Source organism: Rhipicephalus sanguineus, chromosome 1 (genome assembly GCF_013339695.2).
Source record: "Rhipicephalus sanguineus isolate Rsan-2018 chromosome 1, BIME_Rsan_1.4, whole genome shotgun sequence".
NCBI classification, from domain to species: domain Eukaryota; kingdom Metazoa; phylum Arthropoda; class Arachnida; order Ixodida; family Ixodidae; genus Rhipicephalus; species Rhipicephalus sanguineus.
This window is the reverse complement of record NC_051176.1, coordinates 81,224,205-81,294,674: the sequence shown is the minus strand read 5'-3', so window position 1 is coordinate 81,294,674 and position 70,470 is coordinate 81,224,205. Positions and strand designations below refer to the sequence as shown.

Below are 70,470 nucleotides of genomic sequence, written 5' to 3'. Positions count from 1 at the left end.
AGGACACACGGTGAAAAGTGCACGCTGACTCCCCAATGTACTTTGCAGACACCGACAGCCGCCTTCGCTGCCGTCTGCCCGATGCGAACGGACTGGATGCAGCGCCGCGCCGCGGCCGCCTCTTTCAGCGCACAGAGCTCCCTCATAGAGTTACGGCGAAGCTTCATGACGAGTAAAAGTATTGAATGACTGTGGTTCTACTTCTATTAAATAAAAAAAGTCACAGTTTCGCCGCAAGGGCGAAGCATTGAATGCGATAGCAAGAAACTAATGCTATACGAAGTGAGGCTCGCCAATGGATACTCTCAGTTTGAACAGCGCTCCTGTTGCAAAGGCGGCCGAAGCAGCGAAGAAAACTAGCGTGCTTCAAGTGTCGAGCTGTGACACTTGATAGTTCGCGCTCATCGTCTGTTTGTTCGTTTAGCGGCGTCCCTTGAGATCGAGTGACTTTCGTACGCTCCGTAACATGAGCGCGGACACCACGGTGAAAGCTTGAAACAACCCTCTTCCCCTCGCCACCAGAAAACCGCGCGAGCAGACAGCGGAAGGGCAAGGTTCTCCCTGCGCAATAAGAAGAAGCGAGCGAGCTCGCCGACGACTTTTAAATGCGCCCGTCGTGCTCCTAGCGCCATCTCGCTGGTAATGAAGAAACGCCTATAAGCGCCGGCCGTCTCTGAGTCCGTCCAGCGGTAAAGGGTGTGTATATAACGCGCGCCGTTAGCTACGTGGAGGATCTGCGTTTCGTGGCGTAGCGGTTAGCGCCACTCGCTGCGGAGCCAGAGGTCCCTGGTTCGATTTCGCGCTTCGGAAGCATTTTTCTGAATTATTTTTCTTTAGGCCTTTTATATATATATATATATATATATATATATATATATATATATATATACTGATACATATACGGTGCATGACGGCGACGGCAAAATTCAGCCGAGACTGTCCATATATTTACTATCGCAATAATATCGGGGTGGAGGAGGCGAAGCGCGCCCTGTGTGTGTGCGGGGAGAGTGCGGTCAGGCCGTGTGTGAGTGCCTAGTGCTCAACGCTTGCTGAGTGCATTGGCGGCTCGCGCACACTATCGGGCAGATTCAGTTATGACGGGCGCAAAATGATGACTGAGCGCGCTATAATTCTGGTAGTGTTTTCGCTGTTTAGGAGACGCGTTAAAGTGACGGGTAACCAGTCGCCTTGATAACCGGTCTGGGCTGTTATCATGCCAGCTTTGCGGCACGTGTATTCGCGGCCGTCGAGCTAGATCTCTTCCCGATCGCCTTTGCGTGCGACACCATGCATGCTCATTTCGCTAGTAAGCGCATGTTTTCTGCTATACATGCAGTCGTAGGAATCTACAAACCTTACTTGCAAACGTTTAAAGATTCGTAAATTTGTCAGTGCTGCCATTGTGAAACGTTGTCGTAACTGTCAAAGTCTCGCTTAGAGGGCAATACTTTTAATTTTTATGAACCCTGCTTATTTGTAGACGTTTGGACGCGCTGTTTCAGCAATATCGTAACTGGAGCCATGACACAATACGTGCGTACGTCCGCATTTTACCATCTCATGCTAAATATTCTCAACCGATAGTTTTCGGTATAACATTTTCTGAACAAGCCAAACCAGCGAACTCTATCTTCGTCGCAGCCAGTGAAGCTTTCTTTTAAAAAAACCACCCTTTATCTGCATGTCCGTCACTGACTCCCTTGGAGCAAGGGAGTCATCTATTTCATTCAGGAGCGCCGACCAGAGTATTGTGACTACCCTTAATCGACTACCGGTCATCGGCTGCCACAAGGAGAGTCAGGTAACGAGACTTTTTAACACGAAAGTGTTTTATGCCGGGGTCCACCAAGACTTTCATGACGTATTTCCGTCACGAAAATACGTCAGCAAAATGAACGCCATCAGATGGCACAGGAAAAAACTAAGAAAATGTTTCGTCGGCAGGAGTCGAACCAACATCCTCTAGGTCCGCGGCGATAGCTGGAGGGTTTTTAGCTCACTGAGCTATCGCCAAACACATAACGGAGCGTACATGAACGCGCCTTTTATCTTTCACATTTTCCTCTCGCTGTGCACTTCGATAGATGGATGGATGCTAGGAGCGACGCTCTTATAACGGGGTGGTGACATATGTGCCACCAGGCTCGGAAAAAAAAAACTTCGTTGCCTCTGCAATTGCCTCCGGCAGCGCGCCATTGCTAAGACCGCCCCACTCGGTGCGTTTCCAATAGGATAAGTCTAATTTCGTCAACGCTTTAACACGCCGCCAGGTGGCGGCTTTAGCCCAAGCCTCGTGCATAGCATCCATCCATGTCGAAAAATAGCTCTCCGACGCTCGCCTGGCTGTCGCACCGCGTTCCCCGCTCGCCTTGTGATAATGAACGGTCAGGCTAGAGAGAACACACGACGCTTGTCGCATTTCTGGACGCTTTGAAGGAGTACATATCGAGTATCATTGTTTACTATGGGCTTGTTGATACCATCTCTGCGCGGGATTCACCCCCCATATGCGGTGTCCAGGTATATCTTGGCAACTTCAGCTACCGCAAGGGTTGAATCATGACCATGGGCGTTAGTCGTCGGGATGGAGATGTGCCAGTAGGCGTGAACGTGCATGCATGCATCCACATCACGTGGTGCTACATCTGCCAAACAACAATAGACATTGTGCAAGCTCTCATATACTAATGTACTATAAACAATCAACTACATCTGTGAGGATACGTTTCACTTTCGTGTTATACTAATTTCTATGACGGAGGGATCAGCCATCTTTCTTTAAGAGTGAGTAAACAGAACACCATGGCCGGACTAGAGGGAAACTCAACGAGCGTCGTGTCTCCCGTCTAGACAGTCCGCAATTTTTATCGGGGCCAGCATAAGCGGGGAACGCGGTGTTACAGAGGCAGGCGCGCGTCGCAAAGCTATATTTATTATGTATGTATGTTACAAGCGAGGCAGAGGCTTGGGCTAAGGTCGCCACCTCCCGGTGTGTTAATGCATTGACAAGCACTTCTAATGGAATCACGCCGAATGGGACGGACGCGTAGCAACCACACGTTGCAGGAGCTAATCGCGAAGGCCACGGTCATGACGCATTAGGTCACTTTACCGCTCCCTTTGGCGGTATCGTCCCCCCGACCAAGAGCACTGCGAGAGATATACAAGGCGCGTTTGGGAAGCCCCCACAGTGTGTATGGTGGCGCAGTGGATAGCATGCCCGGCATCCGCTGTCGCGGACCAAGAGGTCGCGGGTTTGACTCCCGTTGATGGACCTTTTTACTTTTATTTGCCATCTGATCGTGCGCGATCTTTTCGACGTGGTTTCCGTAACGAAATACGTCACTGAAGTCTTGGTGGACCCAGGCAATAAAACACTTTCGTGTGAAAAAAAGCAACAGGAGTGCAAGGAAAGTTTATTTTAGATGCGTAGTTGTTACGGGCGCTGGCCGTTGACTGGCTCAGAGCCTTCAGACATCGGAGAAACAGGACGGTCAAGGAGCTGCGACCAACGCTGCTGGATGCTACCGAAGGCTTCTCCAAAGATCTCCATGAAGTAGGGAAGCTCCTCTATAATCCGATCGTAGTACGCTTCCAAGGCGGGGTAATTGTCGATGTCCACGAAGCCGTTCTGAAAACAAGTGAGGAAACTATGAGGCGGCGCCGAAAATCAATCTCGCTCAGGCCGCTATTGTATAAAGCAAACATTGTCAGATTATAGCATTTCTGTACCTGAAGGATATGTTCACCCCCAGAGCAAATCCAGCAAAAAAATGGGACAATGAATTGCGTGTGTAACGCAAGGCAGGGCAAGTTACAGTAGCACGTCACTCAAGTCATTAGCGAACACAAATAGTGCAGCGCCTGAAAGTATAAAAAAATTGGGCACCAGGTAGGAATCGCACTCGGCAAAACCGGAAAAATGGCGCACTAAAGCAAATTTGTCAACCGTTGAGACATTGCTCCACCTATACGGCTGCATAACTTAGAACACCAGCTCTGCAACACGTCTTGTGTTACAGTGCCGTGAAGCAGAATTTGTCCCCGGGAAAAGAAAGGGTGAAAAGAGTGTCAAAGCAAATACTCGACGTAAAGTGAAGAGGCTAATGCTTACTGTCAAAGCGACCGTCAGGTTGGCGATGATGCACAGATCGGCGAGAGTGAGACTGTCGCCAACTGCGAACGGTCCTTCGATGAGATGCTCTAAGCCCTGAACGACGGTACGATTGAACAAGGCCTTTTCCTCCTCCGTGGGTTTTCTGTCCTCGCAGAAGACTTGGCGCTGCAATGAAAAAGGAAAGCAGCAACATTTCAGTACAGAATTTGAATATGTTTTATGCAGAATATGTGCTGCATAATGGAATTATAGTCTGGAACGCATAATGCTGCGACTTGATTTGTCTGAAGTTTTGGGGGGCACATAGCGAAAAGCCATGTAGGGGGCAGGCTGCACAAGCTCCTTAGACAATGAAGCCTGGCTCTTCTCTAATATCCATGCGAATGTGTGTGCCGAGGTCGCAAGCAAATATCACTAATGTGAATGCTTGTGCGCAAGTGGCTAATTCATGCGTAAATTACCCGAGAAGGCCACGGAAAGGCCTCGTACATAAGGGTTCCGTACTGAGAAATATTATCAAAGTATAAAAAGTCACGAGAAATCGCAAAACCTTTCTAATCCAGCAAGAACCGACAAGATCATCCGCCACCCCGCTAAACACCTCACTAATAGACATGCCAATTTTGAACGAGACAGGGCAAAAAGCTCGTTACGAGGAAATTACGGTGTCGGTGTCGTTGGTTGAGAGCGGAAAATCATCTTGTATAAAATAAATAATAACAAAATCTTAGGTTCAAGTTAGAATCGAACCCATGCAGTCTGCGTGGCAAGCAGGTGTTCTACCACAGAGCCACTCCATTGCTTGGAACTGCACTGAAGTTAACTTTAATGCTTCACAAATATACGCGTCCTGTCTACAGGTGTCACAGTACGAGATGTAATCACGCAGTAAAACGGGGTACAAGCTTATATTGCCATCGGGTGTCACACCATGTGAACTGCATAACGAGTTGGTTGTTTAAGGCCGGCCACCCATTACAAAAGGAACACACATTACTGCACGTACTCCCTTACGAACATGTAGTGGGTGCATCGCAACTACGGAAAAGTATCACGCGCGTAATTGCTGCTGGTTTAAAACATGCCACCCATTACAAAGGGCATGCACATTAGTGCGCGCATTCTCTTACACACACGTAGTGGGTACATCGTTGTCGTAAAAGTGCTGTTGAAGAAGGCGGAATCTTTTACCTTTACTATAGCTATGTCGAGTGTGCGTGTGCGCACGCGCGCGAGACCGGGCGGCTGAACATAATGACAAGAGAAACAGAGCCCGATGAGGATGGGTCCGGATATCGCTATCGTGTTCAATTCTTAAAGACGAACCTTAAGCGTCCCCCCAAAATTGTCTTCATAATGTAGTAGGCTTCCTTTTGTGAATGCGGGCGATAGAACATATGTGCTGCTGCGAGAAGTTTAGGCTCAAGCCCAAAGACTGCAAATTGACGTTAGTGGGCAGTTCACGCGTGAAAGCACATAATGTTGCCAGAATAGTGCACGAATTTCACACACTGGGTTAGCGGGGGTCTTAGGTCAGCTTTCACACACTAAGAAGTCGTCAACATAACGAAATAATCTTGGACACCTTTGAGTGGTCGAGTACCTCAGGGAATTCTCCGTATAAGGTGGCTGAAAAGTGTTGCACAGAACTGGCGCGATGCAACCCAATGCAAATCAAGTTTAAATGTAAAGATAATATTCAGGTGAAGGCTTACCAGGATATACCGGATGTGGCAGTAAGCATGTGCAGTGCTCACATACTAAAACGTGACAATTTAGGGCTAATTTACGTACTTTTGCGCCCACCACCACTTCGTTACAGAATGGGGTCATTCACTTACATCAAAGCCAGCATTACCTACAGCGGCCACATTTGTAGCTCCATGACGCGTTTATCTACATAGCAACTGAGGGCACCAGTCAGTACACCAAAAGTGTTAATGTTGCATTTCAATCCCTGAGAGCAGTGTGAACTAGGCCAGCTACAAGTATTACGAAGAGTCCCACGACCAGCGAATTTGCCCGTAACCGTGGTAATCGCAGTTACAGGAAACGCATCGCACTTACTGATAGCGCATACCATACAACGTGCCCGTCAGCCTGGAATAGAGGGTCAATGCAACAGCTATGGTTAGGAGTGAAGCGAAGATTTTGCGAATCCTGCGCGCCGTAGAAAAATTCCGCGACAGAGACAATGAAATCTAACATAATACAAATGTCGGTCCCGTGGTAGTGCGGAAACGGGGACACATGCTGCCACGCGCACAAATCAACGAAATATTGGTTCATTTAGGTAAGAACCGAGCCTATTCCGCAACTTTCTAGGTATATAGCTGTTGCGAGAACATATTCGGCACTTACGCAAAATTCCACAAAGTGAGGCCGAATAGTACTGGCGATGGTGGCCAGGATCTGGTCGATACGGGCGCGCTTCTTCGGGCAGTCCGGGTACAACTGTGACGTAGGGGCGTACTTGCGGAGCAGGTAATAGGCGATGGCAGCGCTGTGAAAGAAGCGTGTGCATAGGGTACGAGAAAGATATTTATGTACTGTACACTGCAGAAGGCTGGGAAGAGTACGGCATTGAATCACCTAATGTCGAACACACGACAGTACTGTACGATACATAGAAAAGGAGGAGGATAGTGAACGACGTTTGCCATCACCACTTACCCCCTACGTAGCGAATTGCACAGAGATTTAGTAGGTACTACTTCAGACGTAACTAATTAGCACAAAAAGGACGACGAACAAGGTGAAGAAAAACGTGGCCTGTCTGTTTAGCGTGCCGTCCTGTGTTTGCTTCGCCTTATCCGTTGTCCTTTTTTTTGCACTAATTAGTTCCAACGTGCCCAACTCGCATCTCTAATGCTATTAGGTACTAAACCAAAATAAAGTGGAAGCACACAGTCGCTCTTTCAGTTGCGCCTGTGACGCACTCTTTTGCACCCTAGTAGCATGGCTAAGTAAGGAAGAAGAGGTGGAGAACGTAAGGCAGGCAAGAAATGTCGTGCGAGCTCTTTTTAGTGGTCAGTTTGGTTCGTTCTGCAGATGCTAATTGGTATTTGACACCGAAGTGACAACATTGCGTCAAGTCTACGGTAAATCGCAGCGCGAGATATTTTAGCAGTCCACTTGCAAGATACGAATGCGGCCTATGCCCTCGCAGTAGGTTTACTTGATACAAATGTTTGAAGGAGGGCTAGAGAAGCGTGTAGAAATTTATAACGACATGGGGACACGACTAGCTTTATGCTGTGGCTAGATGCTTTTGTCAAGAGCATTTTGGGAATCAGTGGAAATACAACGTCAGAGCCAGTAGAGCGTACGTGATGATCGTGCGGACCCTTCTACGCTTGCGCAAGGTTTGCTGTCGTACCTCTCGTGCACAATAAATCCATTATCTTCCAGCGTGGGCACCTTCCCGAAGGGGTTAAGCTGCAAGGAAAACAAAAGGGTCAAAGAGCAGCAATGATTCGGTAAGCAAGTAAAAAAAAAGTTTCGCCGCAAGGGCGAAGCAATGAATGCGATAGCAAGAAACTAATGCTATACGAAGTGAGGCTCGCCAATGGATACTCTCAGTTTGAAAAGCGCTCCTGTTGCAAAGGAGGCCGAAGCAGCGAAGGAAACTAGAGTGCTTCAAGTGTCGAGCTGTGACACTTCATAGTTCGCGCTCATCTTGTTTGTTCGTTTAGCGGCGTCCCTTGAGCTCGAGTGACTTTCGTACGCTCCGTAACATGAGCGCGGACATCACGGTGAAAGCTTGAAACATTCCTCTTCGCCTCACCACTAGAAAACCGCGCGAGCAGACAGCGGAAGGGCAAGGTCCTCCCTGCGCAAATATAAGAAGAGGCGAGCGAACTCGCCGACGACTTTTAAATGCGTCCTTCGCGCCATCTCGCTGGTAATGAAGAAACGCACATAAGCGCCTGCCGTCTCCGAGTCCGTCCAGCGGTAAAGGGTGTGTATATAACGCTCGCCGTTAGCTACGTGGAGGATTTGCGTTGCGTGGCGTAGTGGTTAGCGCCACTCGCTGCGGAGCAAGAGATCCCTGGTTCGATTCCGCGCTTAGGAAGCATTTTTCTGAATTATTTTTCTTTGGGGCTTTATATATATATATATATATATATATATACACGCACACATATATACGGTGCATGGCGACGGCAAAATCCAGCCGAGACCGTCCATATAATTGCTATCGCAATAAAAGTACGCCAAGTTCACATAGTGCAAAAATATCGTTTGAAGAGAAGTACTTTGGCGCGTACAAATAATACTGAAAGAGTTAGCGCCAGCTAGCGTGTATAAAGCGCACGACGGAGTTGGACAGTTTTTCACCTGGAAACTCCTTTTATGAGCACTGTTTCACATCGAAAATCGGTGGCACGCTTCGGTAGCAGTCGTATCCATATCTATCAACGCCGCTGGGCGTCGCGTTTGCGAGCAATTGTGCACTCGCGCTACAAGTCGTGTTCCGTATAAAGTCGCACTTCGGTAACATCGCCCCGCGCATCGTATGTTCTACGCGGGAGTAAAAGCGCGCGAGCGCAGGGGCGAACGCGGGGATGAAACAGAAAGCAGAGATGAAACACGTCGCCTATCTCTGTCGCAAGAAGGGCGCATGCTATCGCATCGCCCCGTGTGCGACGCCTGCCGTCGACGGCTCCTCAAGCAGAAAAGAAACGCTAGAAGCTAGACGTACAACCTTTTCCACAACATTGAGCAATGCTTCATCACATGTGTCAGTGGCTTACAATGGTGATATTTACAGTATGAGCATGCGAAGAAACGCCCTCAAATGTATACGTTATCTTGCTATTTTGCTATGCGCGGAAACACGGAGGGGAAAAAAATCGCCAGGCCTGCGCGGAAAGCGCAGCACAGTCACAGCGAAAGCTGGAAGAGCGGCATTACTAGAGCCCGTTATAAACTCTCTTGTGGCTACTTATACAAGTACATAAGCAACGCACCCACTACGCCACAAATCATAATTTTTGGGAAGTTGGGCTGCACCCACCACGACATTATTCGTTATTCTGTGGAGAAGCGAGGTACCATCTGTAAGCCATTATGTGTACTTTGTTGATGCGACGGTTGATGACGATGAAGAATTATGGCTGAGCCCTTTGTAATGGGTTGGAAGCGTTAAACAACCCACTAGTTTCGTAATGCATATTGTGTGACGCCCGGCCGTTATTTAACTGTCCCACCACGTTTTATAACATACGTTAACCGGAGAGCGAGAGAGAGGGAATTAACTTTATTGAGAGCCTGAGGAAATGAATCGTGAGAGCCTTATGGGCTTCCTTGGCAACCAATAGAAGTGCACTTGCGGGGAACGCACTACGCTGTAAGTCATCATAATTTTTATGAAGTAGGGAAGCAGCCGCTAGCAATTTTTCGTCATTCTGCGGAGAACCGTGGTACTGGCTAAACACCTGTAAGGCATTATGTGCACATTGTTGAGGCTGTGGCTAATGACGATGAAGAATTATCACAGAGGCCTTTGTAATGGGTTGGAAGCATTCAACAACCCACTCGTTGCGCAATTCGCATTGTGTGACTCCCGGTTACAGAATTCGCGTTTGTGTGACGCCTGGTTGTTATTTTCCTCTTCTACTACACTACATTACATATGTTAATGTGTTCCTTCCGGACATGAAGCCTGTATAGGGTCTTTTTTAAACGCAGTTTCATGCACCGGCATGGCCCTGAGGTAGAACACTGGGCTCCCACGCAGAGGGCCCAGGTTCGAACCTCGTTGCATTGTGGAATTTTTTTTCTTATTTCCTTTATTTTCTTATTTCGTGCAATAGCGGTTACGGACACCGGCGGCGGACAAGTACGGCGCCAAAAAACGGCCGTTGAAATGATCTCGTAACAGCTTTCGCTGTAAAAGCATCACAAGGACGCTAGTCTTGCGTACGTTACAACACGTGGGTCTTATTTCATGAATGGGACCACGCAGATAGCCGACAAGCAGCTAAGGTGATATTCGCCCGAGAATGTTAGGCGTGCGCATAGCCGTACTTTCGGCGGTGCGACAGGCTCTCGCCGTTTTTTGCGATACTACAAATTCGAAATTCTGTACACGCCCACTGCATAATGCATGAACCGATTCAAACAAGTGCATGGTCGTTCTTCGCACCGTGGTGACAGTGATAAACGAACTACTAACGGTGTCCAACTGGACGATAAGTGCTGCACCTACTAAGGTGTAGAGGAATATATACTAGACCCAACAAAAAAAGTATCATGTTCGGTAATACACTCCAAACGGACTGCAAGAAAGCCGACTGCTGCCCTATAGGCCACTCACATAAGCATCGAAGAAAATCCGCAACATGCGGAGAGCAAGTTAAAATTGTAGTATCCTGGTATTGCACCAGTTCGAGTGGAACAAGAACCACTGACAGTTTGCCTTCCAAACAAGGTCATGCAGGACGAAGCAAAGATGCAACAGGACATTCGGCGAGCAAGGCTGTAGTTACAGAAATTGGCGTCGTTAGTATAAATGAGCACACGTAGGCAAGCTGACACTGGTCTATACTGAGTGAACCTCGGGCGTAATGTGTTGTACAATGACAGTTCGTACAACTTTTGAGTTACAGCCACCACCAATGGAGTTTGCCTATGGCTTGGCAACTGCTGACCCGAAGGTCGCGGGATCGAATCCCGGCCGCGTCGGCTGAATTTTCGATGGAGGCGAAAATGTTTGAGGCCCGTGTACTTAGATTTAGGTGCACGTTAAAGAACCCCCAGGTGGTCGAAATTTCCGGAGCCCTCAACTACGGCGTCTCTCATAATCATATCTTGGTTTTGGGACGTTAAACCCCAGATATTATTACTATTATGTCTTGGCAAGGTCTAAACTACGACATTTGCAATATGCCGTAAATGCTGTCCGACATGGTAATAAGTAGGGTTTTTTTTTTGATACAGCGATATTTTCCAAAAATGCGTCGTCTTAAAGTCAGAAACTAAAAGATTAAACCACATAATACTGACCTGCGTTTTCCTCGAGTTTCTTTCGTTTGCCGAGTGCAGTCAGCACGTTCATAGAAAATATGATGTTATTCCCAAAAGCTCAGGTAGCAAATTTACCATGAACGTGCTGGCATTGAGCGCACCAGAATCAGTCGAGGAATGGCAGTAAGAAAACGTGCGCGTCATTACGCTTGATGCATGCGAAAATTTGCTCCGGATCTAGGACATAATTAGTTGAACCCTGTAGTAGTGCTGCTGACCGAAGGTTCCTACGTATACGAGGGTTCACATCGGACGCGAGAAATAAAATTGAGAAGAAAAAACTACGCCAGTAGCGGTGACAGACCTTCACGTAATCCTCGGAGAGGTGCTCGTTCTTAGAGAAATCCAGATTCTTCACGCATAGCTTCACGTCGAGGTGCTTCGCCACCGAACGGACGAACCCACACGTGGGACTTGTCGGGACGCTGTACAGACTGGCGGACATTGCGGATGAACAAAGTAAGAGAATGTACTACCTTCGCACACCACGTCCGGGAAGTGAACTGTTAAGGAAAGATGCCGCGCGCACACCTTTTAATAGGAGGCGTGAGGGGGCGTATTCAGCGCTTATGATGGTCGATGCGCACGTCGCCAATCTAGCTGGCCTAGAGCGGGTGTGCGATATGGGCGGCCCCTAGCTGTACTGGATAATACGCTGAACTTTGGAAGACGTCGTCGTACCCTATCATATGTGAAGTGACACAGCTGTTACTGAGGTTGTCAACGTGGTGACAACAATACGGTTCGATAATTACAGCGAACTGCCTACAGGAAAAACTCGCTTACGTCATCGAGGCTGGCGTTTTGTTATGCAGCAGTCAAAGTGAAATGCTGCTCTTTATCTCAGTACATTTTTTTTTATCCTGAAGCGCAGTGAAAGATGCGAGTAGTACAATTAAGTGTTTTCTTTCGCCACCGACAATATTTTGAATATAACCCTCATCATGTAGGAAAATTACTCCTTGATCCAGATTACTATCAGCGGCGGACATTGTATGCAGTAGAAATATAAATAGTATAAATAATATAAAATATAAATAATATAAAATATAAATTTGCTAACTATCAAAGTTTTTTTAATTACCTGTGGGCCAATTCCTACAGAGGCATGTTGCCACTCATGAATTGCAGCCGCTGACTTCGAAACTCGTATCGATCTTGAACGCATGTCTGACGGATAGCGCCTATTTCGAGCTGTGCGTTCCTAAATGTGACAAAATGCGTTGGTGTTCTAGTTACAGTGAAACCTCGGTGATACGATCACAGCTCATACGAATTTCGGGGTGATACAAATTTATCGTTGGTCCCGGCCAAGGCCCGTTGGCCTCAATGTAAGGGAGTATACGCAAGGTCTATCCAAATAGGTCGCGAAGCTTCGGGCGAAAAGCGGTTCAGATCCTATTGTCAGCGACATCAGCATGGGGAGTTATGGGAGTAGCGATTGAAGCGCGACTAGGTGTGGTGGGAACAAACACTAATAACAAAAAACCTAATTTCATTCAACAACAAAATAATATACCGAGATTTATTTCAGAATAACATTTATTTAGATCCAGTGTACAAAGAATTCATGAAAATATATATGCATTATCAAAAATCTTCTTATTAGCGCCCTCTAAAGAATGACACATGCCATTGCTCTGCGACGCAGTCCTTGTAGTGTTCGGAAAGGCGCGCGTAAAGTTCGTCTGCGGCGACACGCCCCCTCAGGTGTTCTGGTGTTTCGCACTTGCATGCGTTCTGTCAATTATTTGGTGAGAATTTGATTTTTGTGTGCGCGAAGTTGCGATGTGCGTTTCATCATTGGTGAACGTGTTGGATACGGTGTTCAACGGACAACGGCACGAGGCGGCTAACATTTCACGCCGAACGCTTTCCTCGGTACTAGCGGAAACGATGTGGTGTTCCAAGGATGCAATAGCAACACGCGTACGCCTGGCGAGCCCTCTCTTCTAGATAAGACACCGGGGCAACGGTTCGGAGTAGTGTGCTTGCTGGATTTTCATGGATCAGTATTCCTGCTGCCCGGTTTCCTTCGTGAACATGCGGTGCCTACTATATTTCCGGTTATCGGTGAGCGGATCGCTAAGTTATCTGTCGCGCTACGATCGCTACAATTCGCATGTCTTGATACGTTACACGTAAGGTTAATTTATCGGAACAAAAGGCAAAACATAGTGCACGTAGTGTACGCACCTTTTGTACTTATGCCATTTGTTGCTCATTGTGTAGGGTGTGTTAAATTGCTTTATTGTGACTATTGAATAAAACTGAAATATCATTATTTTGGCGTGACCAGGCGTCATTTCTTCTCGTTAGAACTGAGCACGCATGCAAGGCGCTCTTTAAGTCCCCTGCGCATGTGCGAAGCAAATAAGCAACGCTGCAAATATGAGATGTACGCTGCTGCCTACGTTATTCACGCTGTGGAAGATCACACGAACGCAGAATAAAAGCTCAGAGAATAAAGTTTCCTGTAAACCAAGGCGAATTCCACGACGGTACACTTAAACACGGCTGTTTATTCACGGGTCGATACTAGTTTAGCTAGCGTTGGCTTCAAGAGCATTCGCCAAGGGCTTGCCGGCTCGCTGTAGCGCGAGTCCTTAGTGATCAGGGGCCTAGGAAAAATATTTTGAGGTCAAATTTCGCGCTAGTGCCAACAAAATGACGTCACTTTTTTACCGGATATTGCGTCACATCCGCTTTATTTTTTGTTCCGCCGGAAGTGTTCCCTCCTCACACAGATGGCGCCAAGCCCCATGAGCAGCTGATGAGCAGCCATTTTCTGAACGTATGGGGCTTCTATGGAAGCTTCGCTACCATTTACATTTACCTTGGTATACGGTTGTTGCGAACCGATTTTCACACAGCGACGTTTGATACGAACGTTCGCTACCACCCAGGTTCGAAGAGGTGCTGTCCGCGCTATCGCGGAAGACGCGCCAAGCACGTGCGAGCACGCGAGCGCAAGCGTGGGCATGCGCGCCACACCGCCAAATCGTCAGAGTCACGGTGTAAGAAAAACACTTTTGCTACGGTCAGAATGAACCTTCAGAGACGCGTCACGGCCTCCGAGTGTTGCGGGTCACAAAGCACCTGGTTCATTAATTAAATGCGCGCGTACGGGCCGTATATCTACGAGTGCTGGTATGATTGCCGACATCTAAAACCTTAACTGACAATCATTCAGCATTCTTCCTGACGTTGCCGCAGCCCTGACAAACAATAACTGAAAATGTACGCAAGCTTTCTTTTGTCGCATATGCTAATTTTCTATGCTTTCTAGTGATACGAATTTCTGATGATACGTATATTTTTGGTGGTTCTGTGAGATTCGTATCACCGAGGTTTCACTGTAATATTTTCGAGCTTCTGATGCACAAAAGATAGTTTTTCATGAAAGCCTAAGTGGAACACAAATGTATTTTCTATCTTGAATCTGAAAGCACGTATATAACAAATGCTACTGATGAGAGTTTCTAAATTAAAAAAAAAAGAAAGCATGTTTAATCATCCGTTTTTAACCATCATATGATTATGAGACACACCGCAGTGCGTGGGGGAATCCAGAATAATTAGGCGCACGCGAGGCTTATTAACGTGCATCTAACTATAAGGAAACGCGTCTTTAACTATAAAGAAACACCGCCGTGTCCCAAAATCGAACCCGCACCCTCGTTCTTGTAGCGCTAAGCACAGTCCCTGTGCCATAACGGCGGGTAGTCTCGGCAATGCGTTGCAAGGGCGTGTGCCCTGTCGAATGACACGCTTCAGTATTGTACAGGGGTGGTGAAACATTCCCAGGCCACGCTGCCGCTGGATTACATGGGATAGCGGCCCTGATCCAGCTTTCAGGGACCTTGGATAATCGGTGCTCTATAGGGGCCACTGCTCGAAGCACCCCCGTTTTCAGTGAGAGAGGCTCATTTTGCGACAATAAAAAGCCGTAGAGGCGCAAATTCTAAAAGTCCGTAGAAAGACATAGTCTGGGAGCTGTACCACACTTCCCAATGCAGAACTGTTAACACTGGGGCTTTAAATTCTGGCCCACGAATTGTGAAGTTTAAACAATAGAAACCTATAGAACCTACCTGAATGCGCCTTGTTTTTCAGGACAAAAACGGGCCGTCTGAAAACAAAACTGCACGGAAACCAGCGAATCATCCGGAGATGCAAGTAGCACAATGACATAGCCTTCATTTCAACCGGTCATCATGTTTCGGCGTGAGACAAACACGTTCCAAAATGACGTTTCTACAACGCAGTCGAGTCTTTGACCGAAATATCTTGATAATACCCATCGTATAGCACTCCGACAACGCACGAAGTGGCCCAAGGGGTTAATAAGCAGCCGTGCCGGCAGTTCGTGCGCAATCGCTGGGACCCGAGTTCGAATCACGGCGAACGCTGTGGCATTTTTTCCAGTTTCGCAGACGATCTAGTTGCTTGTTTTGGTTCGCTTCTGGAAATACAGCCAGTAAACTCCACACATTTCATTATTTCTTATCACTGTGCCTAGTATTTATTGAACGAGAAAGAGGGGAAACCGTGGGGCCCGCTTTTACTTAATGGCAACCATTAACGACAACATGCAATGAAGCCAAGGAAAGCCTGACGACAGTTATTAATAATATAATGGAGCGTTTCATATAGCCCTACTAATAAACACAGACGCCAGCAATATGGGGATAAGCGCAAAGCTTGCACGGCCGAATCGTCGCATTCTTTCTGCGTGAGCAGCGCTCTCTTCTGCGATTAGTGCGGGTCCTCTTGACTGCATTTACTTCCCCTACGGAAAAGATCTACTCTGTCGACTTACTGGCAGAGAACAACGGCACAGTGATAGTAAGGCTTTAGCCAATCTATATGCACAATCTCATGCCCTCGAGATTGTTGATGCGAAGGAGGCTCAGGCAGCTGGACGACGTAGTTAACGTGCGACTTTGCTTGACCGCACGGTACGGGCCGTGGTACTTCGAAAGAAATTTCGTTAACTGGCCGGGGTTAGCTGAAAGAATCAAGAACCACACGAATCAGTGGCAGGTATACGACGCTAAGGCTTCGAGACGTCTAGATGGTGCTTTTGGCACTGCTGGTCAGCAGTGGGGAGAGCTCGGACAATATGGCGAAACTCTTGAACGACTTTAGCAGCTTGGGAAGCTCTCGTCACTAACTTACTTCAGGGTGGCAAGGAAATATCCTGTGCAGCGTTCAGGGGAGGTCGTGTCCATTTAGAAGGAAATAATGAGATACTAATACAGTCCTCGTCTATGTAGGAGATTTATGGGCGTAGGTCACAAAGCGAAGGACAAGATCCAGTCTCAGAGGTCGGAAGTGGCGTACATTGCCAGAATATCGGCCACTGTTCGAGTTCTATTAGGCCATTCCTTTGAGGATTTTAGGCCGTGCGATCTTGTGAAAGAAGTTTCATTGCTATAGTCGCTTCGACGGCGTCCGACAGCAATAAACGTCCTCGGTCTCTAAGCTACTCACGTGGTGCGCCGTACCGTATAATGAAGTGGAGTGAAATGAATGAGGCAACATCACTACGTCACTAGCCGATGCAGATGGCAATGATGAAGTCTCTGCGTAGCGTGTGAGGTGACCATGGCAACAATTGTCCAGCAGTTGCCAGCAGCAGTGATGGGAAGGGGCCCACTCAAATGAACGCCGATGCGATCGAAGGAGCGAGGAGGACCAGCCAACGCTTGTAACGGAGCGAGTAAACGGCAGGGGGTGATTCTAACGGCACTGGCACGCGATGCAGGAGCGCCCCTAGTAGCGTACGAAGCGGTACATTCAGCGCCAACAGTAGCGGAGTCGGATGAAGGTGTAACTCTTCAATACTCCGGCATCTGCGCATTGTAGGCCAGCGTGGGATGTGACGCATATGGCTGAACGTAAGTGACGCGGAATGAGAGCCATTTGCATTTATCGGAGAGATAGTCGCGATGATATAAAAATCTCTGGAAAGAAAGAAAATCGTGTGCTTGACGGCTCATTTGTCGAGGGACTGCAAGCAACGTTGGTTCAACCAATAGGTCAATAATGGAAGAAGACCAGCGTTCCTTCTGTTGTTCCAGGGGCATATCTGTGACGACGATTGAGGACGCGTCGTAGAGGGACACGGACGGGGACACACAAGAAGATTTAAAAAGGGGAGACAGCACCCAGTGGGAAAGGCGAGCGGGACCGAATACGATAAGCGCCATCCACTGATGTTGGTCTACATAGCGCTATCAAGGGCTCCCTGCCTCGACGGTCTATAGCGCACAAACGCAAAGGTGACTTAGAAGTTATCCTGAGAAGTTTATCTGCAAACGGCACCTGAGAAGTTATCTCGGCTATGCCCTACCACTTCGGCCGGTGAAGAAGCGAAGAAAGGTGTGTGCACTCAACCATCGAAAACCAGTTTGTGGATTGCTCGGAGGGGGGATTTACAGAATTCCGCTTTCCTGTGGCCGAGTTTATGTAGGCAGACGGAGCGGCGTATTAATGTCCGTCTAAGTGAGCATCGCAAAAAGGTGCGTAAAGGAGCGGATGGGCATCTCGCGGCGCACTGTCGAGAATGTGGGTGTTAACCATTTCTAGATAACACCGTGGTGTTGTATCGCGACTAGGACATTCACTCCAGGTTTATTGTCGAGGCCGCCGATATGAAGAGGGGTGATTTAATTGCGGTTAGCGCTCCTTCGATTACCTTGACAAGCAAGGAGCGTCACTTTTTGCAATCTGCGCATTGTGCAGTCACATAGTGTGCGCCTTGGCACATCTTTTGCTGATGCTATGTGTGTGATGTGTAATAAGGTTTTCATCACTTAGACCCTTGCTTGCGCATACGCTGTTCACACGTGTTAGCACGAGTAGACTGCGCACTGTGATAGTGTGTTTCTTTCGAATGTTCTTTTTTTTTGTCGTCTAGTTTTTCTCCCTTTCCTTCCTGATGGTTACACCTATATATTTGGTGTCACCTCCCATTAAAATTTCAGTTAAAAGCAGTGCTTGTCCTGTGTTCTTCGTTGTCCTACGTGTTTTTCGCGCTTACAGAAGTTATGGGTGACTTCAGGTTCGGACATATCGCCGGCTCTACCGACAAACAATTGGTCGACGAAATGACCGAGGCATCCACTATTTCCAACAGCTGTACTTTACCTCATACTTCACTACACACAGACCCCTCGTCACCACGGTCACAAACAGATCCGATAACAAGTCCTGTCCAGCTGCTGGTGCTCAGTGACCACGGTGATGATCATATTGTTGAGAACTGTCAAGAACCCATTCAGCACATGCACATGGTTACGTGAAACGTGCTTGCGTTTTCCGTGATAACGGACAAGTATAAGCACTACATGTCAGCTCACCGCTTCTGGTGTTGGTAATACCCATATCGCTGTTGGAATCGTTACCCAACTGGAAGCAACTAGTTATATAACACATATGCGGATCTTCAAGATATGTGTATGCGTATGAAATGTGTACATATCTCTAGCGTCATTTCGTGACGTTTCGCTCAGTACAAAAATCACGCCACTCACCTTCCCGCCACATGCTTCGCATAACATCGATTCCCATGGTACGTGGGATCTGCCGATTTTTAATGAATAAATTGTATATTATGAATTCTGATAGGCAGTTAAGTTCTCTCTCTTATATGCACCAGATAACAAAAAGCAGTCTACGGCAGCTAATTCTTTAATAATTATTAACTACAAGAAAACATAGGTCGCATGCATGCAACTTAGCAATACGTGGTATTTATGAGTCTATAGAGGGAAACGCCTTACTACGCATTAACTCCATAGTGAACACCGCTTTCTCCTCGCTCTCTACAGTCATCGTCAGACTGCGTTCGACGGCTTGGTTTGACAACCGGTGAAACGTAGCGGACGTTTTCGGGCCATCCAGTATTGTATCTCCGGTAAAGGGGTACATTGCTATCGAAACCCTATCTGATGCTCATACGCTGTTGCATTGGGGTTGTCCAAGCCCGGGCTTTTGCTGTCCTCACAGAAACCATTCTTTCGAAAGTCTTCAGAGCTTGTCCAACCCGAAAGTGATGACACCACGTTTTTCTTGGGCTCCAGCTCGACGACGCCGTCCAGGCATGAGGCGGACACTGTTACCGCGGGCGTCCAGTGGTCGCTTTTCCGGAGTGGCGTCTTGACTGGCGTCGTGGCGACCTTGGCTGTCTGCAGCTCTTCCGCGTCCATCTCGTTCCCGCTGTCCCCCATGTTGTCCTCGGCGAAGGTGATTTCTTGCAGCCCGTACTTCTTGGGCGAAAACGACTTCCGCCGCTGCGTCCTCGGTGGCATGAAGACTAGCCTGCTGGAGGGCTTGAAACCCGCCGCCTGAATGCTCTTCTCTAAGATCCCTGTCTGCCGTTTGTAATCTTCCGTGTCCTTAAACTTCACGGAATACACGTGCTGCAGGAACTCGGTGATTCCACATGGAATGTCCCGTGTGGAAGCATCTCATCAGCAGGGGGATGTTTTCCACAATAGCCTTCTTTTGTTGGCTGACGTACTCGGGGTTCTTGAGGTCGTCCTCCCAGAGCAGTTGGCAACAAAGCCACTGGAACACGTTGAATCCCAGGTCCGCGTCACCCCTTCGCGAGTGCGCACCAGTGTGGTTGTGCGGACCCGTGAACTCAATGGTGCCGTCGTGCGCCTTCCTCCAATCGTCCTCGTATTCCTTGCGCTTGCCGTTTTCCGTGCACCGATAGATGAATCCAAAGTCCTGCCGATATAGCTTGTTTTCGTTGTTTTTGCTAAAACAATGTGGCACCCAGGACGCCTTCATATCGGCATAGGTGTGGATGTACTCGTAGCTGTGGAAGCACTCCAAGACGGGCATGATGATGCTGAAAGCGTGCTTCAAAGAAAGCGTCTTGCCCTGCCGGTCGAGGATATTCTGCAGGTATTGTCCGAACCTGTCCATGAGCATGAACCGGTGCTTGACGCTGTTTTTTCGTGGGATACGGACTTTGTAAGCGGGGAAAGTCACGAAGCCGCACCAAGGCGTCGTCTTCTTCTTCTGCTTCTTCCACGGACACCGCTGAGGATATGTCCCACGATATGTACAGCCGCAAAGGAAAAAGATTAGCTGTAGCGACATGTGGTCGGAGAAGCAATATCGCAACATGCTACGCTGTTGTTATCAAGCGCCCCAATAGCGAGAGTACCAAGCACACTCCGTTTTCTAACGCAGGGATGGCCGGCAGAAAGCGACCCATCCTAAAGTCCACATGTCTGATGGCATATCATGCGGTACATTACAGCATAATCAAGGGCTGCCGTGCCTGCGTGCATGGACTTGTATTATTTTGTATTTTGTTTGTTTTATTTTTCTGAGCAGGCTGTGCGGGAATCCGTGTTTTTCAGCACTATTTCGACTAACATTTTCATGATCGAGTTTTCAAAATTAAAGCATTACGATTGGTCGGTGTCTGCCGGCCGATCCCGCTTAGGAAAATGGAATGGGTTTGGCACTTTCGCTATCGGCACTCACGGGAACAGCCGCGCCGCGTGTCGCGATTTCGCCTCACCAGCCGCAAGTCACTTCATTTTCCGTGGCGAATGTGCACAAACGTACAGTCGGTGTCGAAAATTTATAGACCACTATGTCGAAATATACTTTAAATTGCCCAACCAATTTTTTTCTGTATTCGATCGAGCTGCACTGTAAACTTTGTAAGCGGGTTCAGAACAGGCCGGAAATATGAATTCAACGCTGCCTGCCGAATCAGCGGAAATATTCGTACTTTTCTGTGCCACGTGGTGTCTGAACTATTGAAGCTGACTGTACGGGAACAATGAGCCATGTGGACAGTAAATAATTCGTGAGCAGTAGCATGCACGACCGCTGCGAAACCAGACTGTCGTCCTACCGCGGGAAATGCATTCGACTTCGATGTTAAGCGCCAGGCGAGCAGCTTTCTGCCACAGGCTTGGTTTTTGATTTGCTCGCTTTTCTTTCCGTGGCCGCACTGGTGAGCTTCACATATATCCTCGTCTGTTCTGCATGCCTTCTTCCGTTCTCCCACTCAAGCTTGAGAATGGGTATTCGGCTCTCGACTACTCCGTTGGAAGAAAGTTACTCGATGGAGCATATTGTTGAGGGACCCGGTAAAGAAACCAGCATTGCTGAGATTGAAGAAAAGTGACCTTGCCCCTACGCTACAATGTCAAGCACAGAAGGAATGAAAATATACTTAACCTAGCTTAAATAGCGGCCTAATAAAGAACACACGTCGCCGCAAAGCCTTGTCTGGGGGGTTTCATGCATGGCAGAAATACGATGATGAACATGTTATTTCGATAACTTTTTGAAGGCGAAAGCCCTAGATGCCTCATAAAACACGACAATTGGCCGTCGGCTTCGGCGTCCCGCGTCAGCGGCGCAAACACCCGTGATGCAAAAGATCATCAATCATATCGTGATGACGCCACTATATGACGTCAAAATGACGCTACAGCTCGCCATAATTTGTGACGTCATTTGACGTCAATAACGCGACGTAACATAATGACTTCATCACATGAAAGCGTCACTTGGTCGAAGGTGGGCCGCTCACGGAAGCAGTGCCAAACCAGGTGAGCTGCAGTAAGCTTGAAATGCCTTCTATCTCCTATTCTCGCGACAGTGCAAAATCATGTTAGTTACATAAAGCTTTCGGAGGGGGGTGGGTGATCATCACTACGTCGAGTAACAAGAAAAAGAAGATGGCTTTCGCCCTTCGAGTCGTCATTGGCGAATGCATAGCAGACCCTGTGAGCTTTTTGACAGCGAAACCGTTTAAGCTCGGAGAATCACCGTTAGTCGCGAACAAAAGTTATCATCATCATGAACCGGCACGCGCTCTCTTCGTCCTCTTCTTGACCTTCTGCTTTGCTCCTAGGACACGTGCGCCGATTTGTCCGGAGTGGGATGCGATATAACTCTTATGGGCGAGAGAACGAGTACAGGGTGAGAGAGGAAAGAGAGAAAAAGAAGAGGATCAAAGAAAGAGAGGTAAAAATTACAGAGAGAAAGACATAGAACGAAAGAGGAGTCAGAAAGATAAGAAAGAGAAAGAAACAGATTGACATACGCAACCGCATGCCCATAAAAGCGTGTCCAAATAATAAACGCTGATTATTCCTTGTTCTGCAACTGACACTCTCGTTTCATTGAGTACGGTAGCTCGGCTGCCTAGCTCTACTAAAGTCATCACTGTCCGTTCTTCCATACATATCGGTTTGTTAGCCATCAATGGGGCCTGTAGCGTACAGCTCCACATTCGCGAAATTGGCCGCCCTGCATATACCCCAGAGAGCATATACCCCTATGGATGTACTCACTGTGTAACGTGGTACCGACGGAAAATTGTCGCCTAACAGCGCATGCGCATTAATAAGCCAATCAGTGGCAAGGACTTTCATTAGAGCTTAAGCAGATGTTTAGATCTAAGCGTTCGTTAAGAGGTATCCAGAAAAAAAAAGATTTGTTCATCTTACGCTCAACAGTCAGCGCAAATTCGCTGATAAAAATTGAAATTCCTACAAGTCGTGAAATACTAAGCAATAAAACTCTTGAGAACAAAGCTTTGTTTAATAGACCACACGTGTGATGTTAATGGGAACACTTTCGTCGCCTTTGTAGCAGAATAAAAATCAGGTAGGGCAATCACCAAATGCAACTGCTTTAAACACAGCGCGCTTCCATTTCAACGAGAGGACAGTTTATTAAAGGAGGGATCACCGCTCAGAACGGGGTTTAAGAAAGTGACGCTATTAATCGATACGTGCACTGTTTTCTTCATTAAAAAGATAGATTTTTTTCTGTTGCTTCATGACGTTTGGAAATGACGTTCGGTGCTTTAGGTGTCAAAATCACGATGGTATATAGGATGTGCTACAATCCAGACACGTATCACTTTCGTCGAAAGGTTAAAGTGATGTCTCGAAAACAAATTTTCAGAATGAGCTGCTTTACTTTCTTTACTAATACACTTCTGCTGTATTGAGTTGTGTATTAAGTGAATTCAGCCTTTGTTCCTGCTACATTCAAACTATTTTCATTGTATAACGTTCATTTTTAACTTAGTTGTTATCATTGTATAAAATATACTTCTTGCGTGCTCTTCTTTCGTTTACATGTATGTATGCATAGCTTAAAAGCACACACGTTTATACCGTCGCTTTTTCCCCTCGAAAGTCGTTTCGCTGTCTTTAATATTTATTTAAGATGCATCTTTCTTCCTGATTCAAAAGTAATGAATTTCATCATGCCCTGCGCGACTTACTTCTGCTTGAAAGAAAGACGGCGAATGGATCAACGGTTGACGGAACCTAATGTGCTTGTTAGTTCTTTAACAGCCCCCTCCCCTCACCTGTTTCCAGATAATGAGACCTGTGAGATGCACGCATAAACAAAGAAAAGTCTGACTTACAAGAACTCTCCCTAGGTACCCTTTTATGTAACCTTTTTCTTCATTGCTGTGATTTTTACGAATCCTGTTATCTGTGAAAAAGAGTAGCCGAGTTTATATTAAAGCGCTAAGTTCTCCGAAGCAGCATATAATTAAAAAAAAATCTGGCGTGCATGAAGTCACGCTACACAAGCTTGTCTATATACGTACCTGCGACTGCGTTGCGCTTTTGGAGCTTTTTAAGAAAACAGCATCTTTTGAACTTGATGTCGCAACGCATTCAAAGTGGATGCTTTGTTCTTCGTAAGACTACTAGAAACAATGCCGTCTCCAAAATAGAGACGATCTTGCCAATGTACTGCAATCCGATTGCTGCAACGGCCGTGTGGAATGTAATTCCTTAGTGCACTTATTACTCGTTTCCGGTGTGCATTTGGCTGAATTATGGAACGCCTATGTACTCCCTCTGAAACCGCCTTTGTTTACAGATCGCAACCATTATGCATGGTATTCGTAGTTGTATTTCAGTCATTGACTTGGAAATGAACTAAGCTGTGAGCGTAGACGCATTGAGGCCAAAATGCGGCGTCCATTGTCAAATATACTTTGGTCCTTATCCTCTTAAACTTTTCCGCAATCTCAATGCGACGAGGCGAGCAGTTCAGATGGCCAGCCGGGTTTCCATTAATCACAAGAAATGTCGATGTACAAGAAATGCCCCTGGTACGAGGCTTGACGCTCTTTGATGAACGCGTCAGCGGCGGGTCTTCGTGAAGCCCTCTATAATGCAATGATTAAAGAACGCGCCCCTTATTAACAAAGAAAGCTTGAAGCGCTTGAGTAGCGTCGCGCGAGCGCGTCTCTATTTCATATTTGACGTGTTTCGCGCGCTTTCGGTTTTTCTCGGAGAACGCATGTAGAAATATTTCAGCGCAAAATAATGGTTGATGCTGAGGTTATTTGAGGCGGCCTGCAGATAAAAGAATATGTTTTACAGATTCAAGCAAGAATTTAAAAAATTGACTAAAGAAGGTTAATTATATTAACTAACGCATAGTTATGAAAAAAAAACACGTTGTGAGTACAACGCGACTACCACTAATTTACAGCAGGAAGAACATTGCTAGAGCGCATGCTTTTCAAAAAAAATCCACAGCACCTCCACGGAGTGACTGATGATGAATGGGGCGAAGCTCCGAGGAAAGTCATCGGTAAACCGTGAATACTCCGAGCGAATGTGAAAGCGCGCCAACAGCGAGAGGATTTTATTACAACGGGCCCCCTAGTGTACGTCGCCAGACTAAATCGAACGATTGTCTTCCACCATGACACGCGCCATGGTTCATCCCGAGCAGACGGGCTTCCGTCTTCGATAAATATCATTTTGAGCACGCAAAAAGGTCGAAATAAGAGCATGATTTCTTCTCCTTTTGCGTCATCTTCAAGAAACAAGTAAGTTGCACTCGCGCGTCGGCGTTCGTGGGTGTTTATTGAAATTTGTTCAACAGAGGACATCTGTCAGCCATCCTGTACATCTGGAATTGCATAGGTAGAAAAGCGAGCGCCACCCACTACTTTTACGAAATAGCGCTTGGAGTAGGCTGAATAAGCTATTCTCTGGTGGAACGCAGCAGATGAGGGGTGTTGGGTATCAGGTGTCTCAGCTTGCGGCTGCATCTGCGCAGAGCTGATAGACGGAGCGGAGAAGGCGACGGTGAGTTAAGGCAAATTTATATACATATAAACAGAGGCGTTACATATTCGGCCCTGGGGCCGACAGCTTATTGGGCTCGCACTGAGGTGCGACGACGGCCCGGGATTTCTTCGGTCGGTGTCCTCTACCCGCGTAGCTTGGTTCTTTTATAGCCCTGGGATCCCTTGCATCAGCCAGTAGTTCGAAGCCTCCAACGAGGAACCGCCGTTGGTCGCTGGCTGGAATCGGATCCGTGGTTGAGAGGGCTTGCCGAACGTTGCGTGAGGAATTGCCGTCGGTTGCGTCAGACGCATCGCAGGGAGTTGCCGGGGGTTGCATGAGACTCCCGCCTTGGTTGGCACCCGTTGCATCAGACACCTCGCTGGTGTTGAGGTTGGTTGCATCAGACAGCGTATCGATGTTGACGCCACTTGCGTCAGATGTTCCTACCAACTTGAATGCCTTGCCGAAGCAAGGAAGTTTGGGTTGCGAGCCCTGGCATAACAGGGGTGATAAATGTGCGGCCGTTCCTTATTCGCATGGCCTATCCCACTGCCTAAAAAAATGGGGGACCCTTAAGCTTCGCCTTTAAGAGTTGAACGCGATAGCGAAATCCGGGCCCCTAGTGCGCACTTCAACCACTAAGTGCATACTTATTATGTGTGTTGTCACACACGCGCACACAGACACATACACACGCGCGCGCGCGATGTATCTATAGTAATGGTACAGGTTTCCAATCTAAAGCACTTCCCTGTGCTAGAACAGCAGAACCATATAGGCTCTGCTGTAGTCGAGACATCTTTCCACAATGCCTCACAGATGGCAGACCATAATCTAATGTTTGCTGCTTGCTTGATATGTTTTCCGCTAGATGGACATAGTTGTCAATTTTTGGCGCTGTTTGAAAGTTCGTCTGTGTATGTTTTTAGCGGCGGTGGGTGCACTATACCGGCTTTGTTCGAAGCATGGCGTCGCGCAAAAAACGTAGTTTGATGGCCTCGCCAATGCGCCTATAAATCGCCGAATGGGCTCATTTTCCTCGTGATACCTGCCGAACAAAATGCGTTAAGGAGACTCCTTCCGCTACATGACATTTATGTAGTGTTTATTTCCGAAGCAATTGCAAGTAACATCGTGGCTTTGTGGTAGGACACCTGCTTGCCACGCAAACGGCCTTGTTCGATCCTCAATGGCACCGAAGATATTTATTGTTTATTTTATTTGCATCTTTCTCGATTCTCGGTCACGGACGATTTTTCGCTCATAACCAACGAAGCCGTCACCGACGCCGACGGCGATATTTCTGCGAAACGAGCGGTCTAACGCTATTGCGTTAAAGAAAGTTGTAGTTAGGTTGAGTCAACGCCCGTGTATATTCCTCTCTGAGCAGGATGCACGCAGTCATCAGCAGGAGGAATGAATGGGGCGAAAAAAAACATGGCTGATCCCTCTGTCATAGGAATCGGTATAACACGAAAGTAAAACGTGTCTCCACAGACGCAGTTGGGCGTTTGTTGTGCATTGTTTCGCCCCGAGGGCGAAGGAATGAATGCTATAGGTACAAGTTGTAATGTCACGCGAAGAACGGCAAGCAGCTCGAAACTTGCAACACGCTGCTCAAGCAGAATGGACGCACGGAACGAACATACACAGGATGAGCGCGAACTAACAACTGTCACAGCTCGACAGTTAAAGCACGCTGGTCAAATACAAAGGAGGACGCAGAAACGAACGCACAAGTATACACAGGATGAGCGCGAACTGTGACAGTTGTACTTTATTTGTTTGTGAGCAGCGCTCTCCTTTCGCAAAACCGGCCGCTGCAGTGAGCGAAGTGACCCTCGTGCTCTCTGTAACTTCAACGCAAACTTGCGCTGAGAGCGCAACGCGTACAAAGGCGTACGAGCGAGCGCAAGGCGTACGAGCGACCACGCCCTGTAGAGGCGTACGCTCATCTCAACGCGTGGGGCGACGACCTTTATAGCGCGCCCTTCGAGCTCTGTGTACCGCCACCGGCAAATGGTGTATATACATAGCACGCATTAGTATGACCATAAACGTGCCGAAAAAACTTTTTCTTTTAGTTTTGTTTTGCCATATGTTAGTCTGTATATTTTACAACGTCATATCCGTGACGGAAATGCGTCAGTGGAGCCGTAGTGGACCCCGGCATAAAACACTTTCGTTTTAAAAAGATGAATGCGGGATCAGACATCGCACGTCTATTGTAAAGCTGGTGTTGTGTACCCTGTGCATCGTGCCGTTCTTGTGCGGTGCTTAAAAAAATATTCGGTTGACAGAATACTTTCGTGTTTTACCAGGCTCCTCCTGCACACGCTTGCCAATGCACTTGAAGGGAAGCAATAGCGACGCCGGTGGGCTTTGCGCAGAGAAACCAAATAGTTGGGGACCATGGTAGAGGCCCACAAGATTAAGTGAATGGCACGTGTGCTAACCACCCATCCATACGCGTGCGCAGAGTTCGCCATGAAGGGGGGGGGGATATGGCACAGCAGCCCCCCCCCCCCCACCAATGGGGCGAGCACGAAAGAAAACAAGGTTCGCAATAGATACAAACATGACAATGAAGCCATGACACCTATCTCACAAAGGCCTGCCTTTGGTCCCCGGATTTCATGGGACAAAAGTAGGAGGTAAATAGTTCCTCAAATGCAACATCAGGGGTTCTCGGCCGCCATTATTGTAAAGAAAAATCCATGGCCATAACCATGTTTCCTGAACGGGCGCAAGGCGACGGTCAAGATCGACGGGGCTCTGCCGCGAACGGTTGGCATGGGGGGTGCGGGTACGCCGCAGGGCTCTGTGCTTTCCCCCATGCTTTTCAACCTCGTCATGATCGGGCTACCGGAGCGTCTTGACGCGATCGAGGGTATCATCACACGATCTATGCAGACGACGTGACCGTGTGGACGACGGAGAATACGAGCGTCGGCGAAATGCAAGAAAGACTACAGCGGGCTGTCCGGAAGGTGGAGCGGCACCTCGAAGACACGGGGCTCGTCTGCTCTCCAGATAAATCGGAAATCCTGCTGCATAGACCGCGCAAGAAAGGACCTCACCCGCAGGCTGTAGTGGACGCCCGTCGTTTGGGAATCCACGTCACGACGAAGGAGGGGACCCGAATACCGATGGTGTCCAAAATACGAGTGCTCGGCCTGTGGCTGGAAGAGAACGGTGCCAACCGCGAGCTGGTTGCGCGACTTCAGAAGAAAGTGGCCGCCGCCACGCACCTTGTGCGACGGGTAGCGAAAAAGAGGAAAGGGCTGAAGGAACACAACGTGACAAAGCTGCTACATGCGTACGCGCTGAGCCACATAGCGTACGTCGCCGCGTACGCCGACTGGAACAGGAGCGAAACCGACAAGCTGAACGTGGCGATTCGCAAGGCCTTCAAGACAGCCCTGGGTGTGCCCCAGTACACGGAAACCCATAGGCTCCTCGAGCTGGGCGTGCACAACACGCTCGACGAGATCGCCGAGGCGCAGAGAATCGCGCAGCTCGAGAGGCTGTCGGGCACCAGAACGGGAAGACGCATTCTGGACCAGCTCGGGATTCGTTATCACGAGGCGCGGGGACTAAAGGAAGCATTGCTACCAGAAGTCAGGGATGCTATACTGACAGAAAACATCCCCAGGAACATGCACCCCGTGCACGACTTGCAACGCCGAAAACGCAGAGCGATAGCGATCCTGAAGCAGCACGGAAGACGAGAGGGCGTTCTCTTAGTCGATGCGGCCAGGTATCCACGGCACTCCGGTGACGGCAACGGGGAACAACCACAACCACCGCCGCTCCAACAGAACGTGCGAGACGAACTGGGGGCGCCACCACCATCACCGTTACTACTGCTACGACAACAACGGCAACAGCGCCAGCGGCAACATCAAAGACAAGGCCAGCCAACAGCGGCGGTACCTGCTTTCTCCATGGCGGTCGTGGATACGAAGGAAAAGGTCCGGGTCACGGCATCTGCGAGGCTGCGGTCGGCCGAAGCTGCGGAAGAGATGGCCATAGCCCTCGCGGTACTCCATGGAGGTGCGGAAGACACGTTGATTATCAGCGATTCAAAATCAGCGACTCGCAACTACACCAAAGGCTGGGTGTCCGAGGAGGTGGCTCGCATGCTAAACGCCAGGGCTGGGGACTTCAGGTCAGGCACGATTACGGACAAAGCCCTCAAGTGGTTCCCCGCGCACATGCAGCTATCTACACCAGCAGCCGTAAAAGCAACCGCAGCAATGCCAACGGCCAAAGACCCACCGGCACCCTGCCCAACCACAATGAGCGCGCCCACCTCGTCGCGAGGCAACTTACCCACCGCGACGCGGTCACCCAGGGAGCAGGCGCCGCCATTGTGTTGAGGGACTCCGGTGGAGGAACGGCGGTGGAGGCCACCGGCTCCGGCGCCGCCGCTATTGACACCACCACCACCTCCGTTGTTGCGGCAACCGAAGTCGTGGCGCAAGGAGCAAGGGACCAGATATACGCTGACTGCTATGCCGAAGAGTTCCCGGCCACGTACCACGAGGTGCTTGGGCACTATAGGAAAGACCGCAAGATATATTCGGAACCCCACGTGCGTCTGGACAGGTCGCAGGCGGTTGACCTGAGGCGGCTGCAGACGGGTACTTTCACCAACCCCTACCACCTGCACCTCCTGTGGCCCGCGCTGCACCCATCGCCTGGCTGCCCGTGGTGCGAGCACGGACGGGCCGATATGGCCCATGTACTTTGGGAATGCGACAGAAATGACGATACACTACGAGGAAAGATGAGGACACCTGAAAAACCCTCTGAAGCGAGGGCCTTGCTGAGCGATGGCGAACCGCCCTTCTCAGCGAGGCCCCCGAAGACCAGGAGTGGGCCGTCCAGCGGGCCAGGGCCGTCGCCGAGGACCTCGAAAGATGTTCCTCGAATGGTGAATCCTGGCAGCCTAGCCCCGGGCACAATATCAACCGTTGGGCAAATAAAGTTTATTCAACTCATAACCATGTACATTAAGTAATCACGGGACGGGTCCAACTGAGTAAAGATGGATGGATGGTTGGATGCTATGAGCGTCCCCTTTATAATGGGGCGGTGACATGTGCGCCACCAGCATGGAAAAGAAGAGAAACATATTTTTAAACCGGCCTAATGCCGTGTCTACTTCGATTAAATCGATCTTACTGTATAAAACAAAAACAAATTCACAGCCCAGATCTCCGCCTCATACGCAGAATGACCTTGTTTCCCCACTCTTTATTTTTGTCCTTTCTGTCCACTTAATTCTATCGCGGTCATGTTCAGCTTTTCATTGCTGTCTCTAAAACTCAAGGCTTCATGTAGGCTCGTGCCCAAACACACCTGGGTGGATATCGTTACATTCAATCTGGACATGCTCTGTCGTTTCCTTACCTTCCCCACAACGTGAATTTTTCTTCTTTACTAAATCTCGCTTTATAACTTCGCCTTTCTAAGGCAACCAGACCTCGCTTCAAAAAGTGAAGCGCTAAGCGGTATGGGGCTGACTTGCCCCTCCCTTTGGAGGAATGGCGGCCGTTTTTTGGTCACGCATACCTTGAGCGTAGCTTGTCACAGTACCTGCCATAGTAGTTTTGCAGGTGGGATGTCGTTGTGCGAATCTCGAGGATACGTGTTTCGAATGCGGCCACGGCAGCTGCATTCCCATGGGGTCGAAATGTAAGAACACCCACGAGCTTAAATTTAGGTGCGCGAGATTGTAAAAGATTAAGCCACAGTCCTCCACTTTGGCCTGCCCCATAATCATGGCCGTGGTTTTGGAACGTAAAACCCCATAAATTAATTTTTCACAGAGGTGAGCGCGAGTACTGGTCATTACTGTTTGCATACGCTCGCTACCAATACTTGCCGCCAACTTTTTTCACGCATGTTTCGAAACTTTCCCATTCGCTATATGCACTAAAATGTTCTTTCAAAATTAACATTACCTTATTGCAGACAGGTTATATGTCTACGTGTTTCATGCTCGAACGACCGACAACTGATCGAACACATGGCGCTTAGTTTCCCAGCGAAAGTTGTGGCAGAAGGGCCGGCCACTTATCGCACTTTGAAGATCGTCGCACAACCAGCGTGACTCGGCTCAATATGACGCAACCAGACGGTCACGTGAAAGCGGTTCATTCGATAAAACCCATGAAGCTTCGGCTGCGAGGGTTCATTCGCAGCAGTGGACGTTCCCAGGACTGTTTCTGCGGCAGGCAGCTTTTCACAAGTGAGTGTCTTTATACATTCGAAGTGTACGGCGCTTAACCTTTGCTTTGTTAAAGGAGTACTGACACAAATCTTCAAAGGCGAGATTACTTTGGGGATAGATTTGTGTGGACGCGCACGCATCATGTGAGAAATATCAGTGGCTCATGTAGACTAGAACATGTTTAAAACCTATTTTGAAGTGCGTGTCTCGCAACTGTACGCAAACGCCCCACTTCACGACACCAACTTGGTTTTAACGTAAACAACCGCCTGCATCACGCGTTTGTGTTGGCTGCCTTGTTCCTTGCGAGCGCGCTCTCCTAGCAGACCTTTCGACGTAAAGAGGGGCGCCGCCTTTATGGGTGTGCACGGGAGTACAAAAGCTGACGTCCTTACCTCGCCAGAGCATTTTCGGGGGGTCACGCATATTTACAACATCCCAGATTTTTACAACGCTCAGGAAGCTTTCGTCGAAAAGAGTTGTCAACGCGGTGCTCATAATGTGTTCGCAGCTTTGTGTGCTCACGTAGCCAGCTATGTTTACGTGACAGCCACTCTGTGTTCCGCTTCACTCGGCGTTCTCTGAAACTGCGACTGGGCGCATCGCAGTTATGTGAAACCCTCTCCAAATAATTAACCCTCGCGCGCTCCAGGAAATGGGGTATCTCGCCGCGATAAGTGGGTTGTTAGCAACTTATTGCAACAGAAAACTGAATTTTTTGTGTCGGCACTTCTTTACTTACGTGACTGTTTAACGTTCTCGGAAATAATTGACACCCTTTGTTTTCGCATAACTATTTCACTTTCACCTGAATGTGGCTGGTTTCGGCTAATCGCAAGAACTGCCATTACTTGCAAGCTTTCTTTCGAAACTCGTTTCCGACACGCCAGGTTGGATTGTTGGCATTTGGATAGCGTCGACGTACACTTTGGTGTTGTCGCGCCGAGTCCTCAGTGGTTGCGTGAAAAAGTGTTGCGCACTATACGTGGCGTGCCCTTATAGCTTTACGACTTTCCGCTTCTTTCAGGCCATTTGTTCCAGAATGTCCGGTCGGGCACCAGCAGGGAAAGCGTCGAAGAACACGAAGGGCAAGTCTCGTTCCTCGCGGGCGGGACTTCAGTTTCCCGTGGGGCGCATTCACCGGTTGCTGAGCAAGGGCAACTACGCCGATCGAATCGGGGCCGGTGCCCCGGTTTACATGGCAGCCGTTCTGGAATACCTGACAGCCGAGGTGCTAGAGCTGGCGGGAACGCCGCTCGCGACAACCACAAGACCCGCATCACTCCCAGACATTTGCAGCTGGCTGTTCGCAACGACGAGGAGCTGAGCAAGCTGCTCTCGGGTGTCACCATATCCGAGGGCGGCGTGCTGCCCAACATTCCGCAGGAGCTGCTGCCGAAAAAGAGCGGCGGGAGTCAGCCATCTCAGGTCGGCCACAAAGGAGGTGACGGGGCCGGTTCAAGTCAGGCCTACTAACCTCATCGGACCGCTCCGTTTAACGGCACCGTTGTTTAATAAAATAAATTGCTTTTCCTATACTAATGTTTAATTTGTCAATTTTGCATTCGTCGAATTGGGAGCGCACGGTGGTGATTTACTTTTTTTTTATTCCCCAATAGTCTAGTATTTTCTTTTTACCGCGAATGCTCGCGCCTTGTGTTAGATGCTCAAATATTGATTGCTGGCATGCGCCTTTGAAATCGCAATCGGCACAATCTTGAGCGTGAACATGGTATCGACTCTTCAATTTGCAGTACTGCGATAGCAAGCGAGCTGAACGGTAGATATCATTGCGCATGACAGGCGAGACTAGTACGTAATCGTGGAGTGTTCGCCAGTTATCTGCCCTCGGCTTTCTTCAGTGCAGGTCGCATCGATGTGGAAAAATTCTCGCGGCCCGTACGCTGAGATTTAGGCGCGCGCTAAAGAACCCCACATGGTCGAAATTTCCGGTGCCCTCCACTACAGCGTCTCTCATAATAATACCGTGGCTTTTGGACTTCAAACCCCGACAATTATTATTAGTGCGGGCCGTAATTAGCTCATCACTACGCGGCCTATACCCGGCAATTCCGGACATCGCTTTTTAATTCAGTTTTTTCGCACTACATGGCATACGTACCGGACCTTCAAGGTTCAAAAATTTGCGCGATGAAGTGCGTAGTGTAACTGACAAAAAGGCTGATAACGCTTCCTGCTTTCACCGCGAAGCACTGACGCCAAACAGGTGGATAACCGCAATGCACACGAAGAGCGACAGGCGGCTCGACGGTGAATCAGCAGTTTAGTTGCAAATGATGGGCGTATACAACTGGCTCGGTTGAGCCAGGGCCTGGAAACTTCGGCTTGTTTCGGTATTGGAAATAAAGCGTCCCCATGACGCTGGTAGCCAAGCGAAAATTCCGTCAACTTTGCACATGCGATTTCATATATATTCAAACTGCGTACTAAAGTAAAGGGATGCTGTAATGAGGTGTAAAAACAAAAGGAGTGTTTGGCTATTTTCTTTCATTACCATCCTATATCCTTTAGTCTTCCTTCGTTGAGCCATCGGGAGGCGCTTTCGTTCCTATCGTTTCTGTTGCCATTCTCTTCGATTGCTCCTGCCCCTTTCGTTGTCTGCACGTGGACAATTTTTATACGATAGCGTTAAAGAGCTCGTTTCGCAGAAACACCGGTCCCGGGCTTGGCATCTTTGGTTGTGAGCGAAAGCTCGAGGTAGCTGCAAATAAATGATGAACAATCTCCGGTTCGAGTGGGACCGGGCTTTCGAACCTGCGACCCCTTCCTCCGTGGCGCGATGCGTTTAGCCGCTCGGCCACCTGGCATACTTCCTCCAGCATACTAACGGCGCGCTATTTATATACACTATTTAGCTAGAGTGTACTAGAACAGTGGAGTCAGCACCAATGTACAGAAAGTGGCCCAAACTGGGTCAACCCACCTGCGGCGCTGCGGTCGGTAGTCTGCAACGTGTCGTCGTTTAAGAGTTCCGCGCGGCTCCGCCAAAGTGGTGCAGGGGTAGAATGCCCGCTTCTACGAACGCTTCTCCTCTCTCCAAAAGTTGGATGATGGGTCCGACGACGGGTGCCAGCTACCAGTGTCGAGACCCGCCGGACCCGAGTCCTAACAGTAGGCAGCGGCGCCATCGATAAGCCACCTGTCCCAGCCGTAACAGCTTGGGCCTTGAGGAATGATACGTGTAGTGGTTTGTGGCTGTTATCGGGCTAGAGCGGTATGGGGAACTTAGTATATGAAATCCCTTTTCCGATGTTACAAAATATTTTTGAGACGTTCTGAAATGTTGAACTCCACGTGATCTGAATATCGTCTGGTGTTGTTGTGGACGGGGCACTCAGGGCAATACATGCACTCACAATCAGCATCGAAGATCATTTGTGCATCTATAAACATTCCTATAATGGATATGACTCATTGTGACAGTTGCCCTGTAGTTCGCCTTGCATGTGCTCAGCACCAGCCATGTTAGCTGTGCAGGTAAGCTGCCGTACTGTTAACCTCGAGGACTCAGCACGACTAGTTGAACGCGTTTCTTGCCGCCCTGTCAAGAGAGTTTATGTTGGTAGTGTGAGGACGTCCATATAAACTGCAAGGCGATGAATCTTATTTTTATGTTCAGTCTGATTAATCACGGTATCTCCAGCCGCCATGGTGGTACGGTGGTTACCGTGCTCGGCTGCTGACCCGCAGGTCGCGGTTTTGCTCCAAGCCGCGGTTTTCCCTGATGTGGTAGTGTTGAAATGCGCTTGATTCACTGTACAGCTCCGTTGGTGCGTTAGCTGTCATCGTCTGCCGGCAGAATGTTTGTTGGCGTCTTGCATTTTTACACATTTATTTCGTTCTGACAGCGCATTTTATTTAATTCTTTTTTTATTAAATGTGTGTAAGGAGAGGTTGGTGCCTGTACATGGCTCCGGCTACTCCTCTTCCCTTACTTATTACCTTCCGTCACGAGCTTATAAAGAAAAGTAGAGTATTGTAAAACTCACTCACGGCAATGTCCTTTGAAAAGAAATCTTCTCACGCCATTCATAATGTCCATGTGTCGACAATGTTCACACACAAGAAACGTTCGCACTTTGCCGAAGAGTTCCTCTCACAGTCCTTTGTGTAATGCGATTCCACAACAGTCACTGGGCCCTTGCGCGCTCTTTAAACACAGCTGTCTTGAATCACAAGAGCAACGCGAAACATGTGACCTGAAGTATGTCAATGGGAAGAATATTTACAAATGTGAATCAGTATCTTTTTGATATTTCCGACTCTTCTAAAAACTGTACTAGGGCGCGTGCAGCAATGTTTTGAAAGGTTTTTCGTTGGCCATGGACCCAAAACTTTCGCTAAAGACAGCGGCCGTCTATCCAGTCTGTTTAGTTTTCCTAAGCATTTTTTTAGGGGAACAGCGTAATTTTGCAGTGTAGAAGGAGGTGTTCTATGTCTTCTCTTCACATGTACATGTAGCGCAGTTAGTTTTTCTTATCCTATGTAGGGAGCTCTTAGTGTAGGCAGTGCCTAGACGAAGTCTGTGAATTAATGTTTCTACAGAACGGCTAATTTTAATCGGAGTTTGATATTTCATTCCAGGATCGATTGTATATAATTGAGAGTTTTGAGCTCCGTTCGCGAACCAAGTTTCTTTGGACAATCGACCACATATTTTTTTATTCTGTGCGAAATAAAGTTCGCGTTTACTGCCTAAGCCGTCAGCACCTCGGTGTTTTCGTCCTTGCCAGTGAAGCAGTTCTGCCTGGACCTCACGCTGGATACGATTATGTGGTGATCGCAACACTCGTGCACAAGTGCCTGCAGGGATGCCATCTAGGCACACTTATGGCGGTTTTCGATTTGTTCTAAATGCGTAAGTTATTTCTAGAGTTGGCACGACGTTTCCATTTGTCCCTGAAAAAAGAGGACTCCGTCGGAGTCATCTTGTCATTTGTCCCTGGGTGCATGACTCCATCTGAGGTTCACTCTAGGAGGATGTGCCGCATCTTACGAGCAGAATGGTGGCAGCAAATAAGGTTCTGCAAGGATCTTCGTATAGCCTGAGGAACCCAGAGTTCCGAAGCTCAGCATCGGCGCCACCTAAGGGAGTGGACTAAAGTGTCACACCTAGCTACGAAATTCCTGTGGAATTAAGTTCGTCCCACTCTGCCGAAGAAGGAAAAAGGGAAGGGAACCGGGAAAGTGACCATCATCGGCGACCAAGCTTACCAGATGAGTTCCAACGGGTCCTTGAACTAGGGCCTAAGTTCTACCTCGAGCTGCGTCTAAAGCAACCGGACAAGGTCATCTTAGCCAGGACCGGGGCTCACCAAGCAGAAGTGGACAGACCACGGTGCGTTTCAGAGTTCGTGGATGTCTTCGAGAAGCCGTCAAGGGATTCAAGAATTTCAAGACGAGTAGGACCTTTAATTAAATTCTGTGCCAACGTATTCTTGAGTCTGACAGAGAAGGGCATTTTGTAACTTTACCGGAACACATGTTTCTAGAAAAAGCAGCCTCAGCAATCGTTAAGAATCTTCGCGAAGTTTCCGCTCATCCGGTTAAGATTAAATTGCGGCTGTTGGTTTGTTGAATAAGGCTGGCTTAACAAAAGTCGCAAACTGTGTCAGGGCGAGAAAAAAGACTTCTTCTGCATGCCTTCTTTAGTGTAAATTAAGACACATAAGCAAGGGTATCCTTTTAGGACCATCGTCTCGGAAAGAAATTCCTGGTCATGTGTCGTTTCAGAGTACCTGCAGACACACCTCGCACAGCTTAAGTTGGAAGACCCTTTCTTTGTCTCCAGCTCTAAGCTCATAGTGCAGTTTTTAGAGCAAAATACCTACGGGGGCTGCTAAGGCTTTAGTATAGACATAGAAGTTCTGTATTATTCCTTGCCGCATGCACAGCTATTAAAATTCCGGAAGAACTGCATCCAGGGACAAAAGAATGAGTTAGGCTTCGTCGATAGTCGCAAAATTTCGGTCGCTAGCTCACTAAAGCTTCTGGAATTTTACTTCAATTCCACGTCCGTTGAGTGACAAGGAAATATAGTTATCTTAATAGCAGGAGCTTGAATAGGTTCCTGCGTAGCGCCTGCATTGATCAACATCTTTCTAATTTTCGTTGATCGTAAAATTAAATGTAACGTGGGTGACATAGCTTCGCACATTTCCCCCTCTATATATATGATTATTTGGTTTTCGTCAGCAGGCATAACTTCCAGAGATCCATTGTCGACGTTGTGAAGGTGTTTAAGGAACAGGGACAAGGTCTTAGGTTTACCTCTGAAGTTCCAGAGAAGGAAGAGTTGCTGTTCCTAGACCTTAGGCTCTCCTTCAAAGCAGATCATGTTTGATGGTACTGTCAACCGAGGTCAAAGAAGTTTCTTCTTGACTTCAGGTCAGGGAACTCCAAACTGAATAAACAAGGTATCGCAACTTCCGCCGCCCCAACAAGTGCTACCCCCATCTTATCACTGACAGCGTTAAAAATCAGTTGGCGAGGCGGCGGGAAGCCGGTTATCCTAATTCTCTTATTTCTATGACCTGCGATAAGTTGCTTCGGGAAATCAAGGGGCAGCCCTCACTAATGCGCGGTGGAGAAGATTATAGCCGTTTTGTCGGTATCCCATATGTTCATTCCTTTTCACACAGATTAAATAAAGTCGCATCGTATTTTATGATAAACGTCGGATGTTCGAGTAAAACCAAGCTGAATGGAATTTGTCAGGCACTAAATAGGCGCATAGACAGAAGAGAGAGTAGAACAGATCACTAATGCAGTATGAAACATGCTTTGAAGTTTGTTCCTTGCATCCACAACGTTGTGTATTCCTTTTTCATGCAGCCTTCAGTACATAGGTCAGACCGGGCGGTGTTTGAATATTCGGTTGAGGGAGCACCACAGTTCATTGAAAGGCTTTGCGCATTCGCATTTGTATATGCATTGTCGCTATTGTGAGTGCCACCCTCTTTTTGATAAAATAAATATGCTATTCAGGCACCCAGACAAACTATCAAGAGAGATTACGTAGGCGTTCTTTATAAATAAGAACGGGTCTCAATGTGTCAGCCAGCCATCCATTGTCTTACTGGATAACGAAGTTTCCGTATTAGATAGTGGATGAGGATATTATGTTACCTCGTGTCTGGTTTTCGGTTCTTGGTTACGTTTTATTTTTTTATTTTTGCATTTTTTCGCGTTCTATAGATCTACTTGACAATGCTTAGGTGCGCAGTGTACTTTTTAGTCGAATGGCCAAGGCCGGGTTAGTCACGAGGTGTTCTGTTCGCCTTTTATATATGTTATCGTTTTCTTAAATAAAAATTCAGTTGAAATTCAGCGCTGTGCCGTGTGCACTTCTCTTCTTCGTCTGTGTTTTTCGCGCTGTTAGCCACGATGAAAACATGTGAGCTAATCCCGGAGGTACTGACATAACTGGTCGAGCCACAGCTGAAACAAAGCAAAGTTTCCCTATCTTGTGCATCGGCCAAGCTTGTGCTATGGGGATATACAGTCAAACCCGCATATATAGATCTCGCAAAAAACAGAAATTAGTTCGAGATGAAACTATCAAACAGTTCGCCGTATTTCCGGTGCGAATTTCGACACGCGAATTCGCTTCACGGCTCTGCTCAACGATATTGCAAGGAGTGCGGCTTCACGACAATACGCGGCGTCTTTTAATTTTTTGTTGTTTTTCCGTAGTGCGTAGTTGGGGATCTGGGTTATGTGCAGCGGCGGTTCTACGTGAGGAAATATGGTATCAATACAAATAGCGCTTCAATGGCATACGCGTTGTGCCGTGCGTACTCGTCGAACGCCGGAAACCTCTAGTCCGCTTTAGCCATACGGTCGGTTTTCTTCTGCAATATCATACTAAGCGTGCTTCTTGGCAGGCTGTACGCAACGACGATGTCCGACTTTTAAGGTGAAAGCCTTTAATGGCTCATACTCGCGGCGTCCATCCGTCCGTCCGTCCGTCCGTCCGTGCCCTGGAACGGTGCCAGCTGTGGCCTCTCCCGCTCGCCTCTCTGAGCAACCACGTGATGGCACAGTGGCGGCGAGTCCGACCGTCCATGCGTCCGTCCGTCCGTGCCCCCTCACACTCTCTCAGCAATCACATGATGCCACAGCGGCGCGGTCGGCAACGCTCCTTCGTCAGACGTCTCGTTACAGCAGTGGAGTTAATCGGACGACTCCAAAGCGGCCTGGTGATGATTCCACGGCAAGCGGTTCGGACAAGCGCTCCAAGAATGCGGATTCCCCGAATACCAAACGCCAGAAGAAGAATGAGCGAATGATCATACGGCGGGCTAACATGTCACCGGGCATCAAGGTCAGTGAAGCGGAACGGAAGCGACAACAGCGAGTAGCCGCGTCACCGGGAACCAAGGCCAGGGAAGCAGAAAGAAAGCGGCAGCAGCGACTGGCCGCGTCACCAGGCACCGAGGCCAGGAAAGTCGAATGGCCACAGGCTTTCGCCGAACCCACTTTGGAATTTATAAAGCGTCCTTCAATTTTTTTATCCACGTTATGTGTGGATTTTTATCATCATCACTAGTTTTTTATTATCACTAGCTTTGCGGAGAATAGCAGGTTTTTACTCCATTTTTTAGCGCACAGTAAGAACAAGGTCCGAAAAGAACGAAGCGGACACAGCGCTGTGTCCGCGTCGTTCTTTTCCGTCCTTGTTCTTTTTGTACGCTCAAAAAGTGAACATGAATGACCAACATGCCCAAGCATACACGCTTTCAGGTTCTTACGTTTCACGGCAGCCATCGCGTTAACAAAAGGAGCGGATAATCGCGGGAAAGCCAGTGAGCGAAGTATCACGACGGGCATATGGGCGCGACGACGAGGAATCATGGGAGAAAAGATGCGATGGCAAACAGTAGTTTTTACTCGCAGTAAAACTGATAGTTGAGCGAGTTGGTAGGTGTTCATGGTTAAATCTCTAGCACGCACAGTTGACAGGGACAGGAGAAAGACAGACAAAGGAGCGCTAACTCACGACTGCTTATTTGTGAAAACAGCTGAACATATAAGCACCATGAATCCGCACGGAGCATGAGCGAAAAAGAGTCATCTGGCCTGCATACAGATTACAAAGGATCAAGGAAAATTCAAAAAGGGCAGTGTTTGAGCGCCTGCTCGGGCGAGTGCCGAACTTTTTTTCGTCCAAATTTATGCTTCCACTATTCTTAGTCCTGCTCGAGGACGATCAATTCGAGCCCGGGTAGCTCATTCGGTAGAGCGTTAGGCTGTTAACCTAACGGTCCAGGGTTCGAGCCCCTGCTCGGGCGAGTGGTGAACTATTTTTTGGGGGCGCATTTATGATTCCGCTATTCGGAGGTCCTCTTGAGGGCGACCTGTGCAAGCCCGGGTAGCTCAGTCGGTAGAGCGTTAGGCTTTTAACCTAACGGTCCAGAGTTCGAGTCCCTGCTCGGGCGAGTGGTGAACTGTTTTTTTTTTTTTTTTGGCGCATTTATGATTCCGCTATTCGGAGGTCCGCTTGAGGCCGATCTGTGCAAGCCCGGGTAGCTCAGTCGGTAGAGCGTGAGGCTTTTAACCTAACGGTCCAGGGTTCGAGCCCCTGCTCGGGCGAGTGGTGAACTATTTTTTTTTTGGTCGCATTTATGATTCCGCTATTCGGAGGTCCGCTTGATGCCGATCTGTGCAAGCCCGGGTAGCTCAGTCGGTAGAGCGTTAGGCTTTTAACCTAACGGTCCAGGGTTCGAGCCCCTGCTCGGGCGAGTGGTGAACTATTTTTTTGGGGGGGGCGCATTTATGATTCCGCTGTTCGGAGGTCCGCTTGAGGCCGATCTGTGCAAGCCCGGGTAGCTCAGTCGGTAGAGCGTTAGGCTTTTAACCTAACGGTCCAGGGTTCGAGCCCCTGCTCGGGCGAGTGGTGAACTATTTTTTTTGGGGCGCATTTATGATTCCGCTATTCGGAGGTCCGCTTGAGGCCGATCTGTGCAAGCCCGGGTAGCTCAGTCGGTAGAGCGTTAGGCTTTTAACCTAACGGTCCAGGGTTCGAGCCCCTGCTCGGGCGAGTGGTGAAGTATTTTTTTTTGGGCGCATTTATGATTCCGCTATTCGGAGGTCCGCTTGAGGCCGATCTATGCAAGCCCGTGTAGCTCAGTCGGTAGAGCGTGAGGCTTTTAACCTAACGGTCCAGGGTTCGAGCCCCTGCTCGGGCGAGTGGTGAACTATTTTTTTTTGGTCGCATTTATGATTCCGCTATTCGGAGGTCCGCTTGATGCCGATCTGTGCAAGCCCGGGTAGCTCAGTCGGTAGAGCGTTAGGCTTTTAACCTAACGGTCCAGGGTTCGAGCCCCTGCTCGGGCGAGTGGTGAACTATTTTTTTGGGGGGGGCGCATTTATGATTCCGCTGTTCGGAGGTCCGCTTGAGGCCGATCTGTGCAAGCCCGGGTAGCTCAGTCGGTAGAGCGTTAGGCTTTTAACCTAACGGTCCAGGGTTCGAGCCCCTGCTCGGGCGAGTGGTGAACTATTTTTTTTGGGGCGCATTTATGATTCCGCTATTCGGAGGTCCGCTTGAGGCCGATCTGTGCAAGCCCGGGTAGCTCAGTCGGTAGAGCGTTAGGCTTTTAACCTAACGGTCCAGGGTTCGAGCCCCTGCTCGGGCGAGTGGTGAAGTATTTTTTTTTGGGCGCATTTATGATTCCGCTATTCGGAGGTCCGCTTGAGGCCGATCTATGCAAGCCCGTGTAGCTCAGTCGGTAGAGCGTTAGGCTTTTAACCTAACGGTCCAGGGTTCGAGCCCCTGCTCGGGCGAGTGGTGAACTATTTTTTTTGGGCGCATTTATGATTCCGCTATTCGGAGGTCCGCTTGAGGCCGATCTGTGCAAGCCCGGGTAGCTCAGGGATTCCACTTCCGGCCGCGACAGCGTACGGACGTGTTTTCATGAGCTCCGACGGAGCGGCGATATCGGCCAAGCTCGGTCGCGGAAACAGGTTATCTGCAATGGAAAACGAATACCAGGTTGTTCTGCCCAGTTTGCCTACAGGTCGGTTTATTTTAAATACCGTGTTTTTGCACGCGGACGTCAAGGCTCGGCCCTACAGGGTAGAAGACTTTCGCGACGCTCTGGCTCAACATTCGGTACTCCCCGAGGTAGTCGCCTTGGGGGCGTACCGCATGAGCCATGTGTGGGCGGTCACCTTCAAGGACGCTGAAACGTTGAAGAAGCTGGTCAGCATCGGTGAACTGCAAGTTAAAAGCAAGCGCTGTATCGTCATCGACCCGGCCAACAGGGACGTCCGAATGAAGGTGCACTGGTTGCTCCACAGTGTGCCTGACGAAGACGTGCGCCTTGCCTTCACGCCTTTCGGTAAAGTCACCGACATCATCAGGGAGCGCTGGAGGGCCGAGGGATTGACCGACAAAGGGTCTACAACGAGGCTTGTGACTCTGAAGTTGCACTCCGGCGTCAAAATCGACGACTTGCCACACCAGTTAAGTGTGTCCGGTGAGCACGCCCTTGTTGTTGTGCCGGGCAGGGCTCCGCTCTGCCTTCGCTGCCGTGGCACGGGCCACATCCGCCGCGAGTGCCGCATTCCGCGATGTGGCTTTTGTCGGCGATTCGGTCACGAAGACGGCCAGTGTGAACGAACGTACGCCAGCGTGACAGGGCCCGGGGGCAGCGACGACACCGCCGACCTGCTCATGGACGAGGATGACTTGGAAGAGGCGACGCCTCAAGCAAACACCCGTGAAACACAGCCATCTACATCGTCCTCTGTTCCGGAGGGCGAGCGTGATAAGCGGCAAGTCGACGCAGCCTCCAAGGACCAGCAGGAGCCCGTCAAAGGCGTCGACACTGCACCGACTAGACGGGATACGCCCCCAGAGGTGCAGCCTCCAGTGAGCGTGATTGAACCCGTCGAGAAGTGTATGGTTTCTTCACACAGCGAAGGGAGCCCAATGGCCGGAAAGCGGCCGCATGAGAGGACCGTCGACAGTGAGGCGCAGCGGGACGATGGTGGAGGCGGCGAGCCACCGACGAAAACGCCAGGTGTAAGACGCTCTCCATTTAGACCACGACCTAACATTCTGGGCGAACCACGGCGGGCGGGCAATCCGCCTTCGTAAAATATGGTTTTATGTCGGGTAAAGGGGGGGAGGGGTGGGGTTGGGCCGCAAATGGTGTAGGAAAAAGCTGCAATGTGGATCACTCTGTTGCTCTGCTCTTCAAACGCGACAGCTTTACGGCCACTGGCCGGGTTTTGTTTCGCGGTGTCATCCGCGAGAAGAATACCGCAATAAGTTTCACCTCTGGTTTGTTCCTCGCAACGGACACCATTCGAAAGGGCAACCTCTTTTGCAGCCATGGCCCAGCTAACAAAAGCGACTTTGCGCGTAGCAACCCTGAATGTACATACGAGGGTTAAGCGCTAGAAGGCGACAGTGCCAATTAAGCCGCTTACTGCTCGAAAACGATTTGGACTTGGTCGCAGTTCAGGAGACCAAAATAGAAAGCCAGGAGGTTGCCGACCGAATGGTGTCCGTTTTTCGCCCTCATTTCAATGTACATTTTTGTCACGCTGTTGGCGATTCGGGCGGCTGTGCTGTTTTCATACGTAATGACTTTGGTAGTTGCGTACAAATGGTTGAGTCGTGCCAATCTGGCCGCCTTTTAGTGGTAGATTTTAGTCTTTCGGGTACGAGTTACCGCGTTGTCTGTGCTTACGCACCGAATGTCGAAAGAGATCGCACAATTTTTTTTGAAAGGTTTCTAACGTATCTAAACTGTGAAAAAGTGCCATTACTCCTAGGCGATTTCAACTGTGTTTGTGCAGCTGAAGACCGGTCCAAAAAGAGCCGTATTCACGATAAGAGCGCCGAGTTGTTATCGGAGATAGTACATGATCGCGGTTTAGATGACGTGGGCTGCGTTTTTTTCCAATGGTACTCGCCCAATCTATACCCATTTTCAGCGAGATAATCATGCAAGACTGGACAGAATCTATGCCTCAGTCGAACTTGTTGTGCTGTGCAGTGCGTACGAAGGGAAACCTATTTCCTTCAGCGACCACTCTTTGGTTATTGCCGGCTTTGGCAGAGTGCAGGCGAAACCACATTTAAATTGGAACCTTTGGAAATTTAATGAGAAGCTCCTAGAGGACGATAATTTCGTAAGCGTAGTAACCGACGAACTGGAGAAGCTACACGCTTCGCAGTCAATAAATCTCGCTGCTGAATGGGAGGAGTTTAAACAAAGAATCAAAATAGCTGCCATAGAAAGAAGTAGCATCCTCAAGCATAAGCGGAACCAAAGTGAACGTGAGCTTCGTGAGCGGCTTGAATATTTTACCTGCATGGAAAACATCCAACCTGGTGTTTTTAGGAAGGAAATGAGAGACGTGAAGAGTCAACTGGAGCAAATTGATGCTGAGAAGTACAAGGCCGCGATAATACGAACAAGAGCGGAAAAATTGTGGGTCGGTGAAAGGCCAAGAAAACGCGCGTTGTCTGACGAAAAGAAATATGCGTGCCAGAAAGAAATTCGTCAAATAGCTAGTGGCAACGATGTCACGTTGGATAGGAAGGTCATCATGCGCGTGATAGCCGATCATTTTACTTATCTGCTTGGACAACAAAGGAACACTATGGAAGGGTTTCGGGAGAGATTTTTACCTTTTATGCCGAGGCTAGACGACGAAGTTAAAGCACGTTGGAGGTGCAGATTTCTCTAAGAGAAATCGAGGACTCAATCGGCGACTTGACGCTGGGCAAGGCGCCCGGGCCCGATGGCCTAGGGGCCGCCTTCTATAAAGCTTTTAAATTTAAGGTAGCTCCTGTGTTGCTTGGGGTTTTCGCTGAAGCTTACGACCGTAAGCGAGTTCCACTTTCATTCAGAAGGTCGCACGTTGTGCTGATACCCAAGAGTGATGACCCGGAAAAACGCCTCTCCATGGGCTCTTTTCGTCCTATCAGCCTCACCAATGTGGACTAAAAAATATTTATGAAAGTATTAGCCAAAAGACTCCAGGGGGTTATTACAAAGCTGGTAGGGCCACCATCAGACTTGCGGTATAAAGGCCGCAGCATAGCGACAAACATTCACGTCGCACGAAGGTTCTTGAATGTTGTGACGTTCTAGGCGAGCGCGTGGCAATGATGCAGCTCGACCTGGCGAAAGCTTTTGACCGAGTCTCGCACGAGATTTTATTGGACATTCTCAAACATTCAAATGTTGGCCATGTAATACTAGAAGGCGTCAGAATGGCGTACACGGACTGCACCATGCGTATTATAGTAAACGGGGAACTTACGGAGAGCGTGAACGTCCGCTCCTCAGTGAGGCAGGGATGTCCTTTGTCGCCTTTGCTTTTTGCACTTTATCTCGAACCGCTCTGTTTGGCCATTGACCACAAGGAAGCTATTACGGGCTTCAGGCTGGAGACAGCACACGTCAAAGTCTTGGCTTACGCAGATGACGTTGCTGTGTTCTGCTCAGACAGGGAGAGCATCAAACAAGCCACTAATATGTATGCGACTTTTGTGACTGCACCGGTGCCCGAATAAACTGGGATAAGAGTTACGGGTTTTGGCATGGTGACTGGGATGTTACGCCAGAGCAATACTCTCGGTTACGCTGGTCGGCAATTCCAACATGTTACCTAGGCGTGCCACTTGAATCTTATCGTGATCCAGAAGCGCACTGGTCTGACCAGGCGCGAAGTGCAAAAGAAAAGTCTACTGCATGGCAAGGCAGGCAATTGTCTATTTTTTCACGAGCCACTGTCTGCAACATTTTTCTGATCTCCAAAATCTGGTATGTGATGAATGTGTTATGTGCATCACGAGTTAGCATACAAAAACTTCACCGCGTTTTTGCTGTTTTTATTTGGGCGTCCACTTGGGAGCGGACTAGCAGAATGAATTTGTTCCGCCCTATTAAGAAAGGTGGCCTCGGTCTTGTTCATTTGTTTTTGCGACAGGTTGTGTCGCGATTTATGTATTTACGGGAACAAAATCACCCGTTCCTTCGCACTATCATACAAACGAGGCTACGGCGACTACTCCCTGAACTTATAGCGTCGTCCCGCGAAATGATCAACGGGTCTGTAACCGGGTACCTGCGCGAGGTGGTTCTCTCGTTCAGGTTGCTGAACGCACGATTTTCTTTAGATTATTTAATTAACGTTAAGAAGAAAAAGTTATATAAGGACCTAGTGGAAAACATACTACCAGAGCCCTTGTACCGTTTCCCACATCGCGGAGGTGCTGGACAGGATGTGCTCAAACGAGTAAAGAAAATGCCTATACAACCATCAGTTAAAACATTCTTCTTTCAGTTGCACACAAACACACTCGCTGTTAAAACCTGGCTCCAAGATAAAGGCATTTATACCCTGGACCACTGACTGCATCTTATGTAAAAAACCGGAAACGATTGAACACGTATTTCTAGACTGTTAGGACCCAATATTTCATTGGGATGTGCTTCAACGCACATTAAAGAAACAACTACCCCTTGACCCTTATGGCATTCGTTTCTTGCCGGTAGACGTATCCGGGGGCTTTCCGTACGATGTTATCATGGTCCTGGTCTTCACGCCTTGTGGAAAACGAGAACGCAATATCAGCATGTTGATAAAGATATACGCCCTGTTCGCGAACATTTCATTGAAAGTGTCGTGCGTCTGCGAGATGTGTATCGCGCTCTCGCAAATCCGCCAGACTGGATCTCCGTACTTGATGTATTGGTATGCATGAAAAGATTTTAATCCCGCGGTAGCCAAAGTCTGGCTGCCAGGTTTTATGCCTTGTAATATATGATTTCGGCAATAAAGAAAAAAAAAAGCCCGGGTAGCTCAGTCGGTAGAGCGTTAGGCTTTTAACCTAACGGTCCAGGGTTCGAGCCCCTGCTCGGGCGAGTGGCGAACTATTTTTTTCGTGCGCATTTATGATTAAACTATTCGTAGGTCCGCATGAGGCCGATCTGTGCAAGCCCGGGTAGCTCAGTCAGTAAATAAAAAAAAATAGCTCAGTCGGTAGAGCATTAGGCTTTTAACCTAATGGTCTAGGGTTCGAGCTCGCGCGAGCGCCGAACTTTTCTTTGTCCTAATTTATGCTTCCACTATTCGTAGGCCCGCTTGAGGCCGCTCTATTCGAGCCCGGGTAGCTCAGTCTGTAGCGCGGTCAGGCTTTTAGCCTAACGGCCGAGGGTTCGAGCTCGGGCGAGTGGCGAACTAATTTTTTCGTGCGCATTTGCGATTCCACTATTCCTAGGTTAGCTTGAGGCCACTCTGTGTGAGCCCGGGTAGCTCAGTCGGTAGAGCGTTAGGCTTTTAATCTAACTGTCCGGGGCTCGAGCTCCAACTCGGGCGTGTGCTGAAGTTGTTCTTTTTTTTTTTTTCGTGCGCCCCTATGCTTCCACTATTCATGAGTCCACTTTTGTGAAATCAGTGCAAACCCGTTTAGCTCAGTCAGTAGAGCGTTAGGCTTTAACCTATCTGTTCGGCAGAAGAAGCCGCACCAAGGCGTCGTCTTCTTCTGCTTCTTCCACTGACCCCGGTAAGGCTATGCCCCACTATATGTACAGTCACAAAGGAAGCAAGATTAGTTGATAGTGGTTGTGGTAAACATTTTATTCAAGAAGCTCACAAGAGAGCTCCTGTGTGCTTGAGTGGCAGTCCCTGGTCCGGGACGCCATTGGAGATGGCCACTGCTTGGGCGCGCGCGCCAAGGAGCGTTGCGCATCCAATGTAGAACAGCGGAGCAGGTACTCCTCCCAAGCCTCTCTAGTTGGGATGGGGAAGAGGGATGAGAAAGAGAGTGGAGTTGAAGGACACGAAGCCACGACGTGAAAGGTGTCGGCGAGGACCTGACAAGTCGGGCACGCGCCAGAGATATCCAGGATGAAGTGCCGGGGGACCGCCGGACTAAGGAAAGTGTTAGTCTGAAGGCGGCGTATTCGTTCGTCTGCTTTCGCCAGACCGCGAGCAGGGCCAGGGTAAAGTCGGCGCGAAGTGCGATAGTAATCCAGAATATCACGGTATCGTGTGAGACTCGAGTTTCCAGGATCCGATTCAGGACATGGAAGGGCAGCAGCCCGGAGGAGAGAAGCGGGGGCAGCGGCATTCGCCGCCTCGTTGCCGGGAAATCCTGTGTGTCCTGGAGTCCAGGCTGTTCTTACGGAGTGAGGGCTAAAGCGTCAGGAGGCGGCTTGAAGGAGACGAGCAGCCAATGGGGTGATGGAATCCTGGATATATCGAGAACAGCCTGAGCGCGATTGTGTCAAAATAGTGTGAGTGGTTGGATGGGAGGCGGCCAAATCGATGGCAACCTCCACTGCATGGGTCGCACTGTCGGCTCTAAATGAGAGGCCGTTGACGTGGTGACCTGTGATCACAGCGGCCGTGTAGTGACCCGTGGGGGAAGGGCCCGAGTGACATATGGTCGGAGAAGCAAAATCGCGGACATGCTGCGCTATTGTTACCAAGCGCCCCGATAGCGAGAGTAATAAGCCAACTTCGTTTTCTAACGCAGGGGTGGCCGGCAGAAAGCGACCCATCTAAGGTCCACCTGTCCGATGGCGTATAATGCACTACATTACGGCTTAATGAAGGGCTACCGTTTTGTATTTGTTTGTTTTATTTTCTGAGCAGGCGCTGTGAGAAAATGTGTTTTGAGCTCTATTTCTACTAACATATTGCTGATGGAGTTTTTAAAATTCAAGCATTACGATTGGTCGGTGTCTGCCGCCCGATCCCGCTTAGGAAAATGGAATGGGCTTGGTACTTTCGCTGTAGACACTATCGGGAACAGCAGCGCCGTGTGCCGCGATTTCGCTTCACCAGCCGCAAATCACTTCATTTTCCGTGGCGACTGTGCACCTACGTACAGTCGGTGTTGAAAAGTTAGAGACCACTATGTCCGAGAAAACTTTAAATTGCCCAAGCAATTTTTTACTGTATTCGGTCGAGCTGCATCGTACACTTTGTAAGCGGGTTTAGAACAGGCCGGAAATGTGAATTCAATGCTGCCTCCCGAAGCAACAGGAATATTCGTGCTCTTCTGTGTCACGTGGTGTCTGAACTATTGAAGCTGACTGTACGGGAACAATGAGCCATGTGGACAGTAAAATAATCCGTGAAGAGTAGCATGCACGACTGTTGCGAAACCAGACTGTCGTCCTACCGCGGGAAATGCATTCGACTTCGAGGTTCAGCGCCAGGCGAGCACCTTTCTGCTGCAGGCTCGGTTTTTGATTTGCACGCTTTTCTTTCCGTGTCGCACTGGTGAGCTCTACATGTATGCTTGTCTGTTCTGCATGCCTTCTTCCGTTCTCCCACCCAGGCTTGATAATAGGTATAAGGCTCTCGACTACTTCGTTGAAAAAAGGTTACTCGATGGAACATATTGTTGAGGGATCCCGAAAACGAAACCAGCATTGCTGAGATTGAAGAAAAGTGACCTTGTCCCTACGCTACAATATCAAGCACAGAAGGAATGAAAACATACATGGCTTAGCTTAAACAGCGGCCTAAAAAAGAACACACGTCGCCGCAAAGCCTGTCTGGGGAGAATTCGTGCATGTCAGGAACGGCGATGATGAACATGTTATTTCGATAAATTTTTGAAGGCGAAATTCCTAGATGCCTCATCAAACACCAAAATTGACCGTCGGCTTCGGCGTCCCGCGTCGGCGGTGTCAACACCCATGACGCAAAAAATCATCATATCGTGATGACGCTACAGCTCGCCATGATTTGTGACGTCAAATAACGTGACGTAACATAATAACTTCATCACATGACATCGTCGCTTGTTCGAAGGTGGGCCAATCACGGAAGCAGTGCAAAACTAGGTGAGGTGCAGTAAGCTTGAAATGCCTCATATTCTCGTGCCAGTGCAAAACCATGTCAGCTAGCATAAAGCTTTCGGAGGGGGGCGGGTTATGATTAGTACATCGACTGAGAAAATAAAGAAGAAGATGGCTTTCGCCTTCGAGTCGTCTTTGGCGAATGCATAAGGGACCCTGTGATTTTTTGACAGCGGGGCCGTTTAAGCTCCGAGAATTCCCGTTAGTCGCGAACAAAAATTATCATGAACCGGCACGCGCTTCTTCTTTCTCTTCGTCCTCTTCTTGATCTTCTGCTTTGCTCCTAGGACACGTGCGCCTATTTGTCCGGCGTGCGATGCAATAACTCTGATGGGTGAGAGAACGAGTAGAGAGAGAGAAGAAAGAGAGAAATTGAGAGCGAGAAAGAAAGAGAAAAAGAGAGAGAATCAAAGAAAGAGAGATAAAAGATACAGAGAGAAAGACACAGAACAAAAGAGGAAGCGAGAAATAGAGTCAGAAAGAAAAAGGGAAGAAAGAGATAGCAACAGCGAGAAAGAGAAAGAAGCAGATTGAGAGAGAAAGAAAGAAATTTAAATAAACAGAGACAAATGAAGCCAACGAAAAAAGAGAGAGAAGAAAGAAAAAGGAAGAAAGAGAGGAAGAAACGAAGGAAAAAAATAAGAATATCGAGGAAGGCCGCCCCGCTGCACGCTTCCTCCAGGAGTGGTACCACTAGTGTCAGGCTGCCTTAAATTCTTTTTTTTTTTACAACGAAGCTAGCAACTAGTGTTGAAACTGCACGTGCGCTCAAATATATTCACAATATTGCTGTTTTCGAAAAAAGTCACAGTTTCGCCGCAAGCGCTAAGCAGTGAATGTGACAGTAACAAATTAGAAATATTGAAGTAAGATAAGTCATCGCTGAAGCATCCTGACCTTATGGGTCCTTGTCGAACTCAATGTAACCGTTATCGTACCTTATATGTCTTACCGAAGTAATCAAACCGCACACATCTATATATACTTTTTAGGACGTTTTTACCCGCCTTTACTGATTATTGACCTCATTGAGGCAAATGTACCCCTTATGAGCACTGGTCACTGCATGACGTGCCATACGTGCCATGACGTGATGACGTGCCATGACGTGCCATGACGTGATAACATCTACTGCGTGACGTGCCACTTCGTCATCACCTACGCTGGTACCGCAGTGGATAAGCAACCGCATGCCTATAAAAGCGGGTCCAAAGAAAATACGTTGATTATTCCTTGTTCCGAAAATGACAGAGTTGTTTCGTTCAGTACGGAAGCTCGGCTGCCTAACTGTACTACAGTCATCCACGGTCAGTTCTTCGATACATCTCGGCTCGTTAGCCATCAATGGGGCTCGGAGCTTACAGTTCCGCGCTCGAGAAATTGGCCGCCCCTGCATATGCCCCAGAGAGCCCATGTATTACTATGAATGTACACATTGTGTAGCGTGGTACCGACGGAAAATTGCCGCCTAACAGCACATGCGCAATAATAAGCCATCAGTGGCAAGGACTTTCATTAGATCTTAAGAAGATGTTTACATCTAAGCGCTCGTTAAGCGGTTATTAGAAAAAAATCACACCATCTCCCGCTAAAGGGGACCATGAGGCGATGCGAAGCAGTGTTTCGGCATATAGAGCCCGCGTTTCAGAGGGGGAGTGGTGAGGGGGGAAAGGGGAGAGGGGAAAAACGAAGGGGAGGAGGGAGGGGAAAGCGGAGGGGAGGGAAGAGGGGAAGTGGAGAGGGGGAGGGGAGAGGGCTTGCGCATGCGCAGTAAGGGTGTTCACGCCGCACACCACCACCGGATTGAACTCCGCTATAGAGATGTTCACATCTAAAAAAATGATTTGTTCATCCGACGCTCAGCAGTCAGCGCAAATTCGCTGATAAATGTCAGTTAAAAACAACAAACGACACTCTTTAGCTATGTGAGTAAATCCTACAAGTCGTGAAATACTAAGAAATAAAACTATCTTGAGTACAAGGATTTGTTTAATAGACAACACGTGTGATAATAATGGGAACAGTGGCGCCGCCTTGGTAGCAGAATAAAAATCAGCTAGGGCAATCGCCAAATGGAACTGCTTAAACACAGCGCGCTTCCATTTCAAATAGAGGATAGTTTAATTAAAGGAGGGGTCACCGTTCAGAACGGGATTGAAGAAAGTGGCGCTGATCGAAATATTGTCTGTCTTATTCAGCGATACGAGCATTGTTTTCTTCATTAAAAAGGTAGATTTTTTTCTGTTGCTTCATGACGTTTGGAAATGACGTTTGGTGCCTTAGATGGCAAAAGCATGACATAGAGGACGTGCTACAGTCCAGGCGCGTATCAAGTCTCCGTTTTTCCACTAGAGGAACAGGCGCCAGGTGCGACATGTGCATGGTTACATGATGATGACTGCAATGATGTTTAAGTTCAACAACATTAGTAATATTGACGCCATAACTCTATTCGCGTTCTTCTGAGTGTTTAAAGACATTTTTTTACGAAGATGCAGTGGCGTAAAGCGTGCCGCTTCACTTCTTTGTTTGCCCTAACGCCACTAATTTTCCTTAGACAAAAAAGAAAGACATCACTATTTACAGTCCCTTTATGTGACGCTGAGCAGAGCACACGCGAAGGCTTATGCGACACTCATAACATTACACTCACGTTCTCATTTGATTGCATTGTTACTTCCTATTACTGGTTCTTTTCGGTCACCTAAATGGTGAGATCTGTTCATCGCGGTATTAATCCAAATTTGATTCACCTGATTGTCATGTCAATCCCCTTTCATTCCCTTATTAATATTAATTCACATTTTCTTCTCCTGATGTGCTAATTATCGCTGCTAAGCGCTTGAGATACCCTTACTGCAATCCCAACCCAACCCCCTTGACTCTTTCTGCACGTCCCCTCAGTGTTTGACTATACTTTCGGGATCGGCCCGCCTGACATCTTGTACCGTCCGTGTTTCGGACTCGTCAGTCATATGAGCTCGGACTCGTGAGCATTGAGCTCGGACTCGTGAGCTCGGACTCGTGAGCCATTCTGACTCGTGAGCCATATGAGGTTTTGGCCTCAATAAGGCGACTGTATGTCAGGTTTGGGTACCTACAGAGGAACAAAAATATTTTAAGCTTAGGTATGTACGTCTGCTATGCGCGCTCTGATAATTACTAGTACTGAATATTGTGCTCTTCAATATTAACCGTGTTAAGCGGTTTATTGGACGGGACTCTGGCGACAATTCGCTATGGCGACAGTCCAGGCCAAAGCACGGGCTCCGAGAGCGAGCGGCGTTTTCAAGAGGACGACCCACTAGGAGCCGCTGGAGAACGCAACCGTTAAACAGTACCAATTGCTTCGCCACAATTACCCCGGGTACGAAAAGGGAGCCGTCCGGCGACCTAACAGCTCGTCACTATGAGTGGGTCATAGTAGGCCTTGAGGCGCTCCACGTTGACTATGTCGCGCCCTCGACGTCGCATGTCCGAAGCTGGTTCGATGGGTTCGATCAAGTAGTTGACCGGGGATGTGCGCTCGACGACCCGGTATGGGCCTTCGTATTTCGGCAGCAGTTTTGAAGAGAGGCCACTTGCAGTGGTAGGGACCGAGAGCCATACGAGCGCTCCAGGGAGGAACGTGGGCTCAGAAGTGGTGGTGCCGTCGCGAATGCTCTTCTGCAGCTCTTGTTCCTGCGTCGTAAATGTCTTGGCAAGCTCGCGACACTCTTCAGCAAGCCTGGCTGTGTCAGAAATAGGCGCACACTCAGATGGATCCGGCTTGTATGGAAGTATCGTGTCGATGGTGTGCGACGGGTGCCTTCCGTACAGTAAGAAGAAGGGTGAAAAACCAGTAGTGCTCTGAGGGGCGGTATTATAGGCGTAGGTGACGAAGGGCAGAATGGCATCCCAATTGGTGTGATCGGCGGCGACGTACATTGACAGCATGTCGCCGAGCGTGCGGTTAAAGCGTTCGGTTAGGCCATTCGTCTGCGGGTGGTAAGCAGTAGTTTTGCGGTGAACAGCATGGCACTCTTTCAGAATGGCTTCCACGACTTCCGATAAGAAGACACGGCCTCGATCGCTGAGAAGCTCTTGGGGTGGACCGTGACGCAGTATGAATCTGTGTAGTAGGAAGGAGGCAACATCGCGCGCTGTAGCCGCTGGGAGGGCGGCGGTTTCGGCGTATCGCGTTAGATGGTCAACAGCGACGATGGCCCAGCGGTTACCAGCCGAAGTCAGAGGAAGGGGTCCATACAAATCGATGCCCACGCGCCCAAACGGACGGTTAGGGCAAGGTAATGGTTGTAGACCTGCTGGCGACACGTGCGTTGCAGGTTTTCGGCGTTGGCAATCGAGGCAGGAGCGAACGAACTTCTGCACGTAGCGGTACATCCCACGCCAGAAGTATCGTTGTCGTATGCGGTGGTAAGTTTTGGATACCCCAGAGTGCGCGCATTGCGGGTCAGAGTGGAAGGCTTCGCATATTTCAGAACGCAGACTGCGGGGTATGACTAGTAGCCACTGGCGGCCGTCGGCGTTGTAATTGCGTCGGTGCAGGAGGTCGTCACGAACGGCGAAATGGTGGGCTTGACGACGCAACGCGCGAGTGGATGGTGTTGCCGACGGATCAGTGAGCAAGTCGATCAGCGAGGTGATCCATTTATCCTTGCGCTGTTCGGTAGCGATGGTGTGAACGTTGATTGAAGCAACAGCCATGTGAGATACTGAGCAGGGGGCATTGTCGTCAGGCAAGGGAGAGCGCGAGAGGGCGTCGGCGTCAGCATGCTGGCGTCCGTTGCGGTACAGCACGCGGATGTCGTAGTCCTGCAGGCGAAGTGCCCAGCGGGCGAGACGGCCTGAGGGATCCTTCAATGACGACAGCCAGCATAGTGCATGATGGTCGGTGACGACATCAAATGGGCGACCATACAAATAAGGTCGAAACTTTGTAAGGGCCCATATGATCGCCAGGCACTCTTTTTCCGTGACTGAGTAATTGGTCTCGGCTCTGGTAAGCGTACGGCTTGCGTATGCCACGACATATTCGGGGAACCCTGGTTTGCGCTGCGCAAGGACAGCGCCGAGGCCTACACCGCTGGCGTCCGTGTGTACCTCCGTTGGGGCCGTAGGATCGTAGTGGCGTAGGATGGGAGGAGACGTCAACAAACGACGGAGCTTTGCGAACGCGTCGTCACACTCGGACGACCACGAATTTAGGGGTCCGTTACTTCCAAGGAGCTTCGTCAGCGGCGATATGATGGTGGCAAAGTTTCGTATGAAGCGTCGAAAGTACGAACACAGTCCTACGAAACTGCGCAGTTCTTTTACGGTCGTAGGTTTGGGAAATTCGGCCACGGCCCGAAGCTTGGCCGGATCAGGAAGGATTCCGTCCTTGGACACGACGTAGCCGAGGATTGTCAGCTGCCGTGCTGCAAATCGGCACTTCTTCAGATTCAGTTGGAGGCCGGCGTTGCGCAAACGCGTCAAAACATGCCGCAGACGTTGGAGATGCGTGGAGAAGTCCGGAGCGAAAACCACGACGTCGTCGAGGTAACACAAGCACGTGTGCCATTTCAAGTTGCGCAGAACGGTGTCCATCATGCGCTCGAAGGTCGCGGGCGCATTACACAGACCAAACGGCATGACGTTGAACTCGTACAAGCCGTCGGGCGTGACAAAGGCTGTCTTCGGTCGAGCGTCATCCGCCATGGGTACTTGCCAGTACCCCGAGCGCAAATCAAGAGACGAAAAGAATTCGGCTCCTTGCAGGCTGTCAATCGCGTCGTCGATTCGCGGCAGCGGATAAACATCCTTGCGAGTGATCTTGTTGAGCCGTCGGTAGTCCACACAGAACCGCACGGAACCGTCCTTCTTCGCAACGAGAACAACGGGAGAGGCCCATGGGCTGTCCGAGGGTCGAATAACGTCGCGTCGAAGCATATCGTCGACTTGCTCATTAATGACCCGGCGTTCTGCGGGAGACACGCGATATGGACGTTGCCGCAGTGGTGGTTGGGCGCCGGTGTCGATGCGATGCGTAACAGCGGAAGTGCGGCCGAGAGAAGATTGCCCGTACATCGAAAGAAGAACGAAATTCTTCCAGCAGGCACAGAAGTTGGGAACGCTGGACCGATGTGAGGTCGTCAGCAATGGAGGACCTAAACACATCAGCAGGTGACGAATCGGACGCGGAAACAGCACTGAGCGTACCGGAACTGGGACAGTGCGTGTCATCGGGTGCGTCCATAACTTGTGCGTCTTCGAGGGGTTCCACTCTGCCAAGACATTCCCCTCGCACCAACGTAACAATGTATGGAGATGGGTTGTTAACAAAAATAGCGGTGCTGCCCTGAGTGACTTGGACGGTCGCGAAAGGTACCAGCAAGCCTCTCCTTGTGCAAACGTGGTCAGATGGCGAAATGAGCGCAATGGTGTCGGAGAGACCGGCGCAGTCGACTGACACAGCCGTCGACGAGTTTGGAGGCACTTTGGTATCGTCTTTGACGAGGATCTTGCTCGATACCGATGAAGTGTCTGCCGGCGTCAGATCTGAGAACGGGGAGAGTTCGATTTCGGCTTGTGCGCAATGAATTACGGCGTCGTGGCGGGAGAGAAAATCCCATCCCAGGATGACGTCGTGAGAGCATGCAGCAATTATAATGAACTCGACGTCGTACAAACGTCCTGAATGACGACGCGAGCTGTGCATATTGCTGTAGGATGAATACTCTGGGAGCTCGCTGTACGGAGAGACATCCCAGAAAGTGGCGTCCTCACTTTTCGCAGTAATCGGCTCAATTTTTGGTCCATAACGGATACGGCGGCTCCAGTGTCGACAAGGGCAGATGCGGGAACACCGTCGACAAACACGTCTATCACGTTCGATGGGCTTCGCTGAGGGCTTTCGCAGTTCGATAGCGTCGCAGCCCTTGCCTCCTGGACTGCGACGACTAGTTTTCCTGGTCGCGAGCGACCGGACGTGGGCGCATCGGCGACAGTGAGCGACGTCGTGGAGACGGAGAGCGCCGAGTAGATGGAGCTTGGCGTGACGTCGGCGACAGAGGCGTAGGTGGGGCGTAAAATGTGCGGTTTGACTGGCTGGTGGCGGGCGACACGACTTGAGGCGGTTGGTTCGCGATTGCAGTAACGCGCCACGTGGCCGGCGTAACCGCATGCGAAGCATATGGGGCGGTTGTCAGGTGTGCGCCATCGGTTTGCTGGAGCAGGGCCCGCCCATGGCGCAGAACGTGATTGACGGGGTGGCGACTGATATGACTGCATCGTTGGCTGCAGTCGTGGCCTCTGCATGACGTCGGCGTAGGTAGCCGGCACAGCCGCTTCGAAGGACTGATGTCTAGGGGCGGCTTCGGCGTAACTGTGTGGGGCTGCCGCAGGTATTACTGGGGACGTCCTGGCGACAACTTGGGCGTAACTGAGTGGTGCAGGAGCTGGATGGTGCTGGTGGTACTCAGGCATGACCTCCGCGATTTCCTGCTCAATCGCTCGACGGAGGGGAGGGAGAAGAGTGGTTGACGGCTGTTGAACGTACTGAGGTTGAGCAAAGTCCAGCAGCGAGAACTGGCGCGCAATTTCCTCGCGCACGAATGACTTCACCTCTGCGAGCAAGGCGGAGTGGTCGGATATGGTCGACAAGCCAGCGAGCTCGGCGTCGCGGGATGGAGAGCGACGGGTCATCGACCGCTGCCGGCGCAGCTCCTCGTAGCTCTGCAGAGCGTGATGACCTCGGCCACTGTGCTGGGGTTTTTGGCGAGCAGCATCGTGAAGGCATCGTCGTCGATGCCTTTCATAATGTGCCTCATCTTGTCAGATTCCGACATGGTGGCGTCGGCTTTCTTACACAAATCGAGGATGTCTTCAATGTAGCTGGTAAAGGTTTCGCCGGCCTGCTGAGCTCGTTCTCGCAAACGCTGTTCGGCCTGCAGCTTACGAACGGCAGGGCGGCCAAACACGTTGATGATGGCGGTCTTGAAGTCGGACCACGTCGTAAAATCGGATGCGTGGTTGTTGTACCACAGGCCGGCCACACCCGCGAGGTAGAAAACCAAGTTGGTCAATTTTCCCGCCTCGTCCCATTTATTGGGGACACTCACGCGTTCATAGATCGCGAGCCAGTCCTCCACGTCGGTCCCATCTGCGCCAGTGAAGACTGGGGGGTCGCGGATACGAGGGACACCGGGGCATGAGGTCGGTGTAGGCGGAAGGCGTCTGCTGGGCGGCGTCTTGAGGCATGGTAGCTGGTAGGGTACGGGATCGAAGCTCCAGAGGCATCGAATGGGAGCACAGCACTCTCCACCAATTTGTTAAGCGGTTTATTGGACGGGACTCGGCGACAATTCGCTATGGCGACAGTCCAGGCCAAAGCACGGGCTCCGAGAGCGAGCGGCGTTTTCAAGAGGACGACCCACTAGGAGCCACTGGAGAACACAACCGTTAAACAGTACCAATTGCTTCGCCACAACCGAAATTTTAAATGTGAAGCATTTCTTAGCGAACCACAGGCATTTTGGGCTTTTCTATCTACGTTTATATCTATCTATCTATCTATCTATCTATCTATCTATCTATCTATCTATCTATCTATCTATCTATCTATCTATCTACCTAGCCGCCTACATCTGGGCGCTCCTGGTTGTCACCAAAATTGGCACAGCAGGGAATCAGTGTATGACAAACACTATTCATTGGTCATGACATGAATAACGCAAAATGCCTGTCGCGTACGTCATGAAACCCTTTCTCTCAGTCACGCGTGGCACATACCCGCATAGCGGAGTTCATGTTTTCCGGGTATGTGCCACAGGTGATACAAAGTCGCAACCAACTCACTAAACGCGAACACACACATTGACACGCAAGGAATTGATAATAATAACAATAATTGTTGGGGTTTTCTGTCCCAAAACCACGCTATGATTATGAGAGACGCCGTAGCGAGGGGCGCCGGAAATTTTGACAATTTGGTATTCTTTACCGTGCACCGAGATCGCATAGTACACGGGCATCTAGCATCTTGCCTCCATCGAAATGCGACCGCCGCGGCCGGGATCGAACCCGCGACCTTCGGGTCAGCAGCCGAGCACCGTAACTGCTACACCACCACGGCGGACGCAAGTATAGTGAGGAAGCTGAAGACAGAAGACCCCTGGAAGACGCTCAACTACCATGCACTCATTCACGTGGTCCGCAACGTGGACCACGTCGTATACGCAAAAACCAGGGTAAATGCTTCCTACAATAAATCTGCCGAGAGAACCAGGCCGCTCATCATTACCGGTGAATTCAAGATTGATTTTTCAAGACCCAACAACGCCTGGTCTTTATACTGCGTGAAAGAAGGCTTGAATATGGACAGGCCATCAAGAAACCTCGCTGCCACGTCCAGTACAGGAGGCATCATAGATCATTTCATCGTAAGAGGCATCCAGGATTTCCACCAGCTGTGCTATACCTCGCACTTCATCACACTTAGACCCCTCGTAGCCGCGATCACGAACGGATCCGATTAACAAGTCCGGTCCAGCTGCTGGTGCTCACTGATCATGGTGATGATGACCTTGTTCAAGAACTGTCAAGAACCACTTCTACACACACACGGGTTCGTGAAACGTGTGTGCGTTCTCCGTCATAACAGACAAGCATAAGCATAACAACTGTAACGAAACTGCAACAAGTGTGACTGTAACGTACGAGCCGTGCGCCTGCGCGTGCCACTCGTCTGTGTGCATATCCAAGGAAACTTTCCTGAATGAAGCTTAGTTGCGAGTAACCCCTGTACTGTATATGTGTTTCTTCTTTGTGCTGTTAGGATTCGCGCTATCCAGAATTGAAGAATATAAGCATTACATGTCAGCTTACCGCGTCTGGTGTTGGTAACACCCATGTTGCTGCTGACAACGTTACGCAACTGTAAATAACTGGTTATATAATACATATGCGTTTCTTCAACATATGAGTGTGCGTATACCACTTCCACATTTCTTGATCGTCATTCCGTAACGTTTCGCTCGATGTAAAAAATTACGCCACAGTCACCATCCCGCGCATGCTTCGCATAACATCGATTCCCACGGTACGTGCGATCTGCCGAATTTTTTTAATCTCTCCAGAGGTGAATTACCGTGACAGCTGTGAAAGTGTGCTTTTGATCTGGCGACATGCTGTAAGCTTGTGCTGCGAACGCAACCTCTAAGAAGGGAAGAGTATATGGACAGTGCACAATCAAATATTCGGTTGCAGTGAATGTAAAAAACGGTGCTGCATTCTCGTGACGTAATGAGACCAGCCTTGTTAGCAGTCCTCGTCATCGTCATTTTCGATTGTGACATGCACTGCCCTTGTAAATATAAGCATCGCTGTATTGCGTTCAATGAAAAGTGAGCGGCGACGGCGTCCAACGTAAACAAGTACAGTGGATGGTTGTAGCTCTGGAACAGGCGCATAGACGCAATTACACTGGTCTTTCTTGAACTTCATGTTCGTCGAAAGGTTCAAGTGGTGTCTTCAAAAGCAATTTTTAGAAATGACCTAGCTTAATTTTTTTCTTAATGGACTTCGCCTATATTCAGTGCTGTATCAAGAGAATTCAGCCTATATCCCTGCTACATTCGAACTATTTTTCATTATATAACGTTTATTTTCTACTTAGTTATCATTGTATAAAATATATGTCTTATGTGTTCTTATTTCGTATATATTTATAGTTTAGCACACAGGCTTATATCCTCGCTTTTTTCCCCTCGAAAGTCGTTTCGCCGTCTTTAATATTTACACTATTTAGAATGAATATTCCTTACTGATTAGAAAGTAATGAATTTTACCATGCGCTGTGCCACTTACTTCTGCTTGAAAGAAAGATGGGAAATGGATCAGCGGTTGACGCAACCTAATGTGCTTGTTATTTATTTAACACCCCCTCCCCTCCCCTGTTCCAGATAATGAGACCTGTGAGATACATGCATAAACGAAGAAAAATCTGACTTACAAGTACTCTTCGTTGGTACGCTTTTATGTAACTTTTTTTTCCATTGCTGTGACTTTCACGAATCCTATTATCTGTGAAAAGGAGTAGCCGGCGTTATATAATAGCGCTAACTTCTCCTAAGCAACAAACTATAACTTTTTTTTTGTAAATATCGCGTTCACGAAGAAACGCCTACACAAGGCTATATATCTACTCTTGAGTTGTACTTTTGGAGCTTTTACCAAAACATCATCTTTTGAACTTGATGTCGCAACGCACTGAAGGCGGATGTTTCGGTCTCCGTAAGACTACTAAACAATGCCGTCTCCAAAATAGAGACGATCTTGCGAATTCACCGCAATCCGAATGCTGCAACGGGCGTGTGGAATGTAATTACTTAGTACACTTCTTACTCGTTTCCTTTGTTCATTTGCTTGTTTATGGAACGCCTATGTACACCCTCGCGGACCGCCTTTGTTTCTAGATCTCAGCCATTATACATGGTACTGGTAGGTGTATCTCAGTCATTGCCTTGGAAATTAACTAAGCTTTGAGTGTAGACGCATTGAGGCCAATGTTTGGCGCCCATTGCCAAATATACCTTGGTCCTTATTCCCCTAAACTTTTCCACAATCTCAATGCGACGAGGGCATACATTTCAGATGGCCAGCAGGTTTCCATTTACCACAAGAAATGCCCCCTGGTGCATAGGCTTCACGCCCTTTGATGAACGCGTCAGCGGCAGGTCCTTCATGAAGCCCTCTATAACGCAGTGATTAACGAACGCAGCCGCTTAGTAACCAAAGGAAGCTTGAGGCGCTTGAGTAGCGTCGCGCGAGCGAGTGTCTATTTGATATTTGACGTGTATCGCGCGCTTTCGGTTTTTCTAGAAAAAATCAACTAGAAAGATTTCAGCACTAATGAATGTTTGATGCTGAGGTTATTAGTAGAGACCGGATTTTAGGGAAATGCCTATTTTTTTCGTTGCGCTCCTATCGTGCCACTTTGATATGTGAGCATGAATTAGAGGTTAAGAAAGGTTTTTATAGTGTTTTTATAGTGCCTTTAAATGCCTATTTTTGACGTTTGTGCCTAAATGCTCACAAGTGCCTATAAATGCCTATTTTCAAAATTGGCGCTTGTATTCACACTATTTAGCCTCAAGTTGCGCTCCCGGGAGCAGTTTGAGACCGTTGTTCATGCTACCGCGCAGCACTGACTGTTCGGAACTATCGGGTTCAACCTAGTCCTGTAGCTCAACCAACTCCCAGAAACAACTGCTAGCAGCCGTGAAGTGGGACACGCACATTCGCCGCCGCAGAGACACGGCGTGCGCGGTTCACGAATGCAAGACTGTGGAGAGCCGTCAGCAGAAATGAGAGTGAAGAGCAAAAGAAGAAAGGAAAATATAATGTGCACGCGGCGTTTGTTTTTGTAAGTTAACTTGTAAGGTGTTCACTGCATCATCGTAGCCAGAATTTTTTTTCGGGAGGGAGGGGGTTTCAACCATACTCTATCTATGTTCGTGAGTGCGCTTGTATGCATGCGTGCATATATACGCATGCAAAACTGAAAAGTTTCGGGGGGGGGGGGGTGTTGAACTTCCTCTCACCCCTGGCTACGCCAGTGATTCACTGGCAGGGGAGAAATTGGCTCTACGCGATTCTACCGGGACAAGAGGAGGAATCCCTCCCTTCAGGTGCTTTAGCGATCTGGCTATCTGCTCGTGCTCTGCCCTTCTCAGTCATGCCGAGAAGACACCTAGGAGCGTGTGTGTTGATTCGACAGTGGAATCCTGACTCACCGTGCAGAACACGGGAGTGACCGTGTTCTGCGAACCGTGCGGGACAAAGCACGTTGTACGGCTATGTTCAACTGTTTAACGCCTTTGTGCCATCGTAAGCAATAACATTTTTGTTTTGCTTTCGTAGATAGAGCTCGCGCACGTCTTTGTTTCAAATTATTTGCAGTTATGTGAAAATTTATTGTGCCTATATTTACTATTTTGGAAGCCTAAAACGTTGTTTTGCCTCCCTTTTTTGGCGCCTAAAACGAGCTTTTTTAGGGCCTAAAATTTCGGCCTCTAGTTATTAGATGCGGCCTACAGATAAAAAATGATATTTTACTGATTCAATCAAGAATTTAAAAAAATTGACTAAATAAGGTTAATTATACTAATTAACGCATAGTTATGAAAAAAAATACACGTTGTGAGCACACACGACTACCACTAACTTTGGCAATGGGCTGTTGGAACGGCTTCTTGCGAGGATGCCCCTGCTGCGCGCAGCGCGTCTTCAAGAAAAGCTGACTTCGGAACGGCGGGGTGGTGCTCCACAGCGACAACGCTGCAAAAGTACAAGCGGTGTCAAAGGTCAACGCGTGAACTGAGCTTCCCGTTGCCACAGACGTCTAGTAAGAGACCTAGACGCCCCTCGAACCACTGCAAAAAACGCAGGTGGCCTCGTTCGGTGCAGCAAGTGGCGCTACAGGGCCCACCACATCCTGCCCTGTTCTGCCAACTGCGACGGGATAAACGTGCGAACTACATACGACCACATTATATCAACCAGGGTCGCCCGCCAGAGCACGCTGAGGCACCTTCTCAAGCCAAGTCGCCGCGGGGCCTGGACCGACCACCGCCATGCAGCCAGTGTCGCCGAACTGAGATATTTGTGACTCATCCACACGCCAAGTCGCAGCGTGGCCGGGAGCGACCACCGCTATTCAACGAGTGTCGCCCACCAGAGGCACTTCTGGCAAGTCTCCCAACCAACTTGCAGCGTGGTCGGGACCGACCACCGCGATGCAGCCAACACCGCCCACCAGAGACATTGTCGACTGTTCCGCGCGCTCGCAGTCATGGCCGAGTGTGATGACGAAGAGCGGCACCGAGGCCCTGGCGCGCGGGCAGCTAGAGCGAGGTAGAGAAAGACGAGGACAGAGAATAGAACAGCTTGGCCCAGGAACGGGCGTTGTCTCTATCTCGTCCTTTACAATATATATATATATATATATATATATATATATATATATATACGGCGCATGACGACGGCGACGGTAAAATCCAGCCGAGAGTGTCCATATAATTGCTATCGCAAAAAAAAAACAGCTAAGTCGCAAGAAAATTGGAGGCGAGGCTTATCCTTCACTCAGGTGTCTGGTAGTGGCACTGGCGCGTCGGCGTTCGTCGGTGTTTATTGAGATTTGCTCAACAGAGGACATTTGGCAGCCATCCTGTACATCAGGCATTGCATAGGTGGAAGGGCACCACCTACTAATTTTATGAAATAGCGTTGTGAGTAGGCTGAATAAGCTATTCTCTGGTGGAACGCAGCAGATGAGGGCTCATAAATGTGCGGCGCCTCCATATTCGCGTGGCCTATCTCCCCACCTAAAAAAAAACAACTCGTAGTTAGGTTCAGTCACCGGTCGTGCATATTCCTCTCTGAGCAGGATGCACACGGTCATCGGCAGGAGGAATGAATGGGGCCAAAAAAATATGAATGCAGGATTACACATCGGATGTCTATTGTGAAGCTGGTGTTGGGTACCGTGTGTGTCGCGCTGTCCTTGTACGGTGCTTAAATGTTCGGTTAAGAGAATACTCTCGCGTATTACAAGGCTCCTCCTGCGCGCGCTTCCCAATGCGCCTAAAGGAGCGCAATAGCGACGCCAGACAGCTTTGTGCACAGACACCGATAGTTGGGGACCATGGTTGAGGCCCACATGATTATGAGAATGGCACGTGTGCTAACCACCCATCCATAAGCGTGAGCAGGGTTCGCCATTAAGGGGAGAAGGAGGGGCATATTGCAGAGCAGCCCCCCCACCGATGTGTTCAGCACGAAAAAAACGTGGTTCGCAATAGATAAAAACATGAAAATGAAGCCATGACATCATTCTCGCAATGGAACGGCCTGCATTTGGTCCACGGCTTTCAGGGGGTAAAAGTAGGAGGTAAACAGTTCTTGGAATTCAACAGCAAGGGTCCTCGGCCGCCATGATTGTAAAGAAATATGAATGGCCGTAACCCTGCGCATCAAGCAATCACGGGATGGGCCCAACTGAGTAAAGATGAATGGGCGCTATGAGCGTCCCCTTTATAACGGTTCGATGACATGTGCGCCACCTGCATCGAAAAAAAGAGAAAGAAACGCATTGTTTTTTAAGTCGGCCTAATGGTGTGTCTACTTCGACTTCATCGATCTTATTGTATAAAACAAAAACAAATAGACAGCCCAGATCTCCGTCCCTTACGGCTGAATGACCTTTCCGCACTATTTATTTTATTGCGATAGCAATTATATGGACACTCTCGGCTGATTTTTGTCGTCGCCGTCACGTCCCGGATATGTATATGTATGTATATGTATAAAATAGGCACAAAAAATAAAGCAGAAGAAAATTCTGAAGTACCCGACCGCGGATTCGAACCAGCAACCCCTCGGTCCCCTGCGCGTTGCGTTAGACTATACTAAGCCACACGCCATGTATGCGCAGGCGTAATAACGGCGAGCTATGTATACACACCATGTACCGCTGGTGGTAAGCAAATCTCGGAGGAGCGTGAGCGTATTTTCTGTCACGCAACGCTCCTAATTTTCTTTCAGTTTGAAAACTGCCCTTGAATCGCGCACGACAAAGTGGCCCTTTTCTATACCCACTCGTGATGTGGAAGAGAAAAAAAAAGAAAGAACACCGGGAACACCTTGCAACAGACGCCCCCGTGTGGCTGGAGACGCAGGGGGTAACTCCACGTGCCACAGTTTAAAAAAAAGAAATATCTAAGAGCGTCTGATTCTCCATTGTCGACACTTGCAGACGCAGCACTCCTAATTTTCTTTCATTTCGAATACTGCCGTTGAAACGCGCACGACAAAGTGGCCATTTTCTGTACCCACTCGGGATGTGGAAGGGGAAAAAAAAAGACAAAGAATACCCGGCACACCTTGCATCAGACGGCCCCTGTGGTAGAAGATGCAGAGGGTCACTCCACACGCCGCAGTTTAAAAGAAGAAATATCTAAGAACGTCTAAATTCCCCCACTTATATTAACCGCCGGTTTCATGGCCGATCCCCCGTAGTGGGTAAGAGCCATGATTTAATCGGCAAGCAAGCAAGAAAACGAGCAAGTAAGCAAGCAAGCGTCTGATTCTCCATTGTCGACACTTGCAGCATGTTGCTCAAGCACATAGGCGTAACAACTGTGACAGTTGTTAGTTCACGCTGGCCCTGTGCATGCCTGTGCGTTCATTTAGGGCGTCCTTCTTTGTGCTTTAGCGGCACGCTGCAAGTATCGAGCTGCTTCTGGATCTTCGTGTGACATTTCGATTTCTTATTATCGCATTCATTGCTTCGCCCTTTGGCGAAACTGTGACTTTTTTGTCCTTTCTATCCACTTAATTCTATCGCGGTCGTTTTCAGCTTTTTATTGTTGTCCCCAAAACTCAAGGCTTCATGTAGGCTCGTGCCCAAACACACCTGGGTGGATATCGTTACATTCAATCTGGACATGCTCTGTCGTTTCCTTACCTTTCCCACAAAGTGCATTGTTCTTTACTGAATCTCGCTTTACAACTACGCTTTCTAAGGCCACCTGATCTCGCTTTCAAAAAGTAAAGCGCTAAGCGATATGGGGCTGACCTGGCGCCCCCTTTAGATGAATGGCGGCCGTTTTTTGGCCACACGTACCTTGAGCGTAGCTTGTCACAGTACCTGCCGTAGTAGCTTTACGTCTACCTGTCTACGTGTTCCATGCTCGAACGACCGACAACTGATCGAACACATGGCGTTTAGTGTCCCAGCGGAAGCTGTGGCAAAAGGGCCGGCCTCTTATCGCACTTTGAAGATCGTCGCAGAACTAGCGTGACTCAGCTAATATGACGCAACCAGACGGTCACGTGAAAGCGGTTCATTCGATAAAACCCATGAAGCTGCGGCTGTGGGGCTCATTCGCAGCAGGGGACGTTCCCAGGGCTGTTTCTGGGTCAGGTAGCTTTTCGCAAGTGAGTGTCTTTATACATTCGAAGTGTGCGGCGCTTAACCTTTGCTTTGTTAAAGGAGTACCGACACAAAATTTTGAAGGCGAGATAAATTTTGGAATAGATTAGACACACGTATCATGTAAGAAATATCAGTGGCTCATATGGCCTAGAACATGTTTAAAATATATTTTGAAGTGCGTGTCTCACAACTGTACGCAGAACGCCCCACTTCACGACATCCACTTGGTTTTAACGTAAACAACCGCCTGCATCACGCGTTTGTGTTGGCTGCCTTGCTCCTTGCGAGCGCGTTCTCCTAGCAGACCTTTTCGACGGAAAGTGGGGCTCCGCCTTTATGGGTGTGCACGGCAGTACAAAGGCTGACGTCCTTACCTCGGCAGAGCATTTTTGGGGGGTCACGCATATTTACAACGACCAGGAGGCTTTCGTCGAAAAGAGTTGTCAACGCGGTGCTTCTGTGCTCGCGGCTTTGTGTGATCGCGTAGCCAGCTATGTTTACGTGAAAGCCACTATATGTTCCGCATCACTCGGCGTTCTCCGAAACTGCGAATACGTGACTGGTTTAACGTTTTCGCAAATAATTGATACCCTTTGTTTTCGCAAACGTAACTGCTTCATATTTACCTGAATGTGGCTGGTTTCGGCTAATCAAAAGTGGCATTACTAGCAAGCTTTTCTCTCGAACCACATTTCCCACACGCCAGGTAGCATTGTTGGCATTTGGATGCGTCGACTTGAGCTTTCGTATGCTCACGTCCAGTCGTCCAGTCGTCGGTGCTTGCGTGAAAAAAAATGTGGCTCACTATAGGCTCCGTGCAGACTCTGCTGCCCGAGCGAAGGCGTCCCTAGCGGCAAGAAGCGCAGATTTAGCGGGATGCTCGCAATGGGGTGAAATCGTGGAACTATGCCTTTTACGATGACTATACTTTTCGTGCTTTTCGCGCTTGGCCAGTGACCAGAGCGACGGTCCGTCCGCGTTATCAACGCGATCAGTCAGCCGCATGTGGTGGACGATAAGAACAATATAGCATAAACCATAAAGCATCGCTTGGCGATTGCACCCCTGCTCGCTCCCGATGTGACGGCGCGAGGTATTTTCGCGGGGAGTTCGTTTTGTGTCGGTTGCGCTACTCGTAGGAATGCTGAACTCCAGGAATAATTGCTGCGTTGTTGGGTGCAATAAGACCTACAGCAATTTTTCGTGTGCTGGTTATTACCAGTTTCCATTTAGAGAAGTCGGCGCAGCAAATGCAGTGCCATGGCCGTTCGATGGAAAGCGTTTTTTTTTTTCATTCAGCGGCCGTGACAGTGCAATTGCTGGTATCGCCAGTTTCAAGCTGCCGCTGAGTTCGCTGTTGCGTTAACCCGAAGGCAATAAGCTGTGATTGTTTAGTGAGCGAGGCCGCCCACGTTACGCGTGCGCAGTTTTGCTCAACGGGCTCGTTACCTCCGTTGTCTTCCCCCAGCTCATGCATTTTACGTTGCCGCGTTCGCCTGAGGATACACGAGGTCTGGCGAAAAGAAGCACACGCGCTAACGCTGCGTTCTCTGAGAGCTGCTAACAATTGGACGTCTTTTGAAAGCAAACGGTAAAGAAAACGAATCAAGCGAAGCACCAAAGCACGGCGCAGTGGCTTGCCGCCGCCAGCGTCGTCTGCTCCCTTATCCCGCCAAATCCGCTGCCATGGCCGCTTTGGCGCTGGAGGCAGCGCGCGACTGTGGCGGCTCCTAACGTATGCACGGTGCCCATACGGGGCGCTCACTTATAGCTTTGCGACTCTCCGCGTCTTTCAGGCGATCCACTGTCCTCTGCGTTTGTCACCACTTCCAGGATCTCCGGCGAGGCACCAGCAGAGAAAGTGTCCAAAAACACAAAGGGAAAGTCTCGTTCCTCGGGGGCGGGACTTCAGTTTCCCGTGGGGCGCATTCAGCGGTTGCTGAGCAAGGGGAACTACGCGGATCGATTCGGGGCCGGTGCCCCGGTTTACATGGCAGCCGTTCTGGAATACTTGACAGCCGAGGTGCTAGAGCTGGCCGGGAACGCCGCTCGCGACAACCACAAGGCTCGCATCACTCCCAGACATTTGCAGCTGGCTGTTCGCAAAGACGAGGAGCTGAGCAAGCTGCTCTCGGGTGTCACCATATCCGAGGGCGGCGTGCTGCCCAACATTCCGCAGGAGCTGCTGCCGAAAAAGAGCGGTGGGAGTCGGCCTTCTCAGGGCGGCCACAAAGGCGGTGACGGGGCCGGTTCAAGTCAGACCTACTAACCTCATCGGACGCTCCGTTTAACGGCACCGGTGTATAATAAAGGAAATTACTATTGCTATGCCTGATTTTTGTCAATTTTGCATTCGTCGAATTGAGAGCGCGCGAAGGCGTTCTTTTTCTCTGGGAGTCGTCTTTTCCTTTTTTTTTTATCGGGAGCGCTCGCGCCTTGTGTTAACTGCTCAAATATCTATTGCTGTCATGCGCCTTTGAGATCGCAATCGGCAAAATCTTGAGAGTGAGCGTGGTATCGACACTCCGGCTTGAAGTACTGCGACAGCAAACGAGCTGAACGTCAGATATCGTTGTGTGCATGACAGGCGAGTCTAGTACGTAATGCGGATGTGTTCGCCAGTTATATCGTATCGGTACTCTTCAGTGCAGGTCGCATCGATGTAGGCAAAATTCTAGCTGCCCGTGCGCTCAGATTTAGGCACGCGCTAAAGAACCCCACATGGACGAAATTTCCGGTACCCCCCGCTACGGTGTCTCTCATAATCTTATCGTGGCTTTTGGACTTCATACCCCGGCAATTATTATTAGTGCAGGTCGCAATTAGCTCATCACTATGCGGCTCATACCCACCAATTCCGGAAATCGCTTTTCTCTGGGACTGCAGGGAATACCCCCCTCTCCCGATCTCCTGGCCACTCCCTCGCCCGAAGGGTGGAAGGAGGTTTTGACCTCCACCAGCCTGGGAGTTCAGCTACAGGCCATACTGAGAGCAGAGGAGGTGGCCACCAGGTTTAGCCTGGCGGATCACCATCTCCATAAAGTCTGACAATAAAGTCGTGTTCTTTCTCTCTTTCGCACTGCGTGGCGTACGTACTGGACCTTAACGGCTCAGCTAAATAC

General features: G+C 49.2%; 2 protein-coding genes, 12 non-coding genes and 1 pseudogene across 14 annotated transcripts; 13 read left to right on the top strand and 2 right to left on the bottom strand.

Annotated features, from left to right (window-relative positions):
- Positions 1–3,412: 3,412 nt before the first annotated feature.
- LOC119393382 (glutathione S-transferase 1-1) lies at positions 3,413–11,653 on the bottom strand. Its single transcript, XM_037660358.2, has 5 exons — positions 11,457–11,653; positions 7,500–7,558; positions 6,482–6,623; positions 4,118–4,285; positions 3,413–3,634 (listed from the first exon to the last, which is right to left on the bottom strand). Exons 1-5 carry the CDS (start codon positions 11,595–11,597, stop codon positions 3,440–3,442), a joined length of 705 nt encoding a protein of 234 aa, XP_037516286.1. The 5' UTR covers positions 11,598–11,653; the 3' UTR covers positions 3,413–3,439.
- Positions 11,654–19,558: 7,905 nt separating this feature from the next.
- Positions 19,559–20,272, bottom strand: LOC119403973 (serine/threonine-protein kinase VRK1-like). Its single transcript, XM_037670639.1, has one exon. The coding sequence runs from the start codon at positions 20,270–20,272 to the stop codon at positions 19,559–19,561; it is 714 nt and encodes a 237-aa protein (XP_037526567.1).
- A 12,254-nt stretch (positions 20,273–32,526) lies between these two features.
- Positions 32,527–69,676, top strand: LOC119393372 (histone H2A-beta, sperm-like; annotated as a pseudogene).
- Positions 40,746–40,818, top strand: Trnan-guu (transfer RNA asparagine (anticodon GUU)). Its single transcript has one exon. It is a non-coding gene; the product is annotated as a tRNA-Asn (tRNA).
- Positions 40,893–40,965, top strand: Trnak-uuu (transfer RNA lysine (anticodon UUU)). Its single transcript has one exon. It is a non-coding gene; the product is annotated as a tRNA-Lys (tRNA).
- Positions 41,047–41,119, top strand: Trnak-uuu (transfer RNA lysine (anticodon UUU)). Its single transcript has one exon. It is a non-coding gene; the product is annotated as a tRNA-Lys (tRNA).
- Positions 41,196–41,268, top strand: Trnak-uuu (transfer RNA lysine (anticodon UUU)). Its single transcript has one exon. It is a non-coding gene; the product is annotated as a tRNA-Lys (tRNA).
- On the top strand, positions 41,347–41,419 carry Trnak-uuu (transfer RNA lysine (anticodon UUU)). The gene has a single exon. It is a non-coding gene; the product is annotated as a tRNA-Lys (tRNA).
- Positions 41,495–41,567, top strand: Trnak-uuu (transfer RNA lysine (anticodon UUU)). The gene has a single exon. It is a non-coding gene; the product is annotated as a tRNA-Lys (tRNA).
- Positions 41,643–41,715, top strand: Trnak-uuu (transfer RNA lysine (anticodon UUU)). Its single transcript has one exon. It is a non-coding gene; the product is annotated as a tRNA-Lys (tRNA).
- On the top strand, positions 41,791–41,863 carry Trnak-uuu (transfer RNA lysine (anticodon UUU)). The gene has a single exon. It is a non-coding gene; the product is annotated as a tRNA-Lys (tRNA).
- On the top strand, positions 41,942–42,014 carry Trnak-uuu (transfer RNA lysine (anticodon UUU)). Its single transcript has one exon. It is a non-coding gene; the product is annotated as a tRNA-Lys (tRNA).
- Trnak-uuu (transfer RNA lysine (anticodon UUU)) lies at positions 42,090–42,162 on the top strand. The gene has a single exon. It is a non-coding gene; the product is annotated as a tRNA-Lys (tRNA).
- Positions 42,238–42,310, top strand: Trnak-uuu (transfer RNA lysine (anticodon UUU)). Its single transcript has one exon. It is a non-coding gene; the product is annotated as a tRNA-Lys (tRNA).
- Positions 47,346–47,418, top strand: Trnak-uuu (transfer RNA lysine (anticodon UUU)). Its single transcript has one exon. It is a non-coding gene; the product is annotated as a tRNA-Lys (tRNA).
- Positions 69,677–70,470: the final 794 nt, after the last annotated feature.

Coding starts and splice junctions, on each gene's coding strand:
- LOC119403973 (XM_037670639.1), bottom strand. CDS start 20,272: ATGTCGCTACAGCTAATCTTTTTCCTTTGCGGCTGTACATATCGTGGG.
- LOC119393382 (XM_037660358.2), bottom strand. CDS start 11,597: ATGTCCGCCAGTCTGTACAGCGTCCCGACAAGTCCCACGTGTGGGTTC. Junction 7,559..11,456: donor TCTCCGAGGATTACGTGAAG/GTCTGTCACCGC, acceptor TTTTCCTTGCAG/CTTAACCCCTTCGGGAAGGT. Junction 4,286..6,481: donor CTCACTTTGTGGAATTTTGC/GTAAGTGCCGAA, acceptor TTTTCATTGCAG/CGCCAAGTCTTCTGCGAGGA.